Source organism: Camelus bactrianus, chromosome 9 (genome assembly GCF_048773025.1).
Source record: "Camelus bactrianus isolate YW-2024 breed Bactrian camel chromosome 9, ASM4877302v1, whole genome shotgun sequence".
Taxonomy (NCBI): domain Eukaryota; kingdom Metazoa; phylum Chordata; class Mammalia; order Artiodactyla; family Camelidae; genus Camelus; species Camelus bactrianus.
The window spans coordinates 2,080,687-2,150,882 of NC_133547.1; the positions used below are offsets into that span (position 1 = coordinate 2,080,687).

Below are 70,196 nucleotides of genomic sequence, written 5' to 3' on the forward strand. Positions count from 1 at the left end.
AAATAAGAAAAGGAATATATGTATGTATATGCATGACTGAAACATGCTGTACACCACAAATTGACACAAAATTGTAAACTGACTCTACTTCAATAAAAATATATATATTTTCTGCAAAAAAAAAAAAGCCTTTTTCGTTTCAGTAGTTTTCAGATGTCATCACAGTGTCCTCTAGTTTACATTATTTCTCATAATTCTGCTGTAATTCATTTTCTTTGTTCCTATGTAATGTCTTTTTAAAAATATTTCCTGGTATTCTTTGAGCTTCGTAGATTTGTGTTCTAGTGTTAGTATCCATTATTTATCTGCCCTATTTTCTCTATTTCTTCTGGGATTCCAATTATGTTATGTGTTGGACCAATAGATCTTTCCCCAGTTTTGGTATGGTCTGTTCCTTTTTGTCACGCCTACCCCCACGTTGTGCTTCATGTGGCTTATTTTTATCGCCCTACCTTCATGTACTCTTTCTCTGGCCGTGTCAAGTATACCGATGAGCCTGTTGAAGGTATTACTCCTCTCTTTACTGTGTTCTTCATTTCTTCATTTGATTCTCACAGTCCCAGCTCTCTGCTCAAATGATCCACCTCATTTGCCTCCTGTGCCTTTCTCAGTAGGGCCTTTAACATACTCCTCACAGTTGTTTAAAACTATCAGGTGGTCTGAGGCTAGTTCTGGATTGCTTTGTCTCCTGGTGGGAAGTACTGATTTTTCTTGCACTTTTGTATGCCTTGTAAATTTTACTTTTGCCAAAAGTAGGATAGTAGAAACAGAGGTAAACAGATTTAATTCCTGGAAATGGTCATGCTGGTCCTCCTGGTAAGCCTTTAGTGTAGGTTTTCATTAATATAGTTAAAAACTGGACTAGGTTTCAGGTTGCTGCTTGCGATGATTACCCTAAGCTCACCACAGCCTTCAAAACTCACTAGTGATTCCTTAGAGTGAGGGCTCGCTTTCCCTAGGGTTTACCTCAATGTTTGGATAAACTTCAACATTTAAATTTTCCCTTTGGAATATGCCTCAGAGACAGTCCAGCTAAACTATTTTTGTTCACTCGTTCCTTCATTCACCACTGCTTGAGTGCTTACCACTTCCTATGTGCCAGTCACTGTACTAAATGCTGGAACATGTGACTCCTTTAATGCTCTACAATCCTGTCATTATTTTGTACATCTCTATGTCCTCTCTTGCCTTCAACAGCCTTGCAACTTCTGTGTGCCCAGTAAATATCTACTGTCCCTTTAATGCTATCACCATCTCCACAAGTGATCCATCACCATGCAATCATCACCCTCTATACTCTTTACCTTGTTTCCATATTTAAATATCCTATACTCCCCAGTAAACTGTGTCTGCAGGCAAGAACGGTGCCTAACTAGTATCTGGGACATGTATTAGGTTTGAGACCACTGATTTGGAACCAACCTCTACGGCAGATTGGCAGGACTTAATAAAGTCGAGGGGGGGTGTGTATAGAAGGGTAGGGAGAAAAGACCTGCCCCTCCACGAGCCTTCCCTGTGTTGCTTGCTCACCCTTTTGCTTCAAGTGTTGATTTTTTTATGCTGATTCTCCAGACTGATAGGACAAGTTTAGATGGAAAATTAATGGCTCTGTCATCCTGCATGCATGCTCACCTTCTGCAAATCCAACTGCGTTCTCAGTTGTGGTCACAGTTAGGCTGACCTAGCCACATAGCTGCACATTCCACAGAGCTGTCTTAATAAGGGGCTGATGCTTTTAAGAGTGGCTTTGGCAAAAGGGAAACTTACACAGAAGAGTCCAACTGTATATAATTCAATTACAAAAAAGGACTGACTTTATTTCTTACACGTTTTGCACAAGTGGGAGAAAGGCTGAAAGCGATTACATAACACGGTGAACAGCTGACAAAAAAAGAGCCTGGCACACAAATGTAGGGCTTTCCCCATGTATTAGCTTGGGTTGCCACAACAGAATAGCACAGACTGAGTGACTTAGACAAAGAAATTCATCTCTTACAGTTCTGAGGCTGAAAGTCTGAGATCAGGGTGCCACAAGGTTGGGTACTGGTGAGGGCTAGTTTCTTGCCTTGCAGACAGCCACCTTCTTGCTGCGTCCTTACATGGCAGAGAGAACGAGAGAGTGCAATCTCTCTGGTGTCCCTTCTTTTAAAGACACGGATCCTATCATGAGAGCCCCACCCTCATAACCTCATCTATCCCAAATTATCTCCCAGGGGCCTCAATTCCAAAAGCCATCACATTGAGGGTTAGGGTTTTAACGTATCGATTTTGGGACAACACATTTAGTCCATGACATCTCCACCAATCACTTATTGCACACCAGTGTTCTTACATGAAAATACCAATGTTTATTCATATAAATATAGACAAATTTATTTTCAAATGAAACAATAATTTCTCCCTGCTCTGAAGTTCTTCATTCTTCAGTTCATGCTGGGTTTTTTCCCCATCAGCTTATCTCAGGCTTGTTGTATTTTTCACACCATGAAGATTATGTATCTTCACATCCATGGAGGCAGTATGGTAATGACCCTGCTGTTCCACACAATTACGTGTTATCTTTCCCCAAGTCTTCTTTATTCTCACCCACAAGTTTCTGTCAGCTGAAGCACTCTAGTTTGTGAGGAAATCCCTTCCGTGATACTTCTAGTTCTAAGGAACAAACTCAAAACTATTAATGTGGCCTTAAATCAGGTTCAAAGTCCCATCCAGAAAAATGGATTTATAATTCACTTTGTCGTATGTGACCAATAAAATAAAATTACATTGGAAATAAAGTATCAGTAACTTTTATCAAATGAAGAATGCACTTCATTAAAAATGGCTGATCCAATCAACTAAGCTTGCTACGTTGAAACTAGGATAAAGCCACTGCCTCAGTTGATTTCAAGTCATCAGGTCAAAAGTCACCAATGACTTTTGCTCTTTGGCTTCCAAAGTGGGACATGTCATCAAACTGTCCCGTTTTTACTCAATTTATGTACAGACAAATGCCTTTCCCCCCATGCCTCTCTCTCCACTACTTTGCTAGCCTCCCTCTTTGCTTTTACACATTGAAAACAATCTTAAGCTTTTTCTTCGGAATGTGTATTCTGATGCCGAATGAGGGATGAGCTCCGACTGTATGCCTTCCCACATTTACTGCATTCATAGGGCTTCTCTGAAGAATGACTTCTCTGATGCCGAATGAGATCTGAGCCACTGCTAAATGCCTTCCCACATTCGTTACACTCATAGGGTTTCTCTCCAGTATGACTTCTTTCATGGAGAATAAGGGACGTGCGTTGACTAAAGGCCTTCCCACACGTTTTGCACGTATATGGTTTCTCTCCAGTGTGAATTCTTTCATGTTGGGCAAGGTGTGCACTCTGACTGAAGGCCTTCCCACACTGATCACATTCATAGGGTCTATCTTCAGTATGAATTCTCTTATGTCGAGTAAGAGATATTCGATGACTGAAGGCTTTCCCACATTCCTCACACTGATAGGGTTTTTCTCCAGTATGAATTCTCTGATGTTCAATAAGAAATGACTGGCGGCCAAAAACTTTACTGCATTTATTGCATTTGAAAGGTTTCTCTTCAGAATGAATGTTCTGATGTATTTTAAGGTTGGCAGTTCCAGAAAACATCTTCCCACATTCCTTACATTCAAACAGTTTCTCTTTCTTTGCATGAACTTTCTGGTGTTGAACAAGGGAGGAATGCCGACTGCAGACCTTCTCACATTTATTGCATCTGTACAGCTTCTCTCTACTGTGAATTCTGAGATGCAGAATAAGGGTTGAAAGCCGCCTGAAGACCTCCTCACATTTATCACATCTGTAGGGTTTCTCTGAAGCGTGAATTCTCTGATGGAGCATAATGGATGAAACCCTGTTAAAGGATTTCCCGCATTTTCTGCATCTATAAGGATTCTCTAAACGGCGGCTTCTCTGCTGTAGACTCTGACTTAAGGCGTTCTCACTTTCATGAGTTTTCTCTCCAGTATGAATTCTTTTATGCATAACAAGGACTGGTTTCTTATTGAACCCTCTCCCACACTTACTACATTTATGTATTTTCCTCCCATTATGAATTTTCTTATGAAGTAAAAAAGATGACCTTCGAATGAAGGCTTTCCCACATTTTCCGCACTGGTGGACATTTTCAGCAAAGTGACTTTTCTGACGTATACTGATAGGTGGACACTGACTCGAGGCTTTCCCACAGTCAAAGATTTCCTTTTCATCATGAGTTTTTCCATGTAGACTAAGCGTTGCTCTCTGAGTGAAGCTTTCCCCACATCTGCCACATTCATAGCTTTTCCTTCCATCGTGAATCTTCTGGTGAAGAATGAGGGATGAGATCTGTCTGAATGCTTTTCTACAACTACTGCACTCATAAGGCTTCTCTCCAGCATGAGAGTTCTGATGAAGCTGAAGAGAGAAGCTCTGACTGAAGGATTTCCCACAGTCATTACACTTTAAAGATTTCTTTCCTGAATGCACCTTCTTGGGTTTTATTAGGACTGAATTTTTCTTGCAGCCTCTCTTTCCTGTGGGAACTTTCTGTGGTGCAGAAACTGGTTTCTGATAGATGCTTTGCCCAGATTTGTTGCTTTGACTTGGAGGTAACTTCTTGGTCTCACATTTAGACCCTGAGTCTGAAAGACATCAAGAAATTCAATGTTTGTTTTCCTTTGCTAGAAAAGTGGAGCTTCCATGCAATCTTTCTCAATCATAATGACAACGATGATGATCAGAAGAGTAACTTTTTAGTGTTGTGTTATGGTTTTAACATAGTAAGGGCTTTATAGAAATACTTCACAACTGAAATTCAGGAAAGCTTGCAATTTGAAATGAATGAATGAAGTTTTACTTATAGAACAAATTTTTACCATATATGACAATAAACTCCACAGACTGTTCATTAGATCATACAGCTTTATTATATGAAGCATCCAGAAAAGGCAGAAGGTAAACTACAGGCAGAAAGCAAATTAGTGGTTGCCCAGGGCTGGAGGTGGGCACGAGGGATCTTACTGAGGTGATAAAAATATTCTAAAACTAGATTACAGTAATGGTGGCACAACTTGGTAAACTTATCAAACACTACCGAATTATACATTTAAAATGGGTGAATTTTACAATATGTAAACTATGTCTCAATAAAGTTGTACATTTTAAAAATACATCCATAAAATCAAATCTTTAAAACAAACTGGACTTCTGGTTTCTGACTCCCCATGTAAAATTTTGGAAGTCACCATTTTGTCCTAACAAGTAAAAAGCTAAACATATGGTAAAACCAACAACTTCTCTTGAATCCATCAGAAAGGGGAGGACACAGGGCAAACCACTTCCTCCAAGACTGGAGAGGAAGGTGAAGAATACAGGGAGTCACAGCTTATCAGAGTAGAGAGTCACAAGGAAAACCACCATGGGAACCTGCTCTGGGGTAGGAAAACCTGAACTGGGATTAACAAATTGTCAGAGGCTCACTACCAACAAGTCTGAGAGTTAAAGACTCAAGAGGCACCTAGTTATGAGGGGCCCAAACAGCACTGCGAGATTTACCTTTAGGAGCTCGATCAGATTCTCACCTTAAATACACGGGAAAAAGAATAATTCTGAAATATACCAATCTGTCCCTCTTAACAAGGCCTGCCCTCAGGGGCCACTAGGTAGCCACAGCCTACCAGGCTGAGGTTATATCTGAGCCTAATTGACCTGGGGAGGGAAATACCCAACTCCAACTGGCTTTAGACAGCCTGTACCACCTAAGAGGGGAGGAGAAAACTGAGCATCACTTGGGATATTCACAGTCCAGAGGAACAGGCTCACTAAAAGACTTAAAATCTAATCACAGGACTATATAATGCTTCTGCACGACTCCACCTCACTATCACATTACTAAAGGCCTATTCACAGCAGTTCCTTTTAAATGGTACGTCATGGCCGGCTATCAAGAAACAAAATTACAAGACACACCAAAAGGCAAAAAACACAACCTGAAGAGTCAGAGCAAGCATCAAAACCAGACTCAAGTATGACAGGGATGTCTGCATTATCAGACCAGAAATTTTAAACAAATGTGATTAATATGCTAAAAGCTCTAATGGAGGAAGCATATAGTGTATAAGAACAGATGGGCAATGTAAGCAGAAAGATGGAAATTCTAAGGAAGAACAAAAATGAAATGTTAAGAGATCAAAAACAGTTTAACAGAAATAATGCCTTTGACGAGCTTTTTGGTAGATCTGACACAGCTGAGGAAAGATTCTATACACTAAAAGATTTATCAATAAAATACTCAAAATCCGGAAAGCAAATAAACGTAACAGCCAAAGGCTGAGGGACAACTACAAGAGACACATGTGTAATGGAACATACGTGCAATGGGAATACCAGAAGAAGGAGGAGGAAAAAGAGAAAAAACATTTGAAGGAATAATAACTGAGAATTTCACCAAATTAATGTCAGACACCGAATCACTGATCCAAGACACTTGAAGAAGACCAAGCAGGATAAACGTTAGGAGACCTGTAACTAGGCATACCATTTTTAAATTGCAGGAAGTCAAAGAAAAAAATCCTGAAAGAAGCCAGGAGGAAAAAGAGACCCCATCTATAGTGGAACAAAGGTAAGATTTACATTCAACTTCTCAAAAACAATGCAAGCGAGAAGAGAGTGGAACGAAATATTTAAAGTGTTGAGAGAAAGAAACCACCAACCTAGAATTCTGTACCCTGTGAAAATTCCCTTCAAAAGTTAAAGAAAAATATAAAGTCTTTTTCAGATAAAGAAATACTGTGGGAATGTGTTCCCAGTACACCTGCTTTGCAAGAAATGTTAAAAGAAGTCCTTTGGAGAGAAGGAAAATAATGTAAGTCAGAAACTCGGATGTACACAGAGAAGGGAGAAGCACTGAAGAAGGAAACGAATGAAGGCACAAAAATCCTTCCATTTTCTTACTCTTTATTGATATAACAGATAACACTTTATTCAAAATAATAATAGCAACAATGTATGTGAATAGGTATGCTTATATAATTATCTTATGTTTATGTTAATGTGTACTTATACACAAGTGAAATAAATGACAACACTGATACAAGGGGCAAGAGGGAGGAATTAGCATTATTGTTATAAGGTACTCACACTACCTATGAAATGCTATGGTGTTATTTAAACGTGGACATGGATTAACTGTAAATGTATATTGTAAACTCTAGGGCAACCACTAAAAAAAGTTTAAAAAGTGAAAAAAAAAGTGTAACTGATATGCTAAGAAAAGATAGAAAATAGAATTACGTGAACATTCATTTAAAAATCACAAAAGGCAGAAAAAGAATGGAAGACAAAAACAGGAACAAAAAGTAAAGGTAACAAATAAAAAACAGTAATAAATATGGTAGATGTTAATTCAGTTATATCAATTATCACTTTGAATGTCAATGGTCTAAAGGTAGAGACTGTAGAGATTGGATCAAAAAAAAAAATGACCCAACTGGATGTTGTCTATAAGAAACCCATTTTAGATGTAAAGGCACATATAGATTAAAAGTAAATGGATGGAGAAAAACAGACCACGCTGACACTAATCAAAAGAAAACAGGAGTAGCTATATTAACTCCCAGCTGGCTTAAAAACATGGAGAGTAATTATGGATAAAGAGGGGCATTATAATGATAAACAGGGCAATTCTTCAGGAAAACATAACAATTCATAACATGTATGTACCTAACAACAGAGCATCAAACTACATGAGACAAAAACCAATAGAAATGCAAGGAGGAAGAGATGAATCCACTATTATAGATGGAGACTTCAACACCCTCCTCCCACAAGAAATAGACAGACCTAGCAGGCAGAAAATCAGTAAAGACACAGTGGTTATGCCATCATTCAACTGGATATAACTGACATCTATAGACTATTTCACCCAACAGCAGAATTAACATTATTCTCAAGCTTACATGGAACATTCACCAAGACAGACCACATTCACCAAGATAGGCCACAGAACACACCTTAATAAATTTAAAAGAATAGAAACCATACACTGTCTGCTCTCAAACCACAATGAAATTAAACCAGAAATCATGAACAAAAAGATCACTGGAAAATCCTCAAATACTTGGAGATTAAGCAGCACACTTTAAATAACACATGGGTCAAAGAAGACATCTCAAGAAAAATTTTTAAATATTTTGAACTAAATGAAAATGGGAGCACAAGTTACAAAAAATGTGTGAGATGCAGTGAGTAGGTCTTAGAGGGAAACTTATAGCATTGAATGCATATATTAGAAAAGAACAAAGATCTAAAGTCAATAATCTAAGTTTCCCACTTAGGAAACTAGAGAAAAAAGAGCAAATTAAATCCAAAGTAAGCAGAAAAAAAGAATAAGAATTAGAGCAAATCTTTGAAATTGAAAACAGGAAATCAATAAAGAAATACAATAAAATCAAAAGCTGGTTCTTCAAAAATTAATAAAATTGTTAAGTTTCTAGCTAGGTTACCTAATAGAGAGAAGACACAAATTGCTAATATTGGAAATCAAAGAGGGCATATCACTACAGATCTCATCAAGTATAATAATGGAAAACTGAACAACTTTATGCCTACAAATCTGATAACCTAGATGAAACTGATCAATTCCTTAAATGACACAATTTTCCAAAACTCACACAAGAAGAGTAAGATGATCTGAATAGGCATATATTTATTTTAAACTCTTGATCAGTAATTAACAACCTTCTAAAGAAAAAAGCATCAGGCCCATACGGGTTCACTAGTGAATCCTACCAAACATTTAAGGAAGAAATCATACCAATTCTCCATAATCTCTTTCAAAGGACTGCAGCAGAGGGAATACTAATGCACTGTATGAGGCCATCATTACCTTAAAACCAAAACCAGACACATCACAAGAAAAAACTACAGACCAATATTCCTGATGAAAATTGATGCAAAAATCCTAAACAAATTCTAGTGAACCAAATTCAACAGCACATTAAAAGGATCGTAAACATGAGCCAGTGGGATTTATACCTGGAGTGCAAGGATAGTTCAATATGGGTAAATGGATGTAATATATAACATTAACAAATTAAAGGCCCATAAAAACACATGTTCATCTCAACTGATGCAGAAAAAGCTTTTGACAAAATTCAATACCCCTTCATGATAAAAACACTAAACAAACTAGGAAGAGAAGGAACTACTTTGATTTTATACCAAAAACTTTTTGAATCAATAAAAGAATTTGGTAAAGCAGCAGGATACAAAATCAACACTCAAAAATCAGTTGTCTTTCTATACACTAACAATGACCACTCTGCAAAGGAAATTGAGAAAACAATCCCATTTACTATAACATCAAAAAGGATATATTTAGGAATAGGTTTAACCAAAGTGATAAGAGTTGTACAATGAAAACTATAAACATTGCTAAAAGAAGTCAAAGATACAAATAAATGGAAAGACATTTTCTGCTTGTGGATTGGAAGGCTTAAAATTGTAAAAATGTCCATACAATGTTATCTACAGATTCAGTGCAGTTCCTCTCAAAATCCCAGTAACAATTTTTGCAGAAATAGAAAAAAGTCCTAAAATTCATGTGGACTCTCAAGGGATACTGAATAGCCAAAACAATATTGAAAGAGAGGAACAAAGTAGGAGGTCTCACACTTCCTGATTTCAAAACACACCACAAAGCAGCAGTAATTAAGATGGTGTGGTAGTGGCATAAAGACATAAAGATACACAGACCAGCGGAAAAGAATAGAGAACCCAGAAATAAACCCTTGCATATCTGGTCAAATGATTTGCAGCAAGGGTACCAACCCTGAAAGTACAGTTCCGTTCATGAATGACATTGGGAAAACTGGGTATGTACATGCAAAAGAATAAACCTGGACCCTTACCTTATGACATATACAAAAACTAACTTAAAATGGATTAAAGACCTAAGTGTAAGATGTAAAACTATTAAACTCCTAGAAGAAAACATAAGGGAAAAGCTTCAGGACATTGAATTTGGCACTGATTTCTTGGATATGGCACCAAAAGCATAGGAAAGAAAAAAAAATACACAAATCAGACTACATCAAACTTAACTTTTGCATGTCAAAGAAAACAACAGTGAAAAGGCAACCTATGGATATTGCAAATCATGTATCTGATAAGGGGTTAATATGCAGAATATATAAAGAACTAAAACTTAAAAACAGAAGACAAACAACCCTACTAAAAAATGGGAAAGGATTTGAATAGACATTTCACCAAGAAAGATAGATAAATGGCCTATAAACATGTAAAAAGATGTTCAACATCACTAATTATTAGGGAAATGCAAACTGAACCCACAGTATCACCTCACACCATAAAGATGGCCACTGTCAGAAAAACAGAAAATAACCAATGCTGGGCTGGCAAGAATGACAAGTTGGAACCCTTGCGTACTGTTGGTGGAAATGAAAAATGGTGCAGCCACTGTGGAAAATGGTATGGAGGTTCCTCAGAAAATTAAAAACCGAACTACCATATGCTCTAGCAATCCTACTGCTGGGTATATAGCCAAAGAAATTGAAATCACGATCTCGAAGAGATATCTATGCCCCCATGTTCACTGCAGCATGATTCACAGTAGCCAAGAGGTGGAAGCAACCCTGATATCCACTGAGAGATGAATGGATAAAGAATATGTGGTACATACGTACAATGGAATATTATGTAGCCTTTAAAAAGAAAAAATCCTGTCATATACTACAACACGGATGAACCCTGAGTACACAATGCTAAGAAAAAAAGGCCAGTCACAAAAAGTCAAATGCTGTAAAATTCCATTTGTGTAAGTATCCATAGTAGTCAATATCATACCAAGGGCTGAATGAAGGGGTGGGAATGTATACTACTTAGTGGGTATAGAGTTTCAGTATTGCAAAATGTAAAAGTTCTAGAGATATCTTCACAACAATGTAGATATACGTAATGTATATTTTTAAATGGTTAATTTAATGTTATGTGTTTTTTTTTTTACCACAACTGAAAAACCGTAACTTGACCAGCTGAAGAAGAATCTATTAGAAAACTGAATGAGTTATTGACAAATAGTCAAACTAAAGTTATGGAAAAGTCTTTTTTAAGGAATGAAGTTTGAACATTATCATCAGAAATGCTATATTTAGAGAGGTCAGAATACACATTCTCTGAAGGGAAACATGAAAGCCAAGGCAGGGGACTTGATAGGTGGGGATAAGGCTATTAAAAGCTGAGCTTGAGACCAGAAACCTGGGTTCAAATCCAGCTGTACTGCCACTTCCAAACTGGGTGACTTCGGGCAAATCTCTGAACCTCTCTGGTCCTCAGTTTCCTCATCTATAAAATAGGAATAATAATAGTACCTACCTTATAGGGTTGTTGGGAGGAAACTGTACTTAGAAGAATGTCTGATACCTAGTAAGGGGCTTATTAAATGTTGGTTATTCTCCCTCTGGGGGCTCACACTGACGAGACTTGAGTTCTCTACACAGGCCTCGGGACTCAGAGGTGGAGAAAGTCGCTCTCAACTATTATCTTAAAGATGTTGCCCTCTCATGGTGGAGGGAACGCTCGCACAGAATGTCAGCTTCTAAGCCCTGGTTCTCTGTCACTCACCCGAGCCCCAGCGTCTTTTCACTGGCTCCACCATCCAGGGCGCTTTCCCTTTCTCCAGTAAGGCGATCACATTTGGCCTCCGAAAGGAAAGTCCTGCACACAGGGAGACACTGGACTGAGTATGATGTGGGCACCACAGCTTTAGTATCAACAGAAATGGGGGGTTATCAGCACAAAAGGAGCACGGAGGATGTGAAGGGCAGATGGAGAATAAGGATGAAAGGTCAGTCACAGCCAGCAGAGCTGTTCATTTCTAACTCTACAAAGCCAACAGTTTTCCTGAAAAGTTGGACCAGAAACTCCTGAAGCTGGCTATTCAGCTACTGCCTTTCCACTCCGAAGCCCACCACTCTCTGACCTGTTTTGCGGTGCACAGTATTGGGCCCTGCAACCCACACTTCTACACCAGCCGCTCGCTGGCAGTGTCCACCAGTAGAGGCACTGGTGGTTTCAATTTCTGCTTTCCTTTTTTTCCCTGCACTCCCAGAACTAGCCTCATCTCGCCTCCTCAGGAGGATAAACAAACCAGGCACGGCGCCTCTCGCCTTCAGAAGTCTGAGTCCCTTCCTCGATGTCCTAAAAACTCCAAACTCTTCCCTCTGTCCCCCCAGCCCGAGGATGGTGGCCATAACCATCTCTGTGTTATCTCAGTGTCCGACACTCACCTTTTAACAATAAGTCAATTCTTTATATTCTTGCTCGTAAGACAACCTGGGCGTCCTCAAAAGGTTACATGTATGGTTACTATATGACCGGCACATACCACTCCTAGGTATATACCCAAGAGAAATGAAAATGTGTGTCCACGTAAAGATTTGTACTTGAACAAATCAGATTCATTACAGCAGCAGATTCATAATAGTCACACAGTGGAAACAGCCCAAATGCCCATCAACTGGTGAATGGACAAACAAAATGTGGTCTGTTATCTGACCACATGCTACAATGTAGATGAACACCAAAAATATCACAGAGTGAAAGACGCCAGACACAAAAGACCACACAGTCATGATTCTCTCTCTATGTAAGGCCAAGAATAGGCAAATTCAGAGAGACAGAAAGTGGATTCGTGTTTGCCTAATCTGCGGGGATCAGTGGGCAGGGGGAAATGAAAGGTGATTTCTAGTTAATGGGTGTGGGGTTTGGAGGTAATTAAATGTTCTAAAATTGACTGTAGTGATTGGGTGCACAGCTCTGTGAATATACTAAAAGCCAATGAATTACATATTTTATACAGGTGAACTATATAATATGAGAATTATACTTCAATAAGACTATTAAAAAGCAAAACAGATGTGGAGTGGCTTGTGCTCCTGACTAGACTGACTCATGTCTGTCAACGGGCCAGCTGTGCACTATGGGAGGAGAGCCTTACCGAGAGAAACCAGGTTCTGGTAGTTTTCCAACATGACATCTTCGTACAGATCCTTCTGAATGGGGCTCAGCCACTCCCACTCCTCCTGGGAGAAGTAGATGGCCAAATCCCCAAATGTCACTGGTGCCTGAAATGGAAAATCACATGGCCTTTCACCGTGGGTTTGTGCTTCCACGCGGCTGGAGAAAACGTGGCCTTGCCCAGATGGGAGGTGTACAGTGCCAGGACTCTACTAAGGAAACATTTGCAGGTCTCAGGCCAAAAGGGGCAGGTGTATTAAATAAAACACAAGGTAATATATCTGTTATTAAAGATTGTGTTGCATAAAAAATGTATCAACTTGGATTTACTGGGCACTGACAAAGACAAGGCATTTTCCTAAGTACCATGCACATACTGGCTCATGCTAGCCAGTGACTGGGGCACTGCTGAGAGGATCACAGCAACGTGACAGATGAGGAAACTGAGGCCCAGAGGGGCAAGGTGACCTGCTGAAGGTCTCACAGCTTGTAAGTGGAGGAGCTGAGGTTCAATCTGGGCAGTCTGGCTACTGATTCATGTCCCTAACCTCATGTGAGTGCGTTACACACGGCAAAACGTTATTTGCAGCGAGGAGGGTACAGCTCAGTGGTAGAGTGCATTCCTAGCATACATGAGGTCCTGGGTTCAATCCTCAGTACCTCCATCAAGGAGAAAAAATTTTTTTAAATAAATAAATAAGTAAACCTAATTAACCTCCCCCTAAAAAAGGTTATTTGCAGATGAAATCAAGGTTATTAATCAGTTGACCATAAAACAGGGAGAGGAGCCTGGATTATCTGGGTGGGCCAACGTCATCACAGGAGCCCGCAAGAGCGAAGAATTTTCTCTAGCTGGTGGAAGAGGAGAGCAGAAAGGGAAGCTGAGGAGATCTGAGGCATGAGTGGGGTCTGACCTGTTGTTGCTGGTTTGAAGATGGAAGAAGCAGGCCACATGGAAAGTGGGAGAAGGAACTAAATTTTGTCAATAATGAATGAATCCAGAAGAGGACTCTGAGCCTCAGTGGAGACCACAGCCAGCTGACGCCTTGATTTCAGCCTTGTGAGACCCAATGTAGAGGATCCAGCTAAGTCATGCTGTGCCTGACCTCCAACCCACCAACTGTGTGATAACCACAATGTGTGCTGTTCTGGATGGCCAAGTTAACAACAATGTGTGCTGTTTTGGATGGCCAAGTTTGTGGTAATGTGTTATAGCAGCAATAGGGAACAAATACACGTAACTTAGAGGGCAGACATGTTGATTATGAGAAATCTTATTATACCTGGCTTACTTGATCATCAAAACTGATGAAACATGATTACAAGAGGTTGACTCCCTGGCCCGGCTCCAACTAACTCAACCTGTATACAGGGTTACGAGGAGTCTCAGAGTTAGAGAGGCATCCTCCTTGTGAATATGGGTTGTACCAGCGAAAGCAAAGCAACACGAAGAGATTAACTCTGCAGCGCACAACCAGTCCTCCTCTGCCCTAGCAGGTCACACCTGGGCACACACAGCCTCCTCGAGAAGTCACGGTGGCTCTGCTCTTCCCCCTGGGGAGGCCGTGTCTCCCAGGGCAGGCAGAGGCCCTGGAGATGTTGGATGCACAGGCAGATGATCATGCGCATGCTGAGGGTGAAGCCGGGGGCTGGCGGGGGGCTGGGGGCTGGCGGGGGCTGCGGCTCCCTGGAGCCCTTCTCAGGCTCCCGCCCCCTGCGGTGACAGGAAGACACAGGGAGTAGGTCTCAGCTGGGTCTCTGTGCGGCAGAATGTTCCCATGCATAGAAAGCAGATGGTTTCTTACAGGATGGAACTTTCCCAAAGAGGAATCTCTACTTACCTTGGACTTGGGTTTCCCACGTGCAGCAGGCATCCTTTCCTTCTGCAGAGGGGCGGAGTGCTGAGATGGTGGGGCTGGGAGAGAAGTCATGAGGCTGACTGGGCCTTGTGGGTGGTCCCAGAGACTCTAGGATAAGACTCCCCAGGCCCCACACCCCGGTCACACACACATGCACATGGAAGGAGGCCAGAACATCTGAAGCATTCCTGCCCTTCTCAGGATCACGGAGGGGCCAAAGCCAACGTTCTCCGCTCCTAAGATCACAGGAGGCGCCGGATCAGGAGGCAAGTGAGACGTGCGGACACCCGCTCTTCCCCCTGACAAGTGTTTGCTGAGTGCCTACCAGGCGCCAGACACTGCCCCAGGCAATGGGGAGAGCAAAGTCAGAGCACAGAAGTATGGCTCCCATGCACCTTACATCCCAGTAGGGAAGACAGGGCCACACAAGAGCACAGGGTTAGCTGAGATCACAGCCCTGTAGGAAGAAAGGACCTGAGCAGGGCGGGGAGTGAGGGATGCTTGGGAAAGGCCTCTCAGAGGAGGCAACACTGAGGTGTGAATGTAGTGCCAGTGTGAGCTACTTGGGCACTGGGAGAAGAGCATTCTGGGTAGAAGCACAATAGATGCAAGGGCCCTGCGGCAGACACACGTTTAGCATGTGGAGGGAGGCGAGAAGGTAGGTCCGCTGAAAGAGAGTGAGTGAGGTGGGGAGTGGTGGGTGAGGAGGTGGCTGAGGTCAGGAGGGGCCAGGTCATGAAGAGGTGACAGGCAGCTCGGATTTCATTCTAAGTGTGATAAGGTATCACTGCAGGGGGTGCAGGGGTGGGTGTAGCTGAGCAAAGGAGTGATGGAGTGATGTGGCTGCCTTAACATTTAATAAATTTTTTTTGGTGACTATGTGGCAAATAAACTGGGTGTGTGTCCCAGACCACAGAGCTAGGCATTAACCCTCCTCTACCGTGCAGAGATGTTAGTCAGAAGCCCTCAGAGGCCAAGAGGCAGAGCTGGAGCTGGCTTGCCCTGGATCCCACAACTCCGTTGTGCACACCTCTCCAGCTGCGTGCTCAGTGACATCGCTTTGATAGCTTACAGTGGGCCCTGGTGGGATTATTTACACCGCGGAAATTGGCAGATGCTACAAATTATCCAGCACACCGCTGTCGCAGGGTCAAATACAGAGAGAATTCAGGTGTCCAAGACTCTGTCACACACAGTAGTGGAGGGTTAATGCCTAGCTCTGTGGTCTGGGACACACCCCAGAGCAGCTGCCCATGACACAAAATCCTGAAATCTTCTGTTTCAAAACATCCATGCCACTTTTGCATCCTGCATCATGATAAACCTGAGTTAATCTATAAATCATGTTTTAAGTTATTTACCAGACAAGTACATTGCTTGGCTCTTCTGAGTCCTCAAGTAAAACGGACTGCTCCAGGAACCGGCACCGTGTCCGGCCTGGGTTTTCTCATAGCTGTTTGTGCTCAGTCACACCCCCCAAACTGAAGCAGCACGATTCCTGTCCACAAAATACTTTTCTCCAAGGAACTCAGCATAGCTGGGGAGAAAAGAAGAGCAGTTTGATATTAGATATTTCTGGATTCAAAGCTTGCCTCCACCAATTACTGGCTGTGGGAGAGCTACACAGAGCCTCAGTTTGCTCATCTGTACAATGGGGTAAACAAAACCTACCTCACTCTTGGCTGTTTAGTTTACACAAGACACCTTCAGCAATGGGCACATGGTTATCTCTTGCCTTTCTTTTCCTTTTAAAGTCAGTATACACCAAGTGTCGCCAGGGAAGCCTGACACCCCCTAAGAGGGCTGCAGTAAGAATTCTCACACAGTGCTAGTTGGAGAAACTGGCAATTTGGCAGTATCTCTAAGACTGAAGGTGCACAGAGCCTTTAACCCAGCAACCTCATTTCTAGTATTTGTCTTCAGACATCCCTGCATGTGTGTAAAATGACAGGGTCTGTAGGAAGAGGCAGCACAGCCCTTCAGTGAAGCGTGTCCGTCTGCAGTCAGGCTGTCTGCGTTCAGCTTCCACCTCTGCCAGCCCCTACCTGTGTGACCGCAGACCCGCTCCCTGTCCTCCCTGGGCCTCAGCTTCTTCAACTGTCAGCTTCTGCAACCAGCCACAGGGCTGCTGTGAAAGTTAAATAAATGAAAACATGCAACACACTTAGAGCGCTGCCAGTGCCCTACAAATGTCAGTTTTTAAAATTATCATTATTATTCCCACCAAGAGACTGGAAACAGCTGCTTATCAATAGGAAAGTGGCTGAGTGACTATGACATGCACATACAAGACACCATGTAGCCCTTAAAAGGAACAAGGCAGCAATACACCAGTGGTTCTTTGCTGGGGGCAGTTATGCCCTCACAGGACACGTGCAATGTCTGGGAACATTTGTGGTTGTCCCAGCTTGGCATGGGCTGGGGAGAAGCTGGTGCCCCTGCGTGGAGGCCAGGGATGCTTTAAACATCTTACAATGCACAGGACAGCACTCAGAGCAAAGAATGATTTGGCCCAAAATGTCAACTGTGCTGAGGCTGACAAATCTGCTCTACATGTACTGTGTGAAATGATCTCCAAGACAGAGTGTAATAAGGGAAAAAAAGGTATAGAGAAAATGCTCAGAAAAAACAGAACACACAATACGAATGCATGAGTTTGAAAAGGCACACACAAGTTCTCAAAGGGAAACAAAAGAAATTGGTAGCAGTGGTTGTCCCTGAGGAAGGGAACTAGGTCACTAGGGTTGGGAAAGGAAACTAAAACTCACTTTTCCCTATCTATGCTTTGGCATTCTGTATCGTGCATGTATAATTACCTCCTCAAAACACCACCACCACAAATAAAACAAAGAGGCTGGATCCCACACCACCTCAGGGCAGGGATGTAAACCTGGCCGGTCTTATGAGTCCCAGACCATCAGTTGGGAGAGGGCTTTGCAATTTAGCACAAAGCTAAATCCTTGCTCCTAAGGTGAGAATGGCTAGACTGTGGATGAGAACAAGCTTCAGAGAGTAACTGGACAGTGGCCATGCCTCCCCTCACAGCACATCCCTGCAATACGGTGGGACTGTGCTGGGTGTTGAGCTGGATGTGGGTCCTGACATCCCTGAAAGCCAGCCATTACACACCCACCCAAGCTCACTGCTTCTGTTCAGCCAGAATTTCTTTTTGCTGTACACTTGTCTAGTAGTTTAAGATCACTCCTACCCTGAACCTGCCAGCCCTAGAAGCCAGAGATACAGGAAGGTACTTTCTCCAAACACCCAGCTGTAACAGAAAACACAGAATTTGCATGTGAATGTCAGCCTTGCCATTTCTCTGCTGTGCATGGGGACAGATTTGATTTCCTCACTTGCAGGATGGGGCTAGGAATGCCTCTAATGCAGGGAAGCCAAGCTGCTGGGACTACATTTGATAAGATATTGAAAGCACCAGTCACTGTTACCCTCCTCCCCTCTCCTCTCCACCAAATTAATTTCTTTCATTCCTAGAAGCCCCAGAGGAACCCACAAACTCTCACCCTGTTTGTACACCAGAATCTCTTGGGAGCTTTTTAATAAATACTGATAACTGGGCTCCATGCCAGAACAATTAAGTCAGAATCTCTGAAGACTGAGCCCAGGCATGTTTTATTTTTATCTTTTAAGGTTTCCAAGGTGATGGTAATGCAAAACCATAGTTTAGAACTCCTGCCCCAGTCTCTGGCTGTAGCCCAGACCTCAGTGCTGGGGAGGAGAAAAGTCTCTGATAAGCTCAAAGCCAAACTCTCACATTCCCTGATCAAAGGAGTCCAAGGAGTCATTGATGGTGGCCATTTCTGGCTTTGGAGCTGACTGAGACGCCCACGGGAAGCCTGGGTGTTGATTCTGAAAACAGCACCCACTGTCACCCTGCAATCCCTTCACCCTGCTTTACTTTCCAAAATACTTATTGCCACCTGTTATCAATTTAATTTCATCTCTAGTAAATGCAAGCTCCAAATGAGCTGGAGCAGAGTCCATCTTGACTAGCAAGGTGTGGGGCTCATGCTCCTGCCCTCCTAGGACCCTGACTAGAAAATTCTAAGTCTAAGCTCAACCTGGATTTCAGGGTTATTTTATCTCTTGGCCTGAAACTTTTCCTTTGGGGCCCCACCTTTTGCTTTTCTTTCTGTGGATTTTATTATCTGGGTGTGGAATCCTTGGGGTTATTAGGTTAATAGTAGAGCAATTATCATTTATACATCACTTACTTGCGTCACGCACTGTTTCACTTAACGTTCACCACAAATCTAAGACCGGTACCACTATTATCCCCGTCTTGCAGGTGAAACCGAGAGGCAGCAATTTCAGTGACCTCTCCCAAAGTCACACAACTAGCAAGTGATGGAACCAGAAGCCCCAGAGTCCCACCAAACTACCCTGGCTAGGAAGGAAACACAGCCATATGCAGCCGCAGGTCCCAGAGACCAGGGTGGCCCCTGCCCTCCCTCCGCACGCACGCTGATGCAGAAACACACGCAGGAGCGGCTGGGCTGCTGGGGCACCGCTTCTCAGCTGGGGGAGGTCAGCCCCTCAGCTTTGAGGACCGACGCCCAACCGCAAGTCCAGAAACGTAAAATCCTCCAGCATTCACCTACTTCGGCACAGGGAGCAGGGAAAACCGCCACCGGCACCACAGCAAACGCCCGCACCCACACAGGCCCCGGGGGTGCCGAGCACTGCACGGGGCGGCTCACCTTTGCTACTTCGCGTAGTTCTCCCAACGCTGAGGCGGGCGCGGTTCCCACCCTGTTCCACCGAGGGCGCAAGCCTCCCGCAGCCGCACACGGAACCCCTCTCCCGGAGCCTGCACACCCGCACGGCCGCTCAGTCCTGCCCCCGGGGCCCCCCTCCCACAGTTACAGGGAGACACACCAGGACAGCAGTCACGCACACTCACTCCAACAGCACAGACCCGCGGAGCCACGCTCACGTACGCGCCCCGGCGCCCCGCCCCCCGGCGCAGGCCCTGCCCTCCCGCAGACGCCGCACACCCCGCGGGCGAGGGCTGTCGCGGCCCTGAGGCACGCTCCCGTCAGCACACGGCGGGCTCCGCCTCACACACGCAGAGGCGCCGACACGCGCCCTCCGCTCGAGCACACGACGCCGCCACACGCGTCACTCGCTCACACATACGGAGTCCTTCCCCTCACGCTCAGTCACCACACAGCAAGACACGGCCCCGCGGGCATACACATACACCCCGTCCCACACTCACTCCGTCCTCCCGTGTCGCGCCTCGGCGGCGCCCACCCGAACGACGCGCAGGACGCGCAGAACCCGCGCACTCCCCTCCGCCGCCCGGGAGGGGCGCACCCTGGCCCCGCCCCCGGCCCCGCCCCCTCACGCGTGGGACACGTCGGCGGCCACGGCCCCGCCCCAAGGGCGTCCCCGAGAGCACGAGGCCCCGCCCCTAAACAAAGCCACGCGGCCCAGAGGCGCTCACGCTAACCTCTCTCGGGACCAGTCCACAGGCACCAGCCTGAGGCCCCGCCCCCTCACACGCAGCGGCGTACGCAGGCACGCTCGTGGGCGACGCCGTCGCGCGACAGCCCGAGCCCCGCCCCTGTGCCAACCCACGCAGCACGCAGGGCCGCGCGCACGCGCAGGGCCCGCTGTGCGCTTCCTGGGGCTCTACGCATCACTGTCCTAATGAAATCACGTAGTCGTATTCGGGCGCTAAAGCCCTTCCTTGAGCCGTTCAATCAAATCCAACCTCTCCAGCTCGCCGCCATCCTCGGCAACCACACTTTCCAGTCTGGGGCCTTATCGCCCCAACACCCTCCCCTTTGCCCTCCGCGTTCAGACGGAGCTGGAGCGGGGCTCACCCGCGGACCGTAACTCGCGCGTTCGCGCTGCGAGCTCTAGCTGCAACTCCCAGAGGCCTCGGGGTCGTGCTGCGGTTCCAGGAGGAACCCGGAAAGGGAGGTTGAGGGGTCCGGGCTGAAAGAAAATTATCCGGGAGAGGGGCGGAGGGGTGTCCCTCCAGGCTGGGAGCAGGATCTCGCTCGCGCCTTCACTGAACAGCCCCAGAGTCCTTTGCGCGGCGCCTTCTCGGGGTCCCAGACTACATCTCCCAGGAGACCCCGCGGCCGGCTTCCGCCCGTGTGCGCGGCGGCCGCGCGGCTGGCGGGGACGCGGGCGCCCTTCTGTGGCGGCGTGTGGGATGACCGCGAGTGTGTGAGAGGAGACGCGAGGTGTGACCCCGCCCCTGTCGTCCGGGTCCGGAGTGTGACTGCATTCGTGCATGTGGGGCCCAGATTGTGTTATCGTGTGTATGTGTGAGGATGAGCCATTGTTCGTGAACGTGTGACTGTGTGTGTGTGGGTTGGGACCCACAGATAGTGGGTGTAGAAGCTACCGTGTCTGGAAGTGTGTGCTTCTGTATGTATGAGTGTGGCCTGGTTTTTGTGGTTGTGTAGGTGCGTGTGGAAAGCTGCTGTTTGTGACCTTGTGTGTAGAGATCCAGTTCTGCGTTTTTATAGGTGTGTGTACATGTAATTCTGATTCCAATTCCAGTGTGCGGATTTTTGCCTCCACCATCAAGCAATTTTCTGACAGTAGCTGGGTGTCAATTATGTCCCTAAGGGTGTCCTCCCATCAGACACCAATCACAAGTCCAGGTATCCCCTGCACTTCTGACTGACCCATTATAGGCTGGAGGTTCCAGTGCCCCTTCCTCATGTTAGAGCAGGCAGACAGCTAGATATGAGCAGAGAAGGGGAGGCATGGGCCAAATGGCTCAAAACCATACATCTTGTGATCAACAGGGGTCTCTGGAAAGAGAAAAGAAGGAATCTCTGGACTGATAATAAATCACATTTGAGGGTAACAAGTGTCCTGGAGGCAGGCAAGGAAAAGTGGGGAAAGGCAGGAACCTCCAGTGTCCAAATGTAACCTTTTCCTCATAAAGCTCTCATTACAATAAAATTAGCCTTGCAGATTAGAAGCACCCATCATGCGCTGATGCCATGACATTTCTGATCCAGACTAAATAAGGAGGAAGATCCCTCCTCCCCTCGGGAAGGTGGGACTGGGATGAATATCAGGGAATACGACCCCAAACCCTTCCCTCCCCAATGAATATTCTGCCCATTTATTTTTACACTCTATGCAACCAACTTGCCAAAGAAACTCAGTGCAGCTGCTTACCTGAGCCTGCCTGCTCTCCCATGGAGAGTCCTGTCACTTAATAAATCCTCACTCTACTTTCTTGATCTCCATGTCTCATCTCTGAATTCTTTCTGAGACAAGAACCTAATCACTGGCTTCACTGGGGTTTGATTAATTTGCGAGAACAGCTCACAAAACTCAGAGAAATTTTTTACTTACCCCCCGGTTTTTATAAAAGGATATAACTCAGGAATGACCAGATGGAAGAGAAACAGAGGGCAAGATATGTGGGAAGGGGTACAGTGCTCCCATGCTTGCCACTGTTCCAGAACTGCCATGTGTTCACCAATCCGGAAGCTCTCCGAATTCCATCCTTCTGAGTTTTTATGGTGGCTTCATTACTTAGGCATGATTGCTTAAACCAGGACTTTAGTGACTGAACTCAGCCTCCAGCACCTCTCCCCTCCCCAGAGTTCTGGGGATGGAACTGAAAGGTCTGACTCCTGAATTACTTGGTTGGTTCCCCTGGCAACCAGCCCCATACTAGTCATCTCCTTAACATAACAAAAGATACCTTGTCTGGCTCTTCACAAAGGAAATTCCAAGAGTTTGGGGAGCTCTGTGCCAGGAGCTGGTGAAGAACAAATACATATTTCTCATCATGTATCACAACATCACAGTATGTGCGGGTGGGTCCCAGTGCTTGCGGTTATGTTGATATGACCCTATGAGTGAGAGAGTTTCTGGGACTGGGTATCAAGAGTGAATGTGTGAGATTAACAAACTTAATAATAAAAACCATATCAGCATCTCAATGGATGCAGAAAAACCTTCTGATAAAATTCAACATGCATTTATGATTAAAAAAAACCCTATAGAGAGTGGGCACAGAGCAAACATACCTCAACATAATAAAGGCCATATATGACAAACCCACAGCTAACATCACACACACTGGTGAAAAGCTGAAAGCATTTCCTCTAAGATCTGGAACAAAACAAGAATACCCACTCCCACCACTTTTATTCAACACAGTTTTGGAAGTCCTAGCCACAGCAATCAGAGAAGAAAAAGAAATAAAAGGAATCCAAACTGGAAAAGAAGATGTAAAACTGTTACTTTACTAAATTAGGAGGTTGGGATTAACATAAACACACGACTATATATAAAATAGATAAACAAGAACCTACTATATATAACAGGGAACTATATTCAGTATCTTGTATATGTATAATTGAATCATTTTGCTGTACACCTGAAACTAACACTGTAAATAAACTATACTTCAATAAAAGAAAACAAATAATTAAAATTTTTTAAAAGTAGACAGCTGAATGCTAAGTACCATACAGAATCCACTATTTGTATGATAGTGTATCATTGTAATCAAAAGGAGCTGTGTGCATACGATTTTGACCAAAAAATTCTTTCTATTAAAATAAATTATTTTCATTTTTGAAAAAAAAAAAAAAGAGTGTGTGAGAAGTTTGGGTTTCCCAACTCTGTGACTAGATAGTGGTAATCAAAATAGCAGCTAACAGTACTATCATTAGGGCTTTCAGTGTTACTACTACGACCGCTAATACCAGCAGTCAGCACTTCCCCACTGCTGTCCTGGGTCTAAATTGTATTTTCCACTTAAGGTTTTATTTCATCCTTTTAACCCTTGTCTGAGTTGTTTCTACTGAAATCTCCAGTTTCCAGGTATATAAACTGAGGCACTGGGAAGTTAAGGACCTCACCCAAGGGCACACAGTTAGAAAAGAACAGAGCTGACTTTTGAATCCAGGTCTTGCTGACTCCAAAGATCTTTCCAACCCTTCCAGGTTTGTTCTTGGAGTTTGTTCTTCTTCTTGGACTGGGAGATTCTTCTGAGTACCTGGTGGTTCTGGGACAAAAGGGGTGGCCAAGAGATCCAAGAAACCTCAAGATAAACCTGTAACTTGGCAGGTTCTCTGTTTTCTTTAGACCACCTCCCAAGGATGAGTATCATTTCTTCTGCTGTTTAGGGGAATTTGATGGGAAAGTCTGGGAAACCCTGGACTGATGAAAAAGCTTTATGCATCCAGAGAGACCAGAGTGCTGGGGGTCAGATGTCCTGAATCCCGATCCGGCTTGTTCTGTCTGTCTTCTGAATGAGGCAACCTTCGCCCAAGAGGCAGGTGAACTTATCGAAGGCAGCAAGTTTGTCCCAAACCAGGCTCACAATGCAGGCTTTTTCTTTGATCTGGTCAGTTCTCCCTGGCATCCTAACCTCTGTTGACATTTTGAAACTCATACCTGCTGTCTGGGAAGCTGCTTTCCCTCAGGAATTGGCCAGAGGCTGGGCACCCACAGGCCCTGGGACTGCTAAATGAACTGAGGAATGAATGCATAAATGAATGAACACTGCTAGTTTAAACACACAAAACTGAACTTTAAAGACATTACAGTATTTCTTAAGTGAAATTTTGAGAGCCAAGGTTCAAACCAGAAATTTCTGATACAAAACCACAGTGATATTCCAGAGCTTGAGCTTAATTTAAGCCTTTTTTTTTTCTTGGCTTTTCCATTTATTCTTTAATTTATCCAATATTTTCTTTAGTTATATACCAAGCTTTTGCCAAGCTGGTGTAAAATGGTTAAATAATAACAAAATAAAGATGGTCTTGTTGCAGCTGAGGGTAGGCTGCTCCAAAGTTTGCCTCAATAGCATATAGACTATTTTGAATTAAAGTTACATAAGAAACAGCTGGTGCAAGAGGGACACTTTGACCCTCCTCTGCATTTCCCCCGAAATCCTTACCACCGAAGATAGGGAATTCAGGGCCAAGAAGCCTGTATGAACAAATCTTGTTACTACTTAAATTTACCACCCAAATCCAACTCTGTTTAGATTCTTCACTAATTGAGCACTCAAAGCCTAAGTTTCTTTGTCCTATTAATTCCTCACAAATCTATCGCTTCTCTGTCTAAAACGTATAAAAGCTGCCTGCTCTGGCCACTTTCTGGGTCTCACTTCTATGAATTAAAGTTTGTTTCTTTTTCCCCTGTTAATCTGTCTTGTGTCAATTTTATTATTAGTCCAGTCACAAGAACCCAAGGCGGGTGGGGAATTTCTTTCTTGTTGACAGTCTTCAGAGTCATGGAGATCACAGTCAAATAAATAACCCTTCCATTAAACAAGCAAATAGAAAGATTAGGATTGGCCAGGGTCACGAAGCAGTGGCCATGACAAGGACAGATTTCTGGAATCCTGGTGTTTCACCATCAAACCTTGTACCATCCCTCTGGGAGAACAAAGCGCTCACAAAACCCAACGTGCCCAATTTGCAGGTCACCACACTGAGACCCCAGAGCGGAGGAGGGACTTGTCCAAATCCCCAAACGATGATCATGATGGCCATGCGGGACGCTGACACTTGAATGGTCACTGTGTGCGGGCACCGACTTAAGGCTCCTTAACTCTACAACAACCTTACGAAGGAGGCAAGTTCTAGCATCCTCCTCCTTCTACGACTGGGGAAACTGAGGCGCAGCGCGTGTGTACCTTGCCCAGGGTCCCAGGGCTAGTGAGAGACGGAGAAGGGGCTCCACAGGGCACTTCGCAAAAGGGGAAACCAAGGCCCAGAGCGGATGGAAGGGGGCGGACAGGGTGGGCGGCTGAGAGTCCGCATCCCCTTCGAATCTGCTCCGTCTCCTCCCTGGGGGAGCTAGGACGTCACCTGCGAGCGAGGAGGCGGCTCTTACCGCGGAGACTGGGAATCCCATTCGGAAACCCGGGGAGGGTGCGGGGATCTCACTCACCTCCCGGGGCATTTCTACGGAGCCCGCACTTCTGGCCCCGGGAACGCGGCCCGGAGCGCCTTGCGTGCGCAGACTCGGCCTCCCCTCAGCGCGACCTGCGACACCGCTGAGTCTCCGAAGGCTTGCGGATCCCTGGACTCAACTGACCGAGAATGCGCGCGGGGCTAACGCAATGAGCACGCGCACCTCTGACCTGTCCTTTAAAACTGGCGGTGTGGCCGCTCCACCAATCGGAATCCTTCCCTCAGCCTGGCCCCGCCCCATCCTACAGGCTTCCGGCGTCTCTGTCTCCAAGGCAACCGTTCGACTGAGGGCCTGGTAAAGAGCGGCCCGAAGACTTCTGGGTATTGTAGTCTCAAAGGGGCAGAGAAATGGGAGGCTCACTTGTTCCTAAAAGGAAGACTGTGATAAAAATGCCTACATCCAGGGATGACTGCGTGGATAGAAAGCACGTGTAAATGGTTCACCAACAGTTATTTGCTAGGGAAGCAGGAAGGCATTTGGAGGAGGAACAGGAGGGGAAGGGAGAGGGAGAAAGGTGGCCGCAGAGGCTTCTGGGAGTTGTAGTTCAGCACGCTGCGACCCCACCACGGATCCGGTAGTCGTCGCCGAGCAACCGAGCAACCGATGGAAGTGAGACATGTCCCCGACCCATCGTTCCCGTTTTCTTCCCCTGGTCCTGTTTGCCAGGCCCTGCCACGGCGGCCGGGCCCGTTCGGTGGTCTTGTGGTCAGTTGTAGAGGCTCCACCCTCCGTTGTGGACTTCTCTGAGCGTGTCGCGGTCACTACGGTAACACAGCTCGTTCGCGCCCGTCCCTGGCGTGGTGACGTCACGCGTCGGGCCCTGCGAGAGGCAGTGGGCGCATGCTCATGGGGAGGGCGACGGTGGGCGGGCCCTGGGAGGATCCCTGGGGCTGGTGTAGGCACCTGCCACCTGCCAGCCTAGGGTCGGAAGTTTTCTTGAAATAATCAATAATAAATGGTCGTGCCTGCATGCCTGCTTTCTAGTAAGTGCGAGAGACCTCGCTGGATTCATTCTCTCGTTTTTCTTTTTTTTTTTTTCTTTTTTGCTCCCAATTTGGTTGGAAACCCTGACTTCCCATTTCACGCCTGTCTCCCAGAGAACTGGGCCCCTACTTGGTCTCAGGGGCACCCCCGGCTCCCCTGCCCGCCCTGGGCCTTCCTTTATTCATTCAGCAGCTCGTTTTTAAATGCCCCGAAAGTGTCAGTTGCCAAGGAGACAGCGGTGAGCCGACAGAGGAACGGGTGGTTGCAGCGAGGATACGCAGAAAGTGAGCCTGTGTTTCTCAGCCTCAGCGTTATGCACATTTGGGTCTGGGGGCCGTCCTGTGCACTGTAGGGTGCAGAGAAGCACCCGTGGCCTCCGCCCAGTGCTACCAGGAGCCACACCCGCACCCTGACCCCGAGTCATGACAAACAAACCCTGCTCCAGACACTGACAAACGTCCTCTTGGTGGGCAAAGGCAGCCCCCTCACTCCACCACCCCAACCAATGCTTTTCAAGGGCTTTTCCTAAAAACAAAACACTGCTTTTCGTAAGCACTTGTCCTATGTTGGAATACCTTGGGCACCTAGTAAACTCTCACCAGCTCCTTAAAATCTAACGTTTGTATATTTGAAAGTTGCTGAGATCGGATCTTAGAGGGTCTCATCACAAGGAAAAACAAAAAGCTACGTGAGGTGATGCATGCTAGCTAACCTTACTGTAGTGGTCATTTCGCAGTATATACATATATCAAATCATGTTGCACACCTAAAACTCAGGTAATGGCATATGTCAATTATAGCTCAGTAAAACTGGGGGCAAATCTTTTATCGATTGCTGTGTTGAGCTGACACATTAACAAAACTCAGTTTTAAAGAAATTTAAGAGCCCCTCCACCCCCTTCACCACCACCATCCCACCATCAAAGGGAAGGGGTGCTGGATGTACAAGGCCATTAAAGACACGCAGGGGAAGTTACAAAAAGCCAATGTCAACCAGCACGTGAAAAGATGCTCTATATCACAAATTATCAGAGAAATGTAAATCAAAACTACATTGAAGTATCACCTCACACAGATCAGAATGGCCATCATCAAAAAATCCACAAACAATGCTGGAGAGGGTGTGGGGAAAAGAGAGCCCTCTCATACTGTCCCTTATTTCCTCAGTGGGAAGCCCTAGATCTTTATACAAAAAAGTAGAGACTTTGAAACGGGTCCAATCCCAGCTCTGTCACTTGTGTGCCCTTGGATCGGTTATCCATCTGCCTGAGCTGCAGTTTTTTCACCTATGAAGCAGGCAGCATAATAGAACCTCTCTCCTTATTGAGTTGCTGCCAGAATTAAGTGACAGATAGGATTCTCGGACCCACTGCCACCCCTCGTGCTAAGTCTGTGTTAAGTCTCAATGGAAGAACCGGGCATTCAGCCATTTCAGCAGGTGTACATTTTATTACAGAAACAGCAGGGAAGGGCTGAAAAGGGCACAGGAGGGGGTGAGGGGGAATCCCCTGCAGAGGCTCACGCAGCTCCTCTCTGGCCCATCTTCTTACAGCCCTCAGTGACAGCTTCTCCCCCGTGCCTCTAGGAAGACAGGTACTCTTTCCTCAAAGGACCCAACGCATCAACCCCCAAACCTTTAGTCCAGGGGACAGAAAGACTTCTCGGGAGGGAAGCCTGACTCCCTGGGAGAGGGAGGATTTGGGGAGGCTGCACTGAGATGGAGCAGGGCTGCTAGAAAGCACAGCAGGGATCATTCCTAAGGAAGGGAAGAAAGAAGAGGGAAATGTGTTTGTGCATCAGTTTTCATCCTGGACCACTCTCCTCACTCACTGGGCTCCACTCACCCTGTGCCTCCACCCGCCAGGCTGATTGACCACCTGGGACATACTTCTCTACTCTCCCCATCACTCAGCACAAACAGCTCCTCTTCAGAGAGGGATTCTTCTGAATGCCCAGTGGAACAAAGTCGCCCCCTGCCATTGCTTTCTGTCACAGCACCTTCTAGGGAACTCACGTGGTTGCTAGTGTACCCCCGCCCTCCCACTAGACGGCTCGCTCCAAGAGCACAGGGCCCTCCCCAGCTGCAGCCCCTCTGCACTCCCAGCCTGGCACACTGCAGCCCTGCAGGGTGGTGCCGGGAGTGAATGTACGAGGCTTGCTCTGGGATAGATCAGTCTTCTTGCTCCCAGACTGGCTCGCGGTTTAGTGCACGGGTCTGAAAACTACAGCTCGAGAGTGACTCCAGCCTCTGCCCCTTCTTACAGTTTTTTTAAAAATTGAGGTAAAATTCACATGACATAAAATTCACCATTTAACCATTTTAACAAACCCAGGATCCATCACAGAGCAGTTGCTCAATAAAAATGTATTGTGTGAGTCCCTCAATAGGTGAAACACAGACTTATCAGAGGAGCCAGCAATTCTACTAAGCATGTACCCAAAAGAATTGGAAACTGGTGTTCAAACACAGGCGGTCAAGCAGCACCAGTCACAAGGCGGAAACAACAGGAGGGAGGGCGTAGCTCAAGTGGTAAAGCACGTGCCTGGCATGCATGAGGTCCTGGGTTCAATCCCCAGTACCTCCTCTTAAATAAATAAATAAATAAACCTAATTACCTCCCCTACACACACACACACACACACACACACAATGGAAACAACTCAAATGTCCTTCAGCTGAAGAATGGATAAACAAAATGTGGCATATCCATGTGAAGGAATACTATTCAGCCATAAAAAAGAATGAAGTACTGATACATGCAACTACCTGGATGGACTTTGAAAACATTATACTAAGTGAATGAAGCCAGACACGAAGGGACCCCATAGTACGTGATTCCATTTCTATGAAATGTCCAGAATAGGTAAACCCCGAGACAGAGAGAGAGAGTTGACTAGTGGTTGCTAAGGGCTTGGATGAGACACTGCTGTAGGGTAAAGAGCTTTCTTTGGGGATGATAAAAATTTTCTGGAGCCAGATAGTAGTGAGGGTTGCCCCACATTGTGAATGTACTACTAAATGTCACTAACGGTAAATTTTATCTTATGTGCATTTGGCCACAAATTTTAAAAATCCCACATAAGGGTGGGGGAGGGTAGAGCTCAGAGGCAGAGTGCATGCTTAGCATGCCCAAGGTCCTGGGTTCAATCCTCAGTACCTCCAGTAAAAATAAATAAGTATTTATCTATTTAATAAATAAATACCTAGTCACTTCTCCCCAAATTTTTAAAATGAAAAAATCCCACAGAAACTTTACTGAGGAAACTCATAAACGGATCCCTCCAGCTCTCCTCATCCCGGTCACGTGTGAGCGGTGCCTTGAGCTTAGGCTGATGCGCCTGGCACTTGTCGTGCAATTCTGTGATTCTACGATCGCAGGTCCCCCACCTGGGTTCTCTACTCCAACACTAAGCAGCTGGGACCCAGTCCTCCCACCCCAGCAGTGGACGGAACCCCTCCCTGCAGGAACATACCTGTTGTCCAGTTCTGGGTTACAGTAATGGCAGTAACACTTGGAAGGTTGGAGAAGGAGTGAACAGAAAACAGAGCAAGAAACGGTAAGGTGAGGCAAGTCATCTGACTTCCCTCCCTTTCTCCCCACTCCTCCTGTCCTTCGTTCCTGCCCACCTCTCTCTCCTTCTTCCGCAGGTGGTGACATCGTTGATCTATTCAGCCTCCCCCCTCTCTGCTCCCATGTTCTGCCTCATCTTCCAGCCAGTTCCCTCCATCCCCGCAAGAGACACCATCCTCCAGCCTGGGGTTTCTCACCTCCATCCCCGCTGACATTTTGACCTGGAGGCATCCTGTGCCATACAGGCTGCAGAACAGCACCCCTGGCCTCTACTCACCAAGTGCCACTGGCACCCCCTCCCCGAGCTGTGACGGCCAAAAATGATCCCAGACACTGCTGAGTGTCCCCTGGGTGCCAATGTCACCCCGTTTGAGAACCACTCATTTAACCATGGGCCTAAGCCCAAGCCTGGGGCTCATCTCCTTGGCCCCTCCATTTTCCCCATCCCTCACACCAAATCTATTAGCACATCTCCTCATAACTGTCTCCAGGTCCCCTGATCCTCCCCACCTTCACTGAACACCCTGCCTGGGTCTGAGATACCCAGCTCCTCCATCCTTCCCTCTGTGCTCCCTCCCTCTCTCCCTCCTCCCATCAGGTACCAGGCTCCTCCAACCCTTCCTCCGTGCTCCCTTCCCCTCCCCTTCCACCCCTGTCATCGTTCCCCCTGCCCCTCCCTCCCTGGGTCCTGGCCCCTCCTACCCAGTCTCCTTTATTGTAGGACACGAACAAGAAAGTGATCATCATGTAGGCGCATCTCAACCCATTCCATCTGGTTTTTTTCTTCGGTGGCTTCTTGGGCGTGGTGGTAGCTGGGAAAAGCTTCACTGGGGACAACCAAGTGGCCGTGACTGGCGTGAAGGTCTGCCCTTCCCTGTCCCGACTCCTGCCTCCCCAGGTCTCTGTCCCTCACAGATCTCCCTCTAAACTCCACACCCACAACACAGTATTTAGCCTTGGATTTTGCATTTACGTTTGTAGGAAAGATTAACCTGAAATTCTCCTTTCTCTGTTCTATACATCAGATCTTTTGTCAAAGTTATTCTGACCTCAAAATGAGCTGGAAAGTGACTGTTTTTAGTTTTATGGAAGATTTTATGTAAGATCAGTGTATTTCCTCCTTAAATGTTTGGAGAAATTCACTATCAAAGGCACCTGACCTTGGGCGATGTGTACAGAATTATTATTTAATTACAGATTAAGTTCCTTTAACAGAGGACTATTCAGATACTCTGTTACCTTTTGTCTCACCCTTGGTAGTTTGTGTTTTCCCAGGTTCTGTCCATTTCAACTAAATGTTTCATTCTATTGGCGTAAGGATTTTCAAACTATCGCCTGTCATTCTTCCAGTGCCTGAAGGATCTGTGCAGATGCCCCCTTCTTCACTTCTGATGTTGATGATTTGTTTCTCCCTTGTTATTTTTATCACCAGTAATGCTAGGGCACCCCACTTTTATTAGTCTTTTCAGAATAACCATCTGTTAGAGATGTTGATTTCTATTAATTTTTTTTCCTTTGGCTTTTTAACACGTTCTTCTTTCTACTCAGATTCAATTTGTTCTTCTTTTTCAAAAGTCTTCAGATAGGTACTGAAATCACTGGTTTTCTGCCTTTCTACCTTCCTTCCTTCTTCTTAATATGTACATTTACGATGATAGATTTCCCTCTAAGCAGAATTTTGACTGTATCCTCCAAGTTTAGATACTGATATCCTTACTAGTAATTAATTCAAAATTCTAATTGTTTTTTTCTTCTTTGTCCCATGCACTATTTAGAAGTATATCTGTTAATTTATAAGTTTGGGTTTTCTTTTATTGTTGATTTATAGCTTAATTCCCTTGTTCTCAGAGAGCATGCTCTAGGTGACTCCCACCTGAAACTGAGTCTTGCTTTATGAATCAACGTGTTGCCAAATTTGGTAAGAAAAAAAAAAAACCCATTCACTTGAAAAGACTGCGTCTTCTGTCAATGCTGGGTGCAGAGTTCCATACGCATCCCTTAAGTCATGTTTGTTAGTTGCTTCCATCTGTATTCTTACTAAATTTCACCTACCTGTTCTATCAGTTATTGAGAGAGGTGTTACAGTCCCCCACCGTGGTCATGGATTCACCTATTTCTTATTTTAATTCTGTCAATTTTCATTTTACCTATGTAAAAACTATGCTGCCATGTGAAAACAGATTTAAAACTTATATATATATATATTTCAATGTGCCTCTTCACCTTTAGGAATATGTCTTGACTTCAGCAGTCAACAGAAGCAACTGGGAAGAGCCCAAAGGTTCCCCACTCATACCTCGGGATGTTGGGTCTCCTTGGTCCCCGCGAACAGTACAAAGCGGGCAGGGTGGTCTGAAAGCACTGGCTGCCCTTCAGAAAGACCCCCGCTCAGGCACCGAAGCCCTGGCCTTGGTCACCTGAAATCTTCTCTTAAGGCTTTGTCGTAACCCAGACTGAAGGAACTCACTGTCCTCTCGATGGGAAAAGACAATTCCATGCACTCACCTTCTTCCTTACAGCCATTTGTTTCTTCTAAAAATGAAGAGGAGGAGAAGGAGAAAGAAGGAGGGAGGGAGGGACGGAAGAGGGAGAAGGAAAGGGGGAGGGGAGGGAGGGAGGGAAAGGTGGGAGGAGGAGGAGAGAAAGGAAGAAAAGAAATCAGCACGTGCTGACGTGGGTGGAGCCCACACAATAAATTGCGCTCTGGGTGCCTCAGATACGGAGGGAGGAGAATGCAGCTGACCGCCTTGCGCACCCTTGATCCCAGGCACTGCTTTGCCTCGTGGCCTTAGCCCATGCTGTTCCCTCTGCCGGGAACACCCTCCGCCCAGATGTACACGGGGTTGCCTCGCTCACTTCGTTCACGTCCCCGCTCAGGAGTCACTTTCCCTGATCACCTCTCCCACGCTGCGTTCTCCCCGCCTGTACCCTGCGATCTTCACAGGACTCAGCGCCCCACAGAACTTTCATCTACTTTTTAAAAATCTATTTGTTTCTTTCTCTTCTCGTGAGTTCTACCTGGACTCAGATTTCTGTCTGTTCTGTCCCCGCTGTATCTCCAACACCCAGCACAGGACTTAGCACAGGGTGGCTGATATTAATTAGTATTTGTTGTTGGATGAACGGAGGAAAAGTTAGACGTACGGCGGTAAGCTGATGACGATGAAGAGCGTAAGGTCTGATGAGCTCTAAGGGCTCCCCAGCATTAAAAAAAAGGAAAGCTAATAACGGTACGTCTTTGTGCACAGGAGCAAAGGCAAATGGTGGGGCCAAAGGGCATAGTCACTGCTTACCATTTAGCACCTGGAGGCTCAGCAAACCTAGGAGACAACGGACAGACTGAATCGTCAAGGCAGCATGGTAAACGCCCTCAGATCAACAGGTTGAACGGCCCACCCCAGGCTCCGCCTCACCTGTTCTCACTGCCCCCACCCCCACCCCACCCCCAGGACGCTGACTCACGCTGCATCAGCGCTAGCTGTCTGTCTCCACGTCAGCCTGTGAGTCTATGTAGAGGCAGCAAGCACGTCAGGTTCTTCTTTGGGTTTCCACCTCCCTGCACGGTCCTGGCCCACACTGAGTCTTAAGAGAATGTTCTTGCCAAACCAGCTTCCCGCCAGAATTCCAGGGTATGCACGGACCGAGATACTTACCTAGGATCTCTGGTGTCATCCATCCAAAGGGAAGTGCGGTCCGAGAGGCAAGACCAGGTTCAGGGGTGCAGACAACGTCCAGAGTGTTGGGTCCAAGGGGCCATGAGAGACGAGACCACAGGAGGGAAAAAGAAAATCACAAGATCAAAAGGCGGGAAGATTGGGAGCCAATGAGGGCAGCGCCCAGGTGGGTCTGGGCAGCAGTGCACAGGCGGAGAGCACTGAGGGCCCCGCTGTGTGGGGCAGAGGGGAAATCGAACGGCTCGGGCTGCAAAGGCAGCCTCCACTGCTTTTCCCTGTATTTGGTGCCACCATGTTGTAGGCATCTTACATACTTCAGACAAACAGTGCCTGCGCTGGGAAGAGGCTGTGGGGAACACGTAACACAGCATGTTAAAGGTGCTTCTCGTGCCTGGCGCCCAGGAAACACGAAATGAGGTTTTCTGATTGTCAGCGCTGCTGTCATCATAATGCTGCCCACATCCCTGATTTGAGGAGTGGGGTGGCTCCCAGAGGACACCCCACCCTTTTTGAAAGGGAAACTAGCATACCTATGTTTTCCAGTCTCTCTCTTTTTTTATTTTAAAGATTCTTTGGGAGATGAGCTGTGGCTAGGAAAGAACTCCTTATCAGAGATGAGAAAGGGAACGAGAGAGAGGAGCAATGTTTATATTTAAAGGGGGAGGGGCAGCTCGGTGGCAGAGCAGGTGCTCAGGATGCACGAGGTCTGGGTTCAAGCCCCAGTGCGTCCACTTAAAGAAAAAAAAAGACTCTTACGTTTCAGTACTGTTGAGATGTGGGCAGCAAGGAGGAGAAATCCCAGCAGGAGTCATCGGGCACCAACAGAAACAGAGAGGAGAGGATGAGAAAGGTGTTCATGGCTTCATCCTGGCCCGTCCCACCCTGCTTGTCCTCAGAAGACTCCAGGCTTCTACACACTCGCCCCCTTTGGAGACCTATTTATCCCCAGGTATCCGTCTTCCTTGGGGATTTGTCCCCCAGAGATGAGGAAGATTATCCCGTTGACCCATTTTTCTCTCACTATCTCATTGCTCTCCTTAGAGGTCAGGAGGGAGAAAGCGTGAAAAAAAAGCAAGCTGCAGCTTTTGGTCCTCCTCACTCAATAATCCTCTCAACAAACATGCACAGCTCAGTCCGTCTGCGTATCCTGGGGCAGTGGTCCTTGGCTTTTGAGGATCTGATAAAATCCGGGGACCTTACACACCCATGTGCTCACATGCCCAGTCACACTTAGAGCCTCGGACCCACCCGCACCCCACACGCTCTTGAGATGCTCCATGCGATCCCCGGGGCGGGGGGGGGGGTGTGGACCCCAGGAGCCCGCCCCGAGCCCTTCAGAGATGGGGGCAGCCGGCTGAGGCCTCCCTTAGCCGGCGGCCTTTCTCAACCCGCGCCTTCAATTGGAAACAGTCTGAAGGTTCCCTTCTCTTTCTTGTTTTTCCCTTTGTCCCAGCATCTGAAAACACCCAAATTACCCACAGAAACGAAAGAATAACTTACTTTTTACTGGACGGTGCAGCAGAACAGAAGTCAGGGAGCCAGCACGGAAAAAAGTGAGCAACAGCATAGGAACAACATTAGCCCCTTCTCCCAGTACCTTCCGTCGTTCGCTCATTAAATATTCTTTAAGTTATTTTTAATGTTTTCTTGTGTACTAACTATAGGCTCACAAAACATTGCAAAAAGTAGTGGAGAAGGGTCCTGTGTACCCATCGCCCGGCTTCCCCCAGCGGTGGCATCTTACCCAAGCATAGTATGTTATCGAAACCAATAAACTGACATTGGTGCAGTGCTATTAACTCAACGACAGACCTTGCTCAGATTGCACCAGTTTTTGCATGCACTCTTTTCTTTTTTGATACTTTATTAAATATTTGTCTCACCATCATCCTTAAATGATAAGGACAGCATTACCTTAGAAAGAAGGGGGAGGCATACAGTAGCCGAAAGCGTTCAGGTATAAAATGCCCAATCAATGACCCAAAACAGGTGGGCAGCACTGAATCGCTGCCTCTCCATCTCAAGGGAAGAGTGGCAGCAGGACTTGAGACTCAAGATTGGAGACTGAAGAGAAAGGACCGCCTCCTTCCTGGCCCACTACACTCATGAATTATGGTGGCTCCCCCTTGAACAATTTGCCCGTTGAGCTGAAGTTGGTGGGTCCACATGTGCAAGGCTAGTGTGTACAAGGGTCACCACCCGGGAAGCTTGTCACAGACAGAGCCTCCAGCTCCAACCCCAGGAGTCGTGGTTCCTTAGACAGATCTGAAGTGGGATCTTAGTTTTAAATGAAGGCCCTGAGAGGCATTGTGCTGGCTCAGAGGTCAGCCGACTTCTCCTGGAAAGGGCCAGGCAGTGGCCCTGCAAGCCACACAACCTCGGTCGTGACTACTCAATGCTGCCATCACAGCACGAGAGCAGCCACAGAGGACCGACGGATGGGTTAGGCTGGTGTCAATAAAACTTTATTTACAAAAACAGACCTCGGACCAGGCTGTGGTTTGCCAACTCCTGCTCTCTGTCTCAGCGGTTCCCAAGCCACCTGAATCAAATCACTGGAGAATTTTTTTTTTTTTTTGAAGGAACAGATTCCTAGATCCCACCCCTTGGCATTCTCATGTAGAAGATCTGGGCAGAACACAGAAATCTGCACTGTTTCCTGTTTTTTTTTTTTTTTTTTTTAAGTTTCTGATCATGAGCCATTTTTGGGGAATTATGCCTTAAAACATGGGCTCCAACCGGATGGCAGTGCCCTGTGAGAATTCAGTAATATAATAGCAGTATGTTCTCCGAAGTTAGTTCTTTTTCACTCCTGCCCGTTAGCAAAATAACAGGCACCAGTAGTTGAGGGAGCACCGTTTTCCTTCAAAGAAAAGCCATGCAGCCCAGCTGTGTGTAGGGTGTTCTTCCAGGTCCTGGACATCAATGATGGACAAGTCCTTGCCCTGGAGGGTCCGTGGAGCCAGGGCAGAGGGGTGTTCCTCCCTCTCACCTGAGCCCTGGAGATGCGCATGCATCTGTCTCCAGAGGAGACGCTTTGCCATCTCCCTTCCTTGGAACGTCCCCTCCGCTCTCTAAAGGGCACGGCCCCTTTCTCTACCAAGAACCACCACTTCACCTTCTGGAAGAATGAATGAGGTAAGCTCTTTAAGCTCTTTTTCATTGGTGCAATTTATACACCAAATGAGAGAGACATAACTTAGACCCAAACCTGTGCTGGAGCTGGCTCACAAGAGAAGATTGTTCAATTTTCAGGAATTTCCTGAGCCACTGTGACACCACGAGTAGTTCGAGGTCAGCCAGCGTTAAAGTATTTACACTACAGAAGTTGGCCATCGCTCCGATCAGGGCTCTCTCCCCCACCGACAGCCCACAGAAATGTGGCTGTGAAATGTCACCAGCACACCACAACTGCAGTCCACCTGGACCGGTCACCCTCCTGACCCCAGGCCGGTGACTGAATGCCAGAGCCCACACCAACCCTTCCTTTGCACTTGGAATGAAATTTAAAAGTTTTAAGGTGCAAAGGAAGTTGTGGGAAGGTCAGCTCAAAGACACACCCTCGTGGCACTTACTTTCTTCTTCTGTCTTATCTGGAGGCGAGAACGCAGGCAGCCGGGTTCCAGCGGAGATGCGGAGTAGAGAGAGAAAGCAGCATTAAGACCCGGGTCCCAGACACCCCTACGCAGCGCCCCTGACTAGTCAGGGGCGAGCAGAAGCGTCACAGCGGGCGGGCGGACTCCGGAAGGCGGCCGCTCTTTCTCGCCAACAAATATCGATGGACATCTACCAGGTGCAGGGTCTGGAGGACACTTGGACGGCGAGTCAGACAAGGTCCTGACTGACTCCCAGGGAACGTGAGCGGTCACGTTCCAGCCAGAGAAGCGGGCAGCGGGAGAGTCATCCATCGGATACCAGAGGGATGAGTGTTTCTGGGCAAACCTACAGGGCGTAGCAGGAACAGACTGGGGGGCGATGGCTGCTGACCTCGTAGGGGTGCCGGGGAGGGCGCCTCGGAGGAACTGTCACTGAGTCTGAGACCTGAAAGATGAGTGAGGGTTAGCAAGGGGAAGATGCCTGAAGGCGAGAGAGATGAGCGTTCCAGGCAGAGGGAAGAGCGTAGACGTGGTCCTGGGGTGTGTGTGGGGCGGGGGGTGGCTGGTGGAAGGGGTCCGGAGCTTCGGAAGAACTGAGAGAGACGCGCTGAGGGGGCGCAGCAGCAGAAGGTGACCCGGGCATAAAAGTATACAGAGCTAGAGGATGGAGACCCCGCAGGTGATTTTAAAGACCTCAGACTTCATCCTCAGAACAGTGGCGAGTCGTGGAAAGATCTGGACCCAGCTCTGTTGATTACTAGCTTTGGCAACTTACCCCACCTCTTCGTGCCTTGGTTTCCCCATAAAAGTGGAATTACAACAGAATGACCCACTGTCCTGTTTGCCCAGGATTAGAAGGAGGCCCCAGGGTGAGAGAGGTTTTATGTTTTCCCCTCGGGTGAGAGAGTTTTGGTGCGACAACTGGGACTGTCCTGGGCAAACAGGGTCACTCTAGATTATGACAGCATCACCCCTTCCTAGGGGGAGTTTGATGATTAAAAGAAACAACACAATCAGAGCGCTGAAAACACCCTGGCTTTTGAAAGGTGCTTTGAGAGATTTTTGTTAGTTGCCACTTTGCCTCTGATGTTCTTCGTCCTTCTGGGCCTCAGTTTCCCCATCTGTGGAGATGCTCTCCAGCCCCGTGAGCCTCTGACTGTCACCTTGTCCACCCTCAACTCTAGGCTGAAGGTATCAGATAATAGGTTATTATGCCTAATAATGGCTAGATTGCACTGACCCTTGGCTTCATAGCCGCTTCACATGTTGAAGAAGAAGCACATTTTGCTATTTATCAAGTCTAATATACATGATGGAATACTGCACAGCCATAGAAAAGAATGAAATAATGCCATTGGCAGCAACATGAATAGACCTGGAGATTATCATACTAAGTGAAGACAGAGAAAGACAAATATATGAGATCACTTAGACGTGGAATCTAAAAAATATACAAGTGAACTTATTTGCAAAACAGAAACAGACTCACAGGCATAGAAAACAAACTTATGGTTACTTAAAGGGGAAGGGAGGGGAGGGATAAATTAGGAGTTTGGGATTAACAGACACACATTACTACATATAAAACAGAGAAACAGCAAGGTCCTGTGGTACAGCACAGGGAACTATATTCAATAGCTTGTAATAGCCTATAATGAAAAAGGATATGAAAAAGAATATATATATATTCTGAATCACTATGCTGTACACCAGAAACTAATACAACATTGTAAATCAACTATATTTCAATTAAAAACAAAACTGGAAAAAACAAAGTCCAGATGTTTTCCAAAGAGGCAAGGAGGGAGGTTCTGGTTCACAAAGGGCTGGCATCTATGGATAAGTGGACTATCTGAGGGCAGGAGTCAGGGACGGCTATGTTACCCAGCTTGTCAGAAGGGGGAGGACTTGGAGCTCCACAAGCAATGTGGCAAGAAGGAGAAGGGAGAAGAGAGAAGAGAGAAAGAGAGTGGGCGGAGCCACTGAGATGGGAGAAAGCCATCTACTCAGAATGGCTGTGACCATTCTTGACAAGAATCTCCATCAAAACTCATCAATTGCAGATCTGAGTGGGTTTCTCGTGGGAACCTGTGAAGGAGAGTTCTACTTCCAGGTTGATAAGAAACCAGAGGAAGCACAGAGTTCTTTAACAACCCAAGGTGGAGAGAAGTGAGAAACTGTTGTCTTCCAAGGAGCAGAAACCATGATGAGAGCTTTGAACTCCAGAACCCAAGGAATGGTAGGGGGTGCGGGTGGGGCAGAGTTGAACCCACTTTAACCAGCTCCCTAGTGCCTGAGTTTTTCATGTATTTTATCATAACGTCATAAACAACCCCTTATAGTTGGATTATGAGCTCTACTTTACAGGGAAGAGGACAGACTTGCCCCTGGTCTCATAGGCTGGTAAAGAACAGAGCTGGGTTGAAACTCCAGCACATCTGCTCCAGGAGGCCCTGCTCACACGCACTCTGCCTAGATCTCCATATCCAGGCATGTCCTGTGTAGTGGGGCGTGAACCCTCGGGGATGGCTGAGGGGACCTCAGGTGAACACACATTCACTTCAGCTCCTTTGGTGTCACACGATGAGTATATCTAATTTTATATCTAATCCCTAATTCCCTGTACACTTATCTTTGGACTACAGAGAAAGTCTCAGAATGAGGCTGACTTGTCTATAGCACCCCTCTAGTGCTCTCTGATCTTCCTTTCCACCAAAGAGAGAGACCAGAGTCTTCAGACCAAGATCCTCAGCAAAAGCCAGTACTGTGTTATAATTTATTAACACTTTATTTTCTTTATATTTATTTTTGCAGTTGTCTTCTCCTCATAGCAAATGATACTGGCTTTGAACTTACTCAAGTGATGTGAAGTATCCTTTTCAAAATTGCCCATTTAGTAAAACATGGAGTCCATTTAAAGAAAAGCATAAATGATAGCATTGAATTGGATAGTAAAGGATGTGACAGGAATTCAGTCTCTCTGTGAATATGGGGACCATTTTTTCCCAGTCATCTCATTATCAAACAATCAAAAAGATAACACCCTGTGTTGCTGAAGGCGTGGAGAAAGAATTATTATCGTGGGCTGTTCATAGATCTGTGAATTCGTTACACTTCTGTCCAAAGTTAAAATGCCCTTTGACCCAGCCACTTCCCTTTCAGGGGTTTATCTTACAGATACGTACGTGCAAAAATGAAAACAGCAATGGCTGTATAAGAGTGTTCGTTGTAGCACTGTTTGCAGTGGCATCAAAACGAACCGAAACAAAACTGAAATCAGAATACGGAAGAGGAAGAGGAACCTTCCGTGAACAGGAGACATTAAATTATATGAGTGTGAATGAAACTTCATTCAGATATTTGAAAGAAAGGGGTAAAGTTCTATTGCTGAACTGTATATTTTTAACTCAAAAAGTTGAGGATATACGTACATAAGTCTGAGTGTTTCCTGTGAGAATATATAAAAGACTAGTCATGATGGCTGTTTCTAGACAGTAGACTGGGAATGAGATGGAGAGGAAGATTTTTGACTTTCGTTTCCTACTTTTCAAATTTTCCCATGTGCATATACTATTTTTATAACTTAAAAAGCCCACAATGCAATATTTATTATGTTAATATAACTGTATTAAAATTATACAGTAATAAAAATTTCCATTATCTTAAAACTCAAAGAAACAAAATGTAATTGGATACCTCTGGATGGTTCTTCCAAAACAAATATATAAGACATAAATAAACAAAATGCTTGTTTTAAATAAATAAGTAAAAACACAAATTACTCCATCAGTCTGCATTTCCTTAACGACAAGAGAAGAGAAACACCAGGAACGAGAGATTCCTCAAACTTACCATCTGTTGACAGCCTGCTCATCATACCTGAGGAAGAAGATGTAAAAGACATTCAACCGGGGAGCGATGGAAATGTTAGCCATCTTGACTGTGGTTTTATAGATGTGCACATCTATCAACATTCATCAAAGTATACATCTGAAATATGTGTAGTTTACTGTACAGGAACCATATCACAATAAAGGTGTTTAAAAAAAGCTATTCAAATGCCATGAAAGGAAATATTCCTAATTTCTAATGGATTTCCCCAGTTCGACAGATTTAACAAGCTCTTTCTTTGGGAAGCATGGCTGTGATTAAGTTTTCCTAGTATTCCCACCGTCCCTTTTCTCAGCCCCATCATCACGAGCAGGCATCACCGTCTCTAATCTAATTCAATTCCTGGGGGTTTTTGTGTGGGTGTATGTCTAATCTCCATCAGTCTCTGAGGTCCTAAACAGTGAGCATATCTGATCCATCTTTGGGTTTCCATTACCCACGCATGGGTCCACGTGTGCATTAGATGCTCAGAAAATCTTGCTCAAAAATCTCCCCCCAAAGTTCACAGTCTAAGGGCATCGTAAACGTGGCAAGGGACTTACCTACAATTCCTGACAGCAGCCCATCCAGAAGAGGAGTCGGCACGGTGGTCAAGGATACAGTTGTGGTGCAGGATGGTGGGACCGGGGGACCACGGAGATGAAGCCATAAGTAGAAAACCAAAGACCAGATCAGATGCTGGGAGCTGGAATCAGGTCAGGAAATAGAGTCCACCCTGGGTCATGGGAGTGGGTCGACGTGGGTAGGCCTTTGCTTTTGGGGAGAGTTTAAGTGAGCTGGGAAACGGTCATAGACCATCCTTCAGTCATGTGAGAAAGAGAGGAAGCAACTATGCTTTACTGACTCTGGAAAGAGGTGCCAAGCTCTTCCCTTCCGCTGACTTCGCACCAACCCTCTCAGATTACAGAGCTGCCCCCACACTGCTGATGAGAAGAGCGGGACCTCAGAGAAACTGTATGATTTGTGAAATCCCATGCCGCTGCTGAGTGAGGCTGCAAGAATTCAAACTAAGATCTCCCCAACTTCCTCTATTCACGAAACAAGAATATTAATACCCATCATGGGGTTGGGGTTAGGCTCCCTACATACTGAGAAATTCCACTAAGTTTGTTAGTGGAAGCTTCTCTATTTACGTAGCTCACAAAACCATCCTCCGTATCACTGCAAGCACCTGGTGGCAATGTTGCTGGGAACACTGGGATGGAGATGAGCAGATATCCAAGATACCTGCTTCACTAACGGGGTGACTGTGGGCTGGCCACCAAACTCTGTGCCTCGGCAGAAGGAGACATTATCTTTCACTTGGAGCTGTAGCGATAGCAAAGGAAGATAAAGTACATGGAGTTCTTAGCCTAATTCCTGGTCCGACATAAACATTCAGTAAATGACAGAAATAGCAATATGATGTAAGTAATAATAATGACACTCTTACATGGGGATGACTGTGTGCATACGTGCGTTTGCGTGTGTGAGTGTGTGTGTGTGTGTGTGTGTGGTGTTGAGGGTGGTGGGGATAGAAGCTGGAAGAACCACTGGACCCTAGTTTTCTTAGGTTGAGCTGAAGAGTGTTTCACGCCTCTGACTGCGTTCAACTGCATGAAGCAGGCATAGAGAGGTGAAGTGACTTCTCCAAGGTTGTCCAGCTCGGAAGGGGCAGACGTGGGCTCTGAGTACAGAAGGGTTTGATCCTGAGCCCATGCCCTTTCTGCTGGCCATCATCTCACTTTCTGAGCGAGTCTCCTGCCTCCCCAGCTTATAAACTCAGTCATAAAGATGTGGCCTCATTTTACTGAACTGGTTCCAGGTTGCCATCTGTTATGGACTGGACGTTTGCATCCACCCCAAATCCATATGTTGGACCCCTAAAGTGATGGTGTTCAGAGGTGGGGCCTTTGGGAGGTAATCAGTCCTAGATGAGGCCATGAGGATGGGACTCCCATGATGGGACTAGTGTCCATATAAAAAGGAGAGACCAGAGCTCTCTCTCTCTCTCCCCACCAGACAAGGACCCAGTGAGAAGGCAGCTGTCTGCAAGCCAGACAGGGGGACCTCACCAGGAACTGAACATGCTGGCACCTTGATCTCAGACTTCCAGTCTCCAGCACTGTGAGAAACACATGCCTATTGTTTGAGGCACCCAGTCTACAGCATTCTGTTACAGCAGCCCACGGTGACTGAGGCAACCTCCACAGGAATTATGGAGTGGACAGTGGTGATGCTGACTTCTTCTACGACCTCAGAATGCAGAGGTGGAGATTACTGTGTCTGTCCAAACAGGAGATCTCAGGTAGACCTGAATTTAGCCCTATGACCAACTGGCTTTCCTCTAGTTATATGGGGACCACGAAAATGTGCTCAACTTCTGGGCAGCTGGTTTTTACGGGGGAAGGAAGGGTGCAGTATTTTGTTTTCTTCAAGATGTTCGAGTCTCCATTGTTTATGCTTCTAGATTAGAAGCTGGGCTGTGGACAGTCAGTAGAAGAAAGATCCATTAAAGGTCAGTAGAAATTACCCTTTTCAGGCAAGGGCAATCAGAGGCAAAAGGGAGAGAGCTGGAACAAGAGACTTACCTTTCAGCACTGTTGACAGGCCAACAGCGGGAAGATGGGGACCAGCAGTGGCCGGTGAGGATCATTTTCCCAATGAAGATACAGAGAGAATGTGCAATTAATCAAGTCATCCTTCATACCTCACTGCACTCCCTAGGTCCCAAGATGGGGTGGGGCACCAGAATGAGAAGCTGTGACCCATTCTAAGAGCCACAGACCTCTTTAGAGATGCACTTGTCCCACAAGTCAAGAAACCCCAGGGAGACCAGTTGTCTGAGGCATCCAAGCCCTCCCTCCACTGAGTCTTGGGAGGTCGGCAGAGGACCCTCTATAACAACCAGGAGTCATCTCCACTTCTCAGCCAGAGGCCAGGATGGCTGGCACTTGGTAAAGAGGGAGCCTTACCCTGTACCATATTTTTTCTCATCTAAAACGCACCATGAATACACAGAACCCAACCCAACCCAGTTGTATGTTTTAGAGCAGAAGGTCACTAATCCTACTGAACATCTGATCAAAGCTATGAAGTCCATATTCCCAGGAAACACCCAGGCTCTCTCTCTCTCTCACACCCAGCCTTACACGAGATGACAGAGGCAGGCTGACCTCCCCAGAGACCACCCAGGTGCCCCCAAGGATCTGCAGATTCTGGGTTCAGAGCCATGGTGGGACTGAGAGCATCCTCTGAGGGGCCCAGACTGCAGATGGAGGTCAGCCCTTTGACCTCTCCCCTTTACCCCTTCCTTCTCTGGGTTGAAGGGCTCCCTGGTCACGCAGGGAGAAGGAGATAGGACTTACACTTGACTGGAAGGAGCAACAGAACCAGGAGTCAGCAAATTAACATGGAAGATAAAAGCAAGCAGGAAAGTTGGATTAGCAGTGACAACACCCACTTCGGTTAATTCCCGCACATGCTTCTTTATTCCTTCATTCACCTGCCGATTGTCCTGTGCAGGGGCTCCATGAGACACTATTTTCGCGTAGCTTGTCGCATACAATTCAACGGAGATCAAACAGCTTCATAACTCTGTTAGCAAGGCTGTTGGGAACCCCCTTCTTTAACATTACAGGTTTATAAATGAATCCCACAGATGGATTATATATACAATATACACATAAAATTATAAACTTATACATAATATAATCATATTGATATGATGTATTTACATTATATATTAATTACATATTACATAATTATTATTAATTATATAATTGACATAGTAATTATATACCATGTAGAATTCATTTCCAAAACTATACATACCCTGTTATATATATCATATTTATCATTATATACGGTTGGGTTTTTTTGAAGCATTGTTTAAAAGAGCAATCTATTGGAAACAATTTAAATGCCCGTCAATGAGTTTCTGGTTGAATGAATTATGGATGTTTATACAAGAAATATTATATAGCTATTAAAAATAAGATTGAGGCTGCTCTTTACAGACTGACATGTGGTGACCTCTGAGATGTATTGTTAGGTGAAAAAAGCAAGGCGGACACAGAAGAGTGTGCATAATATGCTGCCTTTTGTGTAAAAATGGAAGCAGGTAGGTTATAAACGTATTCAATGCTCATTTGCTTCTTCTTGCATAAACTGTCTCTGGAAAGATCTGTAAGAAACAGGAAGTGCTGGATGCCTTTGGGGAGGGGCACATGGTGAACAGGCTGGGGAGGAGCCATAGCCTTCAGAACATTTGAATTTTGTATCTTGGAAACCTTATTTAAATTAAAGTTTCATGAGAAGAGAGGTATTATTTTACATTTCTGAAAATCTCTCCAATGTCTGGCTTAATAGAAAACAGTCGGAGTCTTATTTCTGCTTCTGCAGTCAATTTGTTACGATTTGCTGTTTTGTTGAAGCAAATGATTTTTCTCTTGGACAGAAGTGGAATTCCTGGATTAATTAATGTTTTGAGGAACTACCAAAGCAGCCAAAAAATTTTACAGTCCTACCAACGTTCTAAGGGGGTCCAACTCCTCCACATCCTCACCAACACTTTTTATCACCTGTCTTTTTGGTTAGAGCCCCCCTAGTGGGTGGGAACTGGTGTCTCACTGTCATTTTGATTCTTACTTCTCTGATGACTAGTAATATTGGGCATCTTTTCGTGTGCATGTCAACCAGTTGTACAAATAAACACTCCTAAATTAAAAATTTAAAAATTCTAATAAGATAAATATCAGTGGAGATACCCCATATTTAAAAAACAAAGCTCTTTGGGACCCTTAATAATTTTTAAGAGTGTTCAGTGGCCCTGAGGCCATGAAGTTCAAGAAGCACCAGCCAGCCTGAGTGTGGGCCAGGCCAGAGTATAACTCTGATGGGAATATTCTGCCCATCCTTTCTTCCTGGTAAGAACTCCCTGTTCACCCACTGAACCTTTATTCCCCCAGACAAAAAGATGAAGGAGGGCAGCTCTTTTGGCTGTGGGCATCGATATAAGACAAAGGTGGTGGTGGCTTGCTTTTACTGGTTATTCCCTGGCCCCCAAGACAAAGCCCAGAATCCCCAGAGGGGTCTTAAAACCTGCACGAATCTGAGAGCAGCTGGCTATGGGGACACAAACTTGGGAAGTCCACAGTTCTTACTTTTTTCTTCAGTTGCGACTGGAGGCAAAAGTGTTAGCCATCCGGATCCCAAGAGCAGCAGGAAGCAGGGAGCAGAGAGAGAATTCAGCATTAGACTCAGATCAGTGCAATGCCCAAGAAGACCAGAGCTGAAAGTGTAACTAGAGGTCAGCTCACCCACCCTTTATTGATAATGCTCCATACATCCACTAGCCATCCACCATCCATCCATCTATCCACCCAACCATCCATCATCCATCTATTATCCATTCATCTAGCCATCCATCATCCATCTATCTATATCCAGCCATCCATCTTTCATCCACCCACCATCCATCCATCTATCCATCTACCATCCACCCATGGATCCATCCCCCCATCACTCATCCAATCGTCTATCCAATATCCAACCATTCATCCATCTTCTGTCTATCCATCATCCAACCAACCAGCATTCATCTGGCACAAACATTGGCCACTGGTCTGTGCTTAATGCTAGGGATGCTGTTGAATTAGACTCAGTTCCTGCTCTGTAGGCATGTGCAAGACTGGTGGGGAGAGAGATCCTGGCACAGGAGTAAACAAGATATCTTAAGCCCTGATCTCACGACAGCCATGACCTATGAAGGTCTCAAATATCTCACAGGCTTTTCAGACTTAGCATGTCCAAAAGAGAATCTGTGGCCATCATCCTCCCAGCCATCAAAAAATAAAATGTTGGTTTTTGTTAATAGAATAAATATCTGTGAGTTCACATTGATGTAAGCACTTGAATAAATAACTAGAGCAGAAGTGTTAGGTCCTCCTTGCAGAAGAATTCCAACTAGTACACGTGGAAGGAATAAGAGAAAAAGGGCAAATACTACAGTCATCATTTTTGCAGACAAGATCCATGGATAGATGCTAAAACTGAGGAGAAACGGGATATTTGCATAGTCTCCAATGATCTCCTCCAGGATATTTGTTAATTATAAGGGGAAATTAGTAACTGAGGAGAGTGGAGAACCCTGGCAGACGCCCCCTTAACCAAGTGATTAAAGTTAACATCGCAGGTAGTGAGCCACATCAGTGCCACGTAAACCCTGACAAAGCGTGCAGAGGACGGCGGGGCCCCATGTCTGTGGTGTTCCTTCCCCCAAATGCATAACCTCAGTGTAACCCTGGGAAGACTTCAGACTCAGATCGAGAGGCATTCTGCAGAATAGCTGGCCAGGGCTCTTCAGAAGTGTCCAGCTCAGGAAGATTGGCACACTTCAGCCACAAGTTCCAAGGAATAATCACAAGAGTACAGGGGTGTGGCAACTCAGTGCAGTGTTGGGTTAAATAGAAAAAGGACCTTTGTGGAAAAACTAGTGGCAGTTGAATAAAATCTGCAGTTTCGTTCCTGTGAAGGTCTCGGTTTTGATCCCTGCGCTACGCTTAGGTGAGACGGTAACATCAAGGGAAGCTGGGGGAAGGGTATTCGGGAACTCTGTTTTCTGTGGGTCTAAAATTATTTCAAGATAAAAGTTTTAAAACCAGTTGCTGTGTAGAACTTTTCCGTTAAGGGAAGCCTCAATCACTCAGTTGCAAAAAAAACCTCAGTCTTTTTTCACTCTCCTCTTCCCTAAACTCCAGCGTCTAGTCTGCCATTCGATCCCGTGAACCCTTGTTCCTGGAGGCCCGGTAACATCCCGCTGGCCCCGCCTGCGCCCCGGTACCTGCGCCTGTCTCCTGCCTGCTGCCTTCCTTCTGCCCTGCTTCCTGTCCAGCCTGCTCTTAGCCCAGAGGCAAAACGGCCTGCCCAAGCGCAGACCCCCTCCCACGCCCCAAATAAGGTATCGTCTTGCTGGAAGTCCTGTGACAGCTTCTTTGTGCTCCTGTGACGTTCACATGTTCTGGTTCCTGCCTCCCCTCTGTCCCCACCTGTAAGAACCCCCCCCCCCCACGCCGCTCACCCCATCCGCCGCGCTCCAGACTCCCTGTCTGCTCTCAGCCCCGCGGAGGGACACAGCCTTCCTGCCCCAGAACCTCGGCGGGCGCAGTTCCCTCCCCCTTCCCCATCAAGGCATCTCCTCAAATGTCACTTACTTGACCTTCCCCGACTTGCCACACTAGGACGTGTTCACCTGTGTAATGTAAGAATTCCACGGAGATGGGGCTACGCCTGTCTTTTTCACCCACTGCATTCCCAGCATCAAGCACGGGGAACAAACCAGGAACTCAATAAACAGTCGAGGAGCGGATGAGGCAGCGGGGAGAACTCAGCTTTGTGATGCAACTCATTTTCCTCCCAGCACGTGGCGTATTTATATCGTACAGGTCTGGGCTTCCACTAAACTCTGTAACCATGGTAACGTTAACTGCAGGCGCTATCCAGGACACACAGAAGTCCGATGGACTGGAGGTGTTTATGAAGCCCACTGGTCAGGTGAGGACAGTGAGGCTTACAGAGGTGATCTGCCCCACCCCAGCATCACAAGGAGTCAGTGATTAAACCAGGATACAGACTCAAGTCCGTCTGTCCCCAAGGGCGGGACCTATGGTCCCCAGAACCCCTCCACCCCACCGCCTCCACCAAGGGGAAGGGGAAATGAGAATGTCTAACTGGAAGCAAGAAGGGGCCTGGCTGGACGTCAGGAGGCTCCCTGAGGCCAGCCACCAGGAGCCCGCCCGTTGTGGGGAGAAATGGAGCAGGAGAGACTGGAGGGGGTGTAGGCTTTACCTTCCCGGGGAATGCAGGCTTCTGCCAGTCCCAGGAAACACAGAATCAGCAGGAACATCTTCAGAGGTGGCCCTGGTTTGTGCATAGTGGGGCTGGGATTTGGGGTGGACAAGCTCCTTCCAGGACAAAAGGGACTCCGGTCACCCACTGTCCTCCCAGATTCCAAGGGCAAAGCTCACCACCCACACACACCCTCCAGCTGGCCCGGAGGCTGACAGGTGTCCAGGCCTGTGCCCACGCTGCTGGGGACAGCGTCTTCCCCCTCGTGCCTGCTTCTGCATCTTAAAAAGCAGCATTTCACAGCAGTTCCACGCTGAGTGCGGTGGCTGCCATCCTGTGACCTTCGTCTCCTGTTTTTGTAGGGTCCATGTTTTAAGAGTGTTTTTTCTTTAATTTTTTAAAATTATTTTGGGGGAAAAAGACAAAAGAAGAATAATATTTCATGCCATATGAAAATTATATGCAACGAGAATGGCAGTGTCTATAAATAACGTTTTATGGGAGCACAGCCATGCTCCTCATTCAGGTTCTGTCCGTGGCGACAAAGGGCAGGGCTGAGTGGCCGTGACACAGGCTGTATGACCCATGAAGCCGAAGACATTTACTGTCCGGCCCTTTATAGAAAAATGGGTCAACTTCATCCTAGACAAATTGTAAATTTCAGAAAAACAACAGCAGCAACAAAAGCCAACCAACGGAAACACCTGGTACACTTTTACTCAGACTTAAATACACGTGTGTTCCCTTCCAAAGATGTCTGTATTTATACCCGTCCCAAGCACTGGCCAGCTTTGTGCCTCCGTGTCCTCACCTATAAAATGGGAACAGTGGTGTTTCCAACCTCACTGGGTTGCTGAAAAGATTAATTGTGTGTATATCTGCAAAGCGCACAGAAGACAGTCTCTCTTGCTCTGTGTGTGTATTAAGAACACAAGCTATGTGCATATCAGATGTACACACACATTTAATGTTTACTGTTAGTACATGATACCTAATGCATGCACATCTTAGGAAGTGATTATTTCATGCATGAAGTATTTAAAGTGATTTTTTATTATGTGCAGTATACTGCCCATTTCTCCAATTTCTTCAAATATTCAATAACCACTGTTTCATAAGCATAACTTAAATTTTTTTAACCATAAAAGTAAAGCACATTATAAATAGAAAAATGAGAGGGGGGTTTTAGGGCAGTGAAACTAGTCTGCATGATATTATAATGGTGGATACGTGACAGTATGTGTTTGTCAGAATCCACAGAACCGTACACGAGAGTGAACCCTAGTGTAAGCTACAGACCAGTTAGTGATGACGTAGCAGTGTTCATGCGTCAGCTGTAACAAATGTACACACTGACGTCAGAGCTGAGTAACAGGGGAACTCTGTGTGTCCACAGTCCTGTGTCTGGGGAGAGCCCCTTCCTTTCTCGCAAGTGGCCATCTTCTTGAGTGTCCTCACCTGGCAGAAAGCAGACAGAGTAAGAGCTGGCTCTCCTCTCTCTTCTTATAAGGGCACTAATCCCATTCCTGTGGGCTGCACCCTCACGGCCTCATCGCCTCCCAGAGGGCCCACCTCCAAACACCATCCCACTGGCAATCAGGATTTCAACATATGAATTTGGGGAGGACACAAACCTTCAGCTCACAAAACACACGAATGTTCGTAACAACCCTCTTCACAGCAGCCAGAAGGTGGAAACAACCCAAATGTCCACTGAGGGATGAATGGATAAACAAAACGTGGTCCACATATCTACTGGATCTAGCAACTATGAAGAGACAAAGTGGTGACAGAGGCTAACGAGAACGGGGTCTCTTTTGGGGCTGGGGGACGAAGATGTTCTGGAACCAGGTGCAGGTGACAGGGGCGAGACACTGTGCACGTGCTAAATGCCAAAGAATCCTAACACTTTTAAATGGCTACTTCTCTGCCAGAATTTTATCTCAGTTTGATAAATTTAAGTGTGGAAAGATACATTAAAAGCTCTAAAAAGAACCACAAAATAGCAGCCTGGATGCCAAAAAAAAAAAGTACAAATGCAGTGACTGTACATATGGAAACTGAGTTTAAATATTCAGCCAGCAGCAGCAGCCCCCTGGCTCTCCACGGGGAAGCCAGCGAAGGTAGTTCACGCCTTCCCTGCGGTCCTGGAGCGATCCAGGAGCTGCATCATGGTGGGAGGGACCGGCGGGAGGGACCAGCGTTCCAGCCCAGCCACAGAAGCCGTTACTCCCCCGGGGGCGCTCACAGCCTCAGCGGGTGGGGCCTGCTCCGCCACACACATCAACGCTCCTCCAAACATTTATTTTTGTTGACTTATATTTGTTTACTTAACTTCCAAAGAAATGACTTTAAAAGTAACTATGACTTTTTGAAAGCTGTACAGTTGTCCCTTGGTAACTGCAGGGGACTGGTTCCAGGACGCCCCAAGGATACCAAAATCTAAGGATGCGCAAGTCTCCCCTATAAGACGGTGTAGGGCTGGGGTGAGGGCATAGCTCAGTGGTAGAGCTCACGCTTAACATGCGTGAGGTCCTGGGCTCCATTCCTGGTACCTCCACGAAGAAATAAATGAACAAATAGAAAGTAAAATGGTATAGCATTTGCATACAACCTACACATCTGCCCCCTTATGCTTTAAATCACCTCTAGATTGTGCGTAATACCTAACACAAGGGTAATCCTATGTACACAGTTGTAAGTATGATGTAAACGCTACATGAATAGTTGCTGGTGTGCGGCAAATTCAAGCTTTGTTTTTGGGAACCTTCTGGAACTTTTTTCCCCAAATATTTTCAATCTGAGTTTGGTTGAATCCAAGTATGCAGAACCCCTGGATACAGCGGGTGAGGGCTGACCATAAGGTGAAAACTATCTTCCAGCCAAACAACAATTTCAACCTAATGGAGCCCATTTACTGAAGAACGAGGTTTCTCAGAACGCGCACCTCGAACAGCCAACAAGGACGGTGCCGACCAGACGTGTGTGCCCTCCCAGCAGGTCAGATGACACAGGGCTCCTAAAACCCTTTCAAAAGGCCTGAAATACCACTTTACGATATTTATTTATATTTATATTTATTCACGATATTTTGTGACCCAAAGTCACAAAGCCAACAAGTGGGGAAGGCTGGATTGGAACCCGTAGTTTACTTTCAGATCAGCTGCTTGGCACACACACAAATCCTGAACGTGAAAATCCTTTAAAGGCTGTTTTTAGCCACTAAAATTCTGAGCGAGGTTTCAGACATTCTCACAAACAGCAGGATGGAGACATCAGAAAAGGTACCTCTGAGATAGGGCTGAGGGGAGGCGTGCAATAACCATTGAGCAAAGCTGAGCGTGGGTGCCGGCTGGGTGCTGCAGACTGCGACCCCGGGGGACGGTGTGCGGGGCAAGGGAAGGAGAGGGTGGGATCCGATGCACCTGGTGGAAGGCGTGATGCTGTTCGGAGCACACCACCCCGAAACGTAGTGACTTAACAACAGTCATTGTGGTACGTCTCGTGGTTTCTGTGAGTCAGGACTTCAGGGAAGGTTCCGTCTGCTGGATGGTTCTGCCTCAGGGTCTCTCCTACAATGGCCAGAGTGAGAACCACGTGTGGCTGAGCAGCAGGGCACCGGCCACCATCCCTCTGTCTCCACGTGGAACGGGCTGGTTGGGTTTCTCGCAACATGGCGGCCTCAGGGCAGCGGGGCATCTCAGGGGTCCTCAGGCCCTCAGTGCAAGGTAGGACGGGGCTGTGCTGTCCTTGTGGCCGTGTTCTGTTGGGTACAAAGCAAGCCACCCCTCTGCCCAGGCACGAGGGAAAGAAGAGTGGACTCCCCTTCTCCATGGGGACCTGGCAAGCTCAGAGCATATGAGATGGGGGAGTGTTGGGACCACCTTGGAAAAACACAGCAGCTGCGTCTGTGTGTCTGCTGCCCCCACCTGACTGTGCGATGTCCCGAGGCAGGAACTCTCCGCTTTCCTCAGTCTCCCCAGGGCCCACGCAGGCTTGGAACCCTGGAAGTGCTCAGCGTGTGCCAAAGCCCATGCAGGCGCCCAGAGGAGGCTCGCAGGGAAGGTGGCGCTGCTTGCCCCACCCCCCACCCCCGTGGCTTCCCGGGGACGGCGGCACCAGGGGCAGGTGGGGGCAGAGTTCTTGAAACGCGCCAGAGGCTCCTCGAGCCTCCCAGACCCACATTTAGGAAGGTGTGGCCGTGGTGGGTGGGAAGAGCTGGGGTGGGAGACGACCAGCTCTCCAGGTGAGGTGAGCGCCTCACCGGGTGACCAGCCAGGTGGGACGGTAGGCGTCTGGTTTCTGCACATCACTGATCTGTGAGGTACTGGAGGGACTCGCAGCCCACGTCCCAGGGACAAGTGTTCCGCATCCTCCCCACAGCTTCTCCTGAGAACATGGAGTCAGCCCTGGGCTCCTGTCCAGCTGACCCTCTGGCCGCGATGAGTCACCTGGTTCCCGGAGCTCCAGCGTTTCGCTGCCCCCCAGCCTCTCCTTGGCCCTCCACTCCCACTGCCCCGTCCCGACTGGGGCCACCTTCACGACTGCCCTGGGTCGCGTTCCCCCTTCCCTCAGCCCCTCCTCTGGTTCCCAGCCCCACCCGGGTTCTCTCCCCGCACGCCCTCTGGACTCTCTGGGGCTCGTGAACCCCTCTGCAGAGGATGGCCCGGTCCAGCACCGACCCCAGAGCCCTAACCTGCCTATCCCTCGGGCTCCAGACGTCTCCCTGGACAGCCATCCCACGGCCTCACTGACCACGGAAGACGACACTTTGCTAGAGCGCATGCTCAGTACCCCTGAAGTCCCGGGTTCAATTCCCAGGCCCTCCACTAAAAAATAAATAAGCCTATTTACCTCCCCTCTCACCACCCCAAAATAAAAAGAACTCTGAACAGAGCTTAACTAAAAGGAAAAAATGTAAATGAGCACGTACGTTCCCCCTTCAGACCTGCCCTTCATCTGGGGTTCTCCTTTTGGGGGGACCCCCGAAGCCCCTGGTTGGCTTTTCTTTGTCACCACCCGCAACATACAGGCTTCCCAACACCTGCTCTTCCCGATTTTTGGATCCTTATCAGACTCTCCTCCATCCACGGCCTAGCTCCGCGCACGCCAGCACGCACTGGGGTGTCTGTCCCCGGGCCGACTGCCAGACCAGTTTTTTTTTTTAGAGGAAGTTCTGCTCATGTCACTTCTGTGTTCACATTTCTTTACTGGTCCCCTCCATTGTTCTGCATTTTAAATACATGTATGTGTGCAATGTGAGTGTGCCTGTGTGTATATGTATTTGTGTGTGTGTACAATGTGTATACTATGTATACAAGCATATTTATGTTATATGTAGATGTGTATATGTACGTGGATACTGTGTGCTATTTATGTAATAAATATAAGTATGTACACACACATAGGCACAACACCAGCAGGACACACACGAAAGAGTAAAACTGCTGGTCTCTGCATGGTAGGATTATGGGCGATTTACATAGTTCCTATTACTTTTCCTTTTTCAGCTGTGTTCAGTAAGCAGATCTGTTATCCTCGTGATCAGAAATAGGCAATGTTCATGCTTTTTTAAAAACAGGCACTGACGCACGCAGGCCACCCTGGGGGCCAGCGGCTGATGAAGATGTTTTCCAGACCTTCGGAGTGAACTTTCTGAGCCAAGTTGGCACCTCAGCTGTGGAGGAGTCGAGCTCCGCGCTCTGGGACTCATTAAAATCGCCTTAACAACTCTCGGAGGGACCCTGACAGCAAATGAAGCTGTTTTCTTTCCTGCCTGCTGTAATTACGATCAATTATTCAACCCATCTCAGGGCTGTCAGGAAAACAGCTTCTTTTGGAGGCCACAGGGGCCGGGAGCACACTAAAGGGAAAAACAAACCTTGGGCCTCAGGCAAGGGAGGGTTGGGAACAAACAAGTCTGAACGCGTTAGAGGGAATTAAAACTTTGAAATTGCAAGAGGCGAGTTACATCGGGGCTGTCATGAGGCGGGAGCCACCTGTGAACGCTGAGGCTGCTTGTTTTGTTTTGTTTTGTCATATTTTGTTCTTCCCATTTGTGTGATGAGGGAAGCTGCCGGCTGAGTTTCTTATTCTCCGCGGGCAAAGTTTCCTCCTGGCTCTCAAAGCACTCACTTCTCTCCTCCGCTCCCCACCCCAGCTTCTCAGCTGGCTTTTGGCCACATGTAAGACTCAAGGTTTACACTCCTAGGATCATAGATTAGGCACAGCTCTGCAGGGGGAGGGTGCAGCTCAGTGGTAAAGTGCATGCCTGGCATGTGTGAGGTCCCAGGTTCAATTCCCTGCACCTTCACTAGAAAAATAAATGGATAAGTAGATGCAAGGCTGGGTGTTATCCTCCCACCACTAAACAGTCAGTAAAAAGCTTTTTAACCAAAAAGTATCTTTATTTCTTCCAACGACAGCGGAGAAAGCACAATTCTCCCAGCACATTCCCCTGTGTTTTCTCCCCTATCTTGCACACGCACACACAGGTGCGCACACCTGCACGCACCTGTACTGAACTGAATATGCAAATGTAACCATATCGTACTTGTGGGTAGGTAACCTGTCTTTTTTTTTCCCAGTTATCAGCTTGTCACAGACATCTTTCCAGAGCAGTAGATAAAGGTCTGTCTTATTCCTTTGTTGTTGTTATGTCAAATTCCAGTGTAGAGCACAATTTTTCAGTTATACATGAACATACATATATTCACTGTCACATTTTTTCTCTGTGAGCTACCACAAGATCTCGTATATATTTCCCTGTGCTATACAGTATAATCTGGTTTATCTATTCTACATATGCCTGTCAGTAGCTACAAATTTTGAACTCCCGGTCTGTCTTACTCTTTCTCAATGACGACTTACGCTTCTAACCCATGGCTGCACCATGGATTTATTCATTCACTCCTTCAGCGAGTATTTTAAGGGCATGTGACATGTGCTGGGTATTGTGCTGGGGGTATGGTTGTAAAGAAAAAGCAAACAGAAGTCAATAAAACTAAGTTAAAGTAATAAAAATAAAACTAAAATAAAAATAAAACTAAATAATAAAAAATTAAAACTAAATAAAAGACATAAAAATGGAACTTACTGAGTAGGCTCTACACTTCGCACTGAAAGAGAAAGTTCACAGACGCACACACAGGGAACCAGAAGCAAAATAAAAAGGGAGAACAAGGATGAGAAAGGTGCCTGTAAAGTAACTGTGATTCAAAGTATGTTATTGTACAGATGGCCGACAGGCACATGGAAAGATGCTCAGTATCGCTAATTATCAGAGAATCGCAAGTCAAAACTACCATGAGGTATCACCTCCCACCAGCCAGAATGGCCATCATTCAAAAGTCCACAAACGACAAACGCTGGAGAGGCTGTGGAGAAAGGGGACCCCCCTACACTGCTGGTGGGAATGCAGTTTGGTGCAGCCACTGTGGAAAACAGTATGGAGATTCCTGGCAATAGACTTACCATATGACCCAGGAATCCCGCTCCTGGGCATATATCCAGAAGGAACCCTACTTCAGGATGATATCTGCACCCCAATGTTCACAGCAGCACTATTTACAATAGCCTAAATACATGAAGACAGCCTAAATGTCCATCAACAGATGACTGGATAAAGAAATTGTGGTATATTTATACAATGGAATACTACTCAGCCATAAAAAAGAATAAAATAATGCCATTTGCAGCAACACGGATGGACCTAGAGATTGTCATTCTAAGTAAATCAGACAGGGAAAGACAAACACCATATGATATCACTTAGATGTGGAATCTAAAAAAAAATAGACACATAAATTTATTTACAAAACAGAAATAGACTCACAGACATAGAAGACAAACTTATGGTTACCAGGGGGAAAAGGGGTGGGAAGAGATAAATTGGGAATTCGGAATTTGTAGATACTAACTATTATATGTAAAATAGATAAACAGTCAGGTCCTACTGTCCAGCACTGAGAACTATATTCAATACCTTATAATGGCGTATAATGAAAAAGAATATGAAAAGGAATATATACGTGTATAACTGAATCACTGTGCTGTACACCAGAAACTAACACAACATTGTAAATCGATGGTACTTCAATAAAAAAAGAAAGAACAAAAATAGTTATTTGAGCAGTGCTACATCTGTAAATAAATCAATTGAAGAGAATAGAGAATCTAAAAACACAGCCATGTACACAGGAGAGTTGTATGCATAAGAAAGTCATGTTTTACAACTCAAATGTCCATTAACAGATAAGCAGAGAAAGAATAATGTGTCTACGCATTGTTATTATTATTCAGAGAATAATAATCAACGATAAATTAACTATTGAAACAGAAGATAGTAGGGTGAATCTGTAAATCAAAATTACCAGTGGAAAAAGTCACACCCAAGGAAAATACATGCTGGCTGTATGATTCTGTTTATTTAAAACTCTAAAAATATGCACTAGTCTATGGTCACCTGGGCAGGGGGAGGAACAGACCACGTGGGCTCAAGTGGAAATTTTAGGGGAGGATAGAAATTACCTCAATTATGATCATGGTTTCACAGACAACAAAATGCATTAAATCATAAATTGATAATATGTGCAGTTTATCCCATTTCAATTACACCTAAATGAAATTGTAAGAAATTTTTTAAAAGTCACCTTTTTTTGCACCAAAGGGACACAGTCAGCAGCGTGAAAAGACAACCTACGGAATGGGAGAAAATACTTGCAAATCATATACCTGAAAAGGGGCTTAAAGTCCAGAATATATAAAGAATTCAACAACATAAAGCTAAGGACCCAATTAAACACTGGGCAAAGGACTTGACTAGGCACTTCTCCAAAGATGGCCAACAAGCACACGAAAAGATGATCAACATCATGAATCCTATGAATTCAAATCAACACAATGAGGTACACAGGATAAAAAAACTGGAACCCTTGTGTACCCAGTACATACAGAAAATTATATGGAACTGCGCAGAAAACAGCATGGAAACAGAATCACATACGATCCAGCAATCCCACATCTGGGTATATACCCAAAATAACTGAAAACAGGGACTCAAACAGATATTTTTACACCCACAGCGGCATTATTCACAATGCACAAAAGGTGGAGACAACCCACTTTAAAAATGAACACATTTCTCCGAAGAAGACACACAGACGGCCAACAGGCACATGATAAGATGCTCAGCATCGGTACTCACCAGGGAAATGCAAGTCAAACCATGATGAGGTGTCACCTCACAGCTGTCAGAATGGCCATCATCAAAAAGTCTGCAAATAACAAACGGTGGCGAGGATGTGGAGAAAAGGGACTCCTAGCACACTGTTGGTGGGAATGTAAACTGGTGCCGTCATCGTGGAAAACAGTACGGAGAATCCTCAAAAAACTAAAAACCGACTTACCTATGATCCAGCAATCCCATCCATGGGTATACATCCACAGAAAACAAAAACACGGATTAGGAAAGATTCACACGCTCCAATGTTCGTAGCAGCATTATTCACATCGCCAAGACCTGGAAGCAACCCAAGTGTCCATCAACAGACAAATAGATAAAGAACATATATGTATGCACACACAGTGGAATATTAGCCATAAAAAAGAGTGAAGTTTTGATATTTGCAGCAACATGGATGGACCTAGAGGGTATTATGCTTACTGAAATAAGTCATTCAGAGAAGGCAAATACTGTTATAACTTATATGTGTAGTTTAAAAGATAAAACAAACAAATGTATATGACAAAACAGAACCAGATTCACAGACAGAGAGCAAGCTAGCGGTTGGTCACCCGGGAGGCAGGAGACACGGGGGACGGGCGAGATGGGGGGGGGGGGGCGATTAAGAGACAAACTACTATGTGTAAAATGAATACGCTACAGGAATGTCTTGTACAGCACAGGGGATACAGCCAGCCGGTGTTCTATGATAACTTCACATGGAGTAAAATCTATAAAAATTTTGAATCACTGTGCTGCACACTTGAAACTAGTACAATATTGTAAATCAACTATACCTCAATAAAATTTTTAAAAATATGTAAAATGATCATTTTTGTCTCATTTAAAACTGCATGGTAGGGAGGAGGGCATAGCTCAGTCGTAGAGCGCATGCTTAGCATGCACGAGGTCCTGGGTTCAATCCCCGGCACCCTCATTAAAAAATAGTAATAATAATAAATAAATAAACCTACTTACCCCCCCAAAAAAGCTAAAAATAAATACATAAGCCTGATTATCTCCCCCTGCAAAAAAAAAAAACTGCATAAAAAATAAAACAGATTATAATCTAATTAGAAGATTATCATATAGTAAGCACAATTTTATCTCTGCAATACTTTGGGGTTAGTAATAATGACTCGTATAATGTTAAAATATTTCATGATGAAATTTAAATATACCGTTCTAGTTAAAGAACAAAATGGCAGGTCATGTAAACTACCATACGAAGCATCAGATTCATCCTCACACTAACAGCAGAAAGATTTAATTTTTTTTAACAGATACTCATTCCTTGGGATATCCATTAGAAAAACCTTTCCCCATTTGATGCACTGGTCATTTTATTTTATTTTTATTTTTATTTTTTTATTGAAGTACAGTTGGCTTACAATACTACATTAGCTTCAGTTGTACAACATAATAATTAGATATTTTTACAGAATGTACTCCTTACACTGTTACTATAAAATATTGACTATTTTCCATTACATCGCTGGAACTATTTTGTGCCTAGTAGTTTGCACCAATTAAATCTATCTTGCCCCTCCCTCTTCCTTCTCCCCACTAGTTACCACTAGCTTGTCCTGTGTATCTGTGAGACTCTTTCTGTTTTGTTACATTTGTTCCTTTCTTTTACTTTCTAGATTCCATTCATTATTTTGACATTTTATTTTTACTATTTTTATACAAATTTTAAAGGTCACACTTCACTTACAGTTATTACAAAATACTAACTATATTCCCTGTGTTGTGCACTACATCCTTGTAGCCTGCTTTACACCCACTCCCTCACCTCTATATTGCCTCTCCCCCTCTCCCCACTGGTAGCCCCTAGTTTGTTCTCTGTGAATCTGCTTCTTTTTTTTTGTCGTATCCAGTAGTTTGTTGTTGTTTTTAGATTCCACATATAAGTGATATCATACAGCGTTTGTCTTTGGCTTATTTCATGTAGCAAAATGCCCTTCAAATCCATCCATGTTGCTACAAATGCACATTTTATTTCTTTTTTATGGCTGAGTAGTATTCCATTGTGTGTGTGTGTTTTGTGTGTATCACATCTTCTTCATCTATTTGTCTGTTGATGGATACTTGGATTGCTTCCATATCTTGGCAATTGTAAATAATGCTTCTGTGAACATTGGGGTGCTTGATCTTTCTGAAACAGTGTTTTTGGGGTTTTTTTGTAGACATATCCAGGAGTGGAAGTTTCCATTGTTTTTTATTTTATTTTTATTTTTTAATTTTATTTTTTGATTTACGATGTTGTGTTAGTTTCTGGTATACAGCATAATGATTCAGTTATACGTATATATATTCATTTTCATTACAGGTTATTATATTGGTTATTTTATTTTATTTATTTTATTTTATGGGAACAGCTTCATTTTGTCTTGTGCCATCTCTACAATTAACAGACCACTTCATTGTTTTGGGTTTTTTTTTTTCATTTGTTTGTTTGTTTGTTTACATTGGTTATTTTAAATGTTGGTAGCAGAACTAGCTAGACACACCTGTTAGAGGAAGCTCTTTGCTGCCATCTACTGGACATTTGTCATAATAACTACTACACAAATCAGCTCTAAAATCGTTACAATTTTACAATTTTAAATGTTTGAAATAACCAAGGTATATGTGATGCCAGTGGCACCAGCTTAGGCACCGCCACCTTGTTCTGTGAAAAAAAAAATCCGAACCAGCAAAGAAATGCAGAAGCCCTGATTGTTCCAATCCTCACTCACTCATCAGACCATCAAACCTTGAATTCCTCCCCGTAAGAAATGGTTCTCTTAGTGTCAATGATGCAAGATAATTTCTCACCAAACCAAAACATATTAACTTCAAAAACATATGACTACTGTATAAGGAAATGTAAGACAAGATTTAGTACTCCCCTAGCTCTGACTGGCAATTTTTTTAGGTATATTATTGGCTATTCAACATTTGATAAACTTTAGTTCTTGAGCATCTATTGTATGTCCAAAACTGTCATGGGCCTTTCTACATTTGGGGGTTTTGGAGGGAGGGGTGATTAGGTTTATTTATTGGTTTGTTTGTTTGTTTGTTTTTAACGGAGGTACTGGGGATTGAACCCTGGACCTCTTGCATGCTAAGCACACACTCTACCACTGAGCTATAGTGTCCCCCTGTCATGGGCCTTTTGAGGCTTGAAATAAGATAGAAAAGTTTATTTAGTCCCACAAAATATTTACAATAAAATATCTTCCAGGACGTTCCACAGGAAAAAAAAAAACTCACCATGAGATTTCACTTTGCTAACCTTCCAACAATTACAATTTTAAACCTCAGGTCCTCCTTCACGAGACAACCCACCCCTGCCCCAGCCAGTTTGCATCTTGGCAACACACAGATTGGGTGGAGGTAACCTTTCCAATGTTCACTAGCGTACACTGATTGCCACCGAGACGTCCATCTTTCTGGAAGCTTCCCAGTGGCTCCAGGACTTACTCTGTGCACAGGGTTCTTTTTGAGTTCCCCTACAACCCCAGGCCATCTTCCAGCCTTTCCAAGTGAGCTGCCTTCCCAGGACAGATTTCTGTCTCAGTCCCCTTCTCCCCCCTTCCCTCTCTTCTGGTCTGTCCCTTTCTCTTCTCTTGTCCTCTCTTCACGATCTGCCCAGAAGGACCTTTTACTTGGAGCATGCGGAAGTCTTGCGGCGCCCACTGCATTTCCAAGAAATGTTGCGTACATTTTCTGTTATCTAAAGCGCATTTCTGAGCCTGTGGCATTTGAAATGTCAACAGAACTTGGAAAAAATGTTTTCTTTCCACCCTAACACACGCTCCCCCTGAGGCAGTGAGCACAAAATTATGACAGCTTGACTGAGGAAGGGAAGGGGGGAGACAATTTAGATTTAATTTATTGATTAATGTCTGAAAATTCTATCCCCCTGGACTGTGCATTGTGTGATCCTGTTTTTGGAAAAGAAAAAGCGAGAGAATAGTGAGTAGAGAAATGGATACAAAGCAAACAAACAGGCAGTAGCACCCACAGCCACCAAGGGGATGGCGGTATTGTGACCTACTTGCCGTGGATAGAATATAACGCAGGGATGAAAATGAATAAACTACAGTGATCCTTAAAACCTGGACGGGTTTTAGTAACAAAGTAGAGGTAAAAAGCAAATCCAAGAAGATTAAGCTCAGTATGTTACTCTTCTGTTAAAAAATAAAAAGGGAGGTAGCACGCTGGGCAGTCCTGAGGATCTGTCTGCCTCCACGGCGTTTGGACAGAGCAGAGCCAGGGCCGCCCCCCTCCAGCCTCCCACGCCCTCCCCGCTTTCTTCCGCTCGCAGCTTTGGACCCAACCTCTCGGCGATCACGGCCTCCGGGCCCAGCAACACCGCTTCTGGGCTTAGCTCCTTACCGCCGCCCAACCGTGCGCTCCGAGGAGCGTCAGAGCGACTCCCCGGGGTGGGGGTGGGGGGGCCGCCGTCCACCGCCAGGTCGGCACGCATCTGCCGGCCCCGGCACCTGCCTCTCTCTCGGGGCCTCGATTTCCGCCGCGACGACGGGGCTCTGGGGGCGGGGGCGGGGGCCGCCTTCCCCTCGAATCGGCGCAGGAGACGCGCCCGGGCGCCGAGCTGCGCTGAAGACGGAGGAGCAGCGGGCGGCGGCCCCCCTCCCAGGACGCGCGGGGGGTTGGGGCGGGGGTGGGGGCACCCGGGCGCTACCGGGGCCCCCGGGGCGCGGGGAGACCCGAGCCAGGCCCTTCGCGGTCCGCACGCCCTGCGCTCCGCCCGCGCAGACCCCGCCCCCCCGTGACTTCCCGGAGACGCGCGTCCTCGGTGAGCAGGTGCCGCGCATCAAGGGCTGAGCCCGCCCGACCCGCCTCCGCGGGCGGGCGGCCCCGGGCTGCGCTGCGGAGTGTCTCCCCCGAAGGCTCAGAACCTCCGCGAGCCTCCGGAGCCCAGCGGGCTGGGAGGGGCCCCGGTGTCGGGGCTCCTCTCTGCGGCCCCCGGGCAGCTCTGTGACCACCCTGGAGCCCCTCCTGAGCCTTCGACCAAATGGAAACAACAAAGCCTTTTGCATCAGTCAGTCAGTCAGTCAATCAATCAATCAATCAATCAATCAATCAATCATCAATCAATCAATCAATCAAAAGAGCTAAAACGAAATAACATATTCTTAGGCATACACGCACATATAATAAGATTATTTTCTCAAGTAAAGGAATGATGAACTTAGAATTTGTGCCGGTGGTTCCTCCAGGTGAGGAGGCTGGCGGCTGTGTCCCAGGGAACTGCCTACTTAGGTGTGTATTATTCCCAATATTCTATTTCCTGGAGCTGATAGAAAGCTCAGGGATTTTTAAAAATATATTTACAGAAGCAAATTAACAAGTACATATATAATTAAATAGAAATATAATTGGACCCGTTATAATACTGCCAATACAATTTCGTGGCTGCAGGCAAAATTAAATAAATTTTTCTAAAAAGGAAATGAATCATGTTAACAATGACTATCTCTGAGTGTTGAAAGTATGCTTTTAATTTTTTTCCTTTGGGGTGAGTGTATAGTTCAGTGGTAGAGTGCAGACTTAGCATGCAGGAGGCCCTGGGTTCAATCCTCAGTACCTCCATTCAAAACAAACTAAAAAAGTAGCCTTGATTTTTTTTCTTTTTCTCTGCATTTTATAATTACTGCAGAGTGACCGTGTGCTACTTAATGTTTTTTAAAAATACTCATTCTAACAATCTGATGGGGTTTTTTTACCCACAAAAAAGGCATGCCGCTATTTACAAATCTGGGAGAAAAGGAGCTTATGAGACAGAGGAGCAGGAAGGAGAGAAAGCAGTTAAAAAGAGGAAGCTCAGACCAGCATGTGACTGAAGCCAAGCCGACAAAGGATTTTGATAGGAACCAACAGGCCAGTTTCAGCAAGGGCTTCTAAGAGTGTGAGGCCGAGGAGGACTGACTGAGAAATGACTGTGGACCCCGACAAGACCAAAGTCACTGTCCACTCTGTTAAGAGCCATTTTAGTGGCAAGTTGCAGAAGCAAGCCGGAAGGGAGGGGTTCAGAAGAGAAGAGGGTGGGAGGCCGTGAGGACAAGGCAGACACCTGTGTTCTCCGTCCTCCTGTTCCCTTTCCATGTTTATACGCGTTGACCACGTACCACTTGGAGGATATTTTTTTTAATAGACTGGATGAAAGGGACACAAGAGCCCCCTGAACTACTTTTTAACTTTCTGTGAATCTAATTTTGTTTTAAAAGTGAACATTCCCATGGCCACCCGAGAGCTACTAAATCAAAACCTAAGCATGGCACTCCTTCATTTGGGGCTTCAGAGAGCCTTCAGGGGAAGCCGATGGAGCTAAATTAAAGACTCAGATTGCCTCAGATTGCCTCAGTCGTCCTCTGGTCTAAGGGGAAGCTGTGGTTGCAAAAATCAGAAGATGAAAACACAGGACATATGGATGGTCATGAATTTTATTTTTCGAGTTGTAGACTATACTGCATAATATTGTAACGGTGGACACGGGTATTATACATTTGTACAAATCCAGCAAATGTACATTAACATGAGTGAACATGGATGTGATCTAAAGATTTGGGGTGAAAATGACATGCCAACGCTGGTTGATTAATTACAGCCAATGCACGACGCTGGTAGGTGTTGTTGCTCATGGAAAACATGACTTTGGCCGAGGGCGAGAGGTACATCAATAGGAAATCTGTCCTAAAATATTATTTAAAAAAAACACCCCAGCAGACCATATGACGCAAAAAAAAAATCGAATAGGAAAGGAAATCCGCAGCAGCCTCAGTTTCCTGATGAGTGTTGAAAACCAGTGAGACTTGCACTCATCAGAAGAGGAAAAACACAAAGCAAAAAGTTCTCAAAAAAAAAAAAAAAAAAAACAACTATGACTCTGGAAGCAGAAAACCAAAGTCAATCCCAAAAACAAGTCATCACTCAGGGACCCTCATCATCCACGAGGGTGGAGACCCCATTGTGCTCCAGATCCTCCTGGAGTTCTTAACTTCTCACCCACCGTTTGGATCGTGTAGGTGACCAGTCATCCAGAATTTCCTTCTTGGAGCAGAAGGGACGTGGACCTGTGGACAGAATCATTGGCGAGTCATCCTGAAATGTGTTTTCTGGTGGCGTTTGAAGGTTCCCAGCTGACGGAAGGCGCCGTGACACTCGGGACACACGTAGGGCTTGAGTCCAGAGTGGGTGCGTCGGTGAACGTTGAGGTTCCCCCTGTGGCTGAAGGCCTTGTCGCAGTGCTCACACTGGAAGGGCTTCTCCCTGGTGTGGACCCTCTTGTGAGCACGCAGCGTGGAGTCGTGGGCGAACCTCTTGGGGCAGAGGTCACAGCAGTGCGGCTTCTCGCCCGTGTGGACTCGCTGGTGGACTCGCAGGTCCGAAGGCTGCATGAAGCCCTTGGCACAGACGTTGCATCGAAAGGGCCTCTCTCTCGTGTGTGTCCTCTGGTGAAGGGTGAACTGAGATTCATACCGAAATCTTTTCTTGCACACCCTGCATTCATACGGTGTGCGCGCCGGGGCTGCGTCTCCCTCAGGACGGCTGCGCGGCCCCACCGTGCTGGGTGCACGGACGGAACGGGACCCAAGTTGTCCTGAGACCTCTCCTGTGTCCACAGATGGGGCTCCTTCTTGACGCACATCTGGGCAAGCGGGACTGTTGGCCCGTTTTCGCTTATAACGTCTCAGACTCCTCCGAGAGCCTCCTCTGTGTGCACTCCGAGTGGAAACTTCTCTCTCTGGAAGACAGGTGGGAGGCCACATCCCCACCTGAAGATCCATTCCTTCTTGGGCATCCTTCCCGCCCTGTGCCGTCCCGGAATCTGCCGAGAGAGGGGATTCAGCGCACACCATGTACTGAGGAGCTTTCTCTGAGATCCCAAGCTCATTGGAACCAAGCACTGATGTGCGCTGACACCTTCCCGTGAAGCAGCCCACCTGAGTGTTTGGGTTGTGGGAAGCACTGAAAGGCAATGCAGGAGAGGGCTGGCGTTGGAGAACCAACCCTCCCCACTGCCCCCAGACCTCTGCCCCAGAGGGGTGTAATGCTGGGCCCCCACGGGAAGGGAGGCACTCACTCCTCCGAAGTGCGGGCCGCCCTACTCACCAGGACCCTCCTGGAGCTCAGGCTGAGCCTGCAGGGCTCCTGCCTCTTTCCTGTCTTCCAGCATGTCCTCCTCCACGTTCCGCTTGGGCGTCAGACCCTCCAGATCAGCTGATTCAGGAGTGGTCTCTGGCTGGAGAGCTTTCTCTTCCTGACAAGGGCCAACCAGAGTCAATAACCATCTGAATGTAAATTAGCCCATGAAGAGAGCGCTGTCTCCTCCTTCCCATCCCGCTCATCCCCCGGATCTGAGACCCCCCCTTTCCTAGGAACAGTTTGGAGGATACGCCCTGACTTCTCCTGGGTCTCCCCACCACCCTGACACTCATCACCTGACTCCTTAATCTGTCCGCAACACATCTCTCAGTCAAGTCCCGACCAGCATCACCCTGGCCCTCGGAATTCTCTCTGCATTAGTTTCTCCGAGTCGCCCCAACTTCTCCCTGCCCCTGACTCTGGAAGGAAAGCCCTCGGGGTCCTGGCCTGCTGACTCCAGCACTCATGGATGCTTTGGCTGGATTCGTCTTTGTGATGGAGGCTGTCCCGGGCATGGCTGAATGACCCTGAGCAGCATCGGTGGTCCCCACTCACTAGAAGTCAACAGCCTCCCTCCCCCTTATCCCCTTTTGGACAAATCAACTGTCTTCAGACATTCGTCAGTGTCTTCTGGGAGGCAAGGTGGGTGGGACTGGGAACGACTCCTCCCATGCAAGCCTCAAGCGTCTTTGAGGACGGCGGCCGCCGGGAAATCTGCTGTCAGTGCATCTGCCCGTGGCCAACTGACCTGAGCCTTCCACTGACACAATTTCTTCCTCCCCACTCTTAAGGCTGCGTGCTTTCAGGACAGAGGGACAAAGCTGGGGGAGGTTTTATGGTCACAGCGGCTGGAAAATGTCTAGGGGCCGACTGCATCCATGGGAATTCCTGGAGCCATTGGTTCCAGTTCTGCTCTACCCACGGCTCCCAGTGACTCCAGCAGCCACGTCCACCCGTCCTCTTCTGCATCCTCCCTACCTCTCTCCAGAGATCAGGCCTCACACACTCACCGCCCCGTTGACAGTGCCTTGCCCCCAGGCCGCTCCTGCCGCTCTCGGCTTACCTGCTGGCCGTTTTCTGGACGGACGCCATTCATGGGAGACTGGGGTTCCCTGAATAGTTCTCTCTCGTCATCTGTGTCACTGACCCCGGCTTCAGCCCTCTGAACTTCTGGGTCTCGCACAAGAAAGTTCTTACCCCGTATGTGGACCACGGTCTGGGTGGGGAGGGAGTGAAACATGACCCGTCTCACTACAAGGACCACAATGCAGCTCCCAAGCCGTCCCAACTGCATCCGACCCCATAAAAGCACACTTCATATGAGAACCACTTGTTTACAGGAGCAACCGGCCCCAAGTTGGGACAGCCAGAAGCGTCTCTCAGCGATGATGCCTGATGCAAACTCACATCGGGTTGGGAACCACTGGTCTAGAATCAGCCCCTCAGGCCCCATCTTCTTCAACCCCCTTTCAGCCCCCAGCCCCCAGCCCTCCCTTTGCTGAACCAATCAGGACGGTCCTACTCACCCATTTCTTAGGTTTTCTGTTCTCTCTTAGCAGGTCCTCCAGATCTCTGCAACTCTCCACGCCACTCTCCCTGACCAAGACCTGGAAGCCCAGGGGCATGCAGGTCATGAACTGCTCCAGCACCAGCTTGTCCATAATCTGCTCCTTGGTGTGGAGATCCGGCCTCAGCCACAGACGGCACAGCTCACGGAGTCTCCTCAGGTCCTGGATGGGGTCGGACTCCTCTGAGCCACTAAATGTTCTGAAGCTAACATGCCACTTTTCAGGGTCGCGGTCTGGCTCTTCTGTAAGCGTGCCTTGGGACGGCACGGACGCTGGCGACTCTGATCCAGGGCAGTCTGGGAGTTTTCCGTGACCCCGGAAAAATGTCTCTTCCTCCACCATAGTGATGGGAGAAATTTCCATGGGACTCTGGGCAGACGCTTCTAGGCGCCGGCGCCTCATTGACACCTTTGGAAAGGGATTTCCTCCGGCTTCCTCAGCGATGGACTCACTGTTCAGAAGTCTGGGGCAAAACAGGAATGAACCACAAGAGTTTAATCTTCATCCATCCTTCCCTGTCCCCTCTTCCCTCATCCCAGTACTGGACACCCTTCCCTAACTGGCTCAGTATTTCCTAAGGGAGACGTTAATCTACTGTGTTATTTTTCTAACATCCATCTTTGTAGGAAAAGGCTGTTGAAATGTCTGAACTGCCAGTGATTCCTGCACCCCGCCACCCACACGGAGACGCTGCCGAAGCCTGTGGAGGCCCTTTCGGCGGTCACACCGGGGGCCGTGGGAGAGGTGCGGAGCCCCAAGCTGGATGCGGCCACTCACGCCGCTGTGTCACGGAGGGACAACCCTCTCCCGTCCCCCAAACAACAAAAACTACGTGGTCAAAAACGTCCACTGGGCCACGGTTCCGAAACCCTTGCTTACAGAATGAAGCACCCCACACCTCGGAGCGGGGAGAACTGCTCCTCTCATGGAGGGTTCCACAACCAACCCCAGTTAACGTGGGGTTCGAGGGAGACCCCTGGTGCTCACAGGGCCTCCGGCTGACGCAGGGTGAGTGGAAAGCCAACTCTTCCTGAAGCCCGCCTCCTTCTGTCCTGATTTCCAAGCGTTCTCCGTGGGCGCTCCCTCTCGGCACGGACCTCCTCCGACCTCTTGCCTGCAGCCTCCTCCAGTCGGGGACTGGCTCAGTCTGCGCCTGGAGCTGACAGGCCTCTGTTTATATAGAGCTGGGGAAGTCCAGGGGCCGTCCTGCCTGTAACCCAATCAGCCCACTGATTGGAGCGACTAAGTTGGCGGAAGGCCTTGGGATCCACGACATTAGATAATCCAATAAGATTCAGTTTCCCACGGAAACTCCACCAGCAGAGTCCGTGACTTGTTCAAGGCGCCTTGATCCCGCTTTTGTGGTGGACTTTCCTTATTGCATTTCCTTTATCTTCGACTTTCATGGATTGTAAATTTTTTGGCAACTAGATTGATTTTCCTGGTCTAGCGAATTTTTCTCTCCCTGGCCTGGAGAGGTGGACAAAGTCAAGCAATAGAGGTCTACAGATTTAACAAATCAGGTCCCCTACTCTTTTTTTTATGCAAGTGAGTCTGAAAAGACTTTGTCTAAAATCATCTGACAAGACAAAGCGTGAGATGCACCCGCTTCTGAGGAGGCGCGAGAACCCAGAGGTTGTGCCCCAGCGGGGGGGGCGAGTGAGGTCCTATGGGTGTGGGGCACCTTCCATTTCCTCCCTGCCCGGGGAAGCAGCAGCAGAACGAGCAGAGAGGGGACCTATGTCCACGGGATAAAGGCCCCATGTGACCCAACCACAGGAAGAAGGGGACACACACGGCGTGCTCTGACAGAAACACCTTTATTGATTTGGAATTCAGACCGCAGTGCACACCCTGCATT

At 46.6% G+C, this 70,196-nt stretch overlaps 3 protein-coding genes and 1 long non-coding RNA gene across 25 annotated transcripts; all 4 read right to left on the reverse strand.

The window, feature by feature from the left end:
* Positions 1-1,786: 1,786 nt before the first annotated feature.
* Positions 1,787-20,952, reverse strand: ZNF667 (zinc finger protein 667). 18 transcript variants are annotated; one of them, XM_074368987.1, is made up of 7 exons: positions 20,749-20,952; positions 16,945-17,027; positions 16,261-16,436; positions 14,882-15,135; positions 13,021-13,147; positions 11,646-11,738; positions 1,787-4,645 (listed from the first exon to the last, which is right to left on the reverse strand). In XM_074368987.1, exons 4-7 carry the CDS (start codon positions 14,969-14,971, stop codon positions 3,066-3,068), a joined length of 1,890 nt encoding a protein of 629 aa, XP_074225088.1. In that variant the 5' UTR covers positions 14,972-15,135; positions 16,261-16,436; positions 16,945-17,027; positions 20,749-20,952; the 3' UTR covers positions 1,787-3,065. The 18 variants fall into 18 exon arrangements, with proteins under 18 accessions (XP_074225088.1, XP_074225084.1, XP_074225087.1 ...); XM_074368983.1 differs by lacking the exon at positions 20,749-20,952 and adding an exon at positions 20,373-20,742; XM_074368986.1 differs by lacking the exon at positions 20,749-20,952 and adding an exon at positions 20,139-20,269.
* A 7,304-nt stretch (positions 20,953-28,256) lies between these two features.
* EDDM13 (epididymal protein 13) lies at positions 28,257-49,472 on the reverse strand. The gene is made up of 8 exons (XM_074370826.1): positions 49,388-49,472; positions 46,705-46,722; positions 34,053-34,187; positions 33,693-33,719; positions 32,905-32,931; positions 31,102-31,226; positions 30,302-30,339; positions 28,257-28,583 (listed from the first exon to the last, which is right to left on the reverse strand). Exons 1-8 carry the CDS (start codon positions 49,470-49,472, stop codon positions 28,559-28,561), a joined length of 480 nt encoding a protein of 159 aa, XP_074226927.1. The 3' UTR covers positions 28,257-28,558.
* Positions 49,473-49,837: 365 nt separating this feature from the next.
* Positions 49,838-54,907, reverse strand: LOC123618824 (uncharacterized). Of its 5 annotated transcripts, none has more exons than XR_006727307.2 (4): positions 52,813-54,311; positions 51,022-51,148; positions 50,687-50,845; positions 49,838-50,198 (listed from the first exon to the last, which is right to left on the reverse strand). It is a non-coding gene; the product is annotated as an uncharacterized LOC123618824 (long non-coding RNA). The 5 variants fall into 5 exon arrangements; XR_012508926.1 differs by lacking the exon at positions 49,838-50,198 and adding an exon at positions 54,321-54,907 and having other exon boundaries at positions 50,207-50,845; positions 52,813-53,776; XR_012508927.1 differs by lacking the exon at positions 49,838-50,198 and having other exon boundaries at positions 50,208-50,845; positions 52,813-52,959; positions 53,652-54,311.
* A 10,678-nt stretch (positions 54,908-65,585) lies between these two features.
* Positions 65,586-68,752, reverse strand: LOC105074505 (zinc finger and SCAN domain-containing protein 5C-like). Its single transcript, XM_045521799.2, has 4 exons — positions 68,294-68,752; positions 67,831-67,983; positions 66,735-66,882; positions 65,586-66,450 (listed from the first exon to the last, which is right to left on the reverse strand). Exons 1-4 carry the CDS (start codon positions 68,735-68,737, stop codon positions 65,708-65,710), a joined length of 1,488 nt encoding a protein of 495 aa, XP_045377755.2. The 5' UTR covers positions 68,738-68,752; the 3' UTR covers positions 65,586-65,707.
* Positions 68,753-70,196: the final 1,444 nt, after the last annotated feature.

Bases quoted from the DNA above. Each gene is read 5' to 3' on its own strand.
- ZNF667 (XM_074368984.1), bottom strand. From the start codon at position 14,971: ATGACTTCTCTCCCAGCCCCACCATCTCAGCACTCCGCCCCTCTGCAG. The intron at 13,148-14,881 runs GTAAGTAGAGAT...TTTCCATTTCAG, and splicing joins GTGGGAAACCCAAGTCCAAG to GCACCAGTGACATTTGGGGA. The intron at 4,646-11,645 runs GTGAGTGACAGA...GATGTCTTTCAG, and splicing joins GAAAAGACGCTGGGGCTCGG to ACTCAGGGTCTAAATGTGAG.
- EDDM13 (XM_074370826.1), bottom strand. From the start codon at position 49,472: ATGCACAAACCAGGGCCACCTCTGAAGATGTTCCTGCTGATTCTGTGT. The intron at 33,720-34,052 runs GTAAGTATCTCG...GTTGTCTCCTAG, and splicing joins GATGACACCAGAGATCCTAG to GTTTGCTGAGCCTCCAGGTG. The intron at 30,340-31,101 runs GTAGGAGGGGCC...CAACCTTCCAAG, and splicing joins CCTACAATAAAGGAGACTGG to TGTTACTGCCATTACTGTAA.
- LOC105074505 (XM_045521799.2), bottom strand. From the start codon at position 68,737: ATGAGGCGCCGGCGCCTAGAAGCGTCTGCCCAGAGTCCCATGGAAATT. The intron at 66,883-67,830 runs GTAAGCCGAGAG...GGCCCTTGTCAG, and splicing joins GTCCAGAAAACGGCCAGCAG to GAAGAGAAAGCTCTCCAGCC. The intron at 66,451-66,734 runs GTGAGTAGGGCG...CTCTCTCGGCAG, and splicing joins TGAGCTCCAGGAGGGTCCTG to ATTCCGGGACGGCACAGGGC.